Source organism: Molossus molossus, unplaced genomic scaffold (assembly GCF_014108415.1).
Source record: "Molossus molossus isolate mMolMol1 unplaced genomic scaffold, mMolMol1.p scaffold_m16_p_3, whole genome shotgun sequence".
Classification (NCBI taxonomy): Eukaryota; Metazoa; Chordata; class Mammalia; order Chiroptera; family Molossidae; genus Molossus; species Molossus molossus.
In genome coordinates this window covers 112,156,239-112,228,327 of record NW_023425366.1, presented here as the reverse complement: position 1 = coordinate 112,228,327, position 72,089 = coordinate 112,156,239, and the positions used below count along the sequence as shown (strand labels likewise).

Below are 72,089 nucleotides of genomic sequence, written 5' to 3'. Positions count from 1 at the left end.
GAGGCAACCGCTTGATGTGTCCCTTTCACATCGATGTTTCTCTCTCTCTCTCTTCCTCTCTTTCCCTCCTACTCTATCTGAACAAAAAATGGAAAAATGTCCTCGGGTGAGGATTAAAAAAAATAATAATAATAATATTTAAAATTAGAAGGAGCAAAGTCAAGCCACATAACAAAAGAAGAAACCTGTAATTCCTATAACAAAGGATTGACCTGTAATTCATATAACGAAGGATACAATTTATTAAGTCCTATAAAAAATTAAATGAGAAAAGACCACCCAATAGAAAAAAATGAGCAAGACATAACCAGGAATTTTCCAGATGAGGAAACATGTATAACCAATAAATATTAAAAGATGGTAATAATATCCTACCTGATAAGCAGAAGACTTAAGAGAAGGAATAATAAATAGTACTAAAACATGAAGAAGGAAAAAGTTGGGAGTAATTAGGGGAATGCAAATTATGACAGTGAGATAAACATTTATATCCAAGTCGATTGGTAAAAATTAACTCTGGGAATACCAAGGGTTCAAGAAGATGTAGGTAGGATAGTGGTAACTCTTACGCATTATCCACAGGATTGTAAATTGGTACAACTGTTTTGGAAAATAATTTGGCTATCCTAAAAATGTGAACATTTGTATACCTTATTACTGCCCAACAAACCCACTCAAGAAATGCTTACAATTAGGAACAAGACTAGGATGCTCACCCTTGGTACTGTTATTCACCATAGTACTGGACATCCTAGCCAGAGCAATCAGGCAAGAAAAAGAGCCCGGCAGATGTGGCTCAGTGGTTGAGTATCAACCCATGCACCAGGAGGTCACTGGTTTGATTTCTGCTCGGGGGACCTGCCCAGGTTGTTGGCCGGATCCCCAGTGGGGGTTATGCAGGAGGCGGCTGATCGACATTTTCTTTCACCAATGTTTCTGTCTCTTCCTTCCTCTCTCAAAAATCAATAAAGAAAAAATAAAAATAAATCCTGCCTCCACCTTGGGCAATTCATTTAAAAATGAAAAAGAAATAAGAGGTGTCCATATTGGAAATGAAGTAAAACTATTTGCAGGTGATATCATTTCATATATATAGAAAACCTTAAAGACACCACCAAAAGACTTAGAAACAATAAAAAGATACATTCAGGTTTCAGAATACAGAATCAAAATATCCATTATGTTCTTATCACTAATAATGAAATATCAGAACATGAAATGAAGAGAACAATCCCATTTACAATTGCAACAAAAAGGATAAAATACCTAGAAATAAACTTATCAAAGTAAGTGAAGGACACATACACCAAGAACTACAAGACATTATTGAAAGAAATGAAAGAAGACACAAAGAAATGGAAAGATAATTCATGCTCATGGATTGGAAGAATTCGCATTGTTAATTCACATATTACCTAAAACGATATACAGATGTATGACAATATCAAAATTTCAGTGACATTTTTCACATAAATAGAACAAAAAAATTCTCAAATTGGCATTGAATGACAAGGACGCTGAATAACCAAAGCAATCCTGACCAAAAAAAAAAACAAAGCAAGAAATATCACATCCCTGACTTCAAACTGTTACAAAGCTACAATAGTCAAAACAGTATGGTATTGGCAGAAAATACACCAATGGAACAATAGACTCACACAAATATGGGCAGCTAATTTTTGACAAGGAGTCAAAAACACATTGGAGAAAAGAAAATCTCTTCAAGGAATAGTGTTGGGAAATCTGGAAAACCACATGCAAAAGAATGAAACTAGACTGTTATCTGAGACTATACAAAAATATTAAAATGGATCAAAGACTTGGATATAAGACCTGAAATAATAAAATACAATCAAATCTTGGTTCTCAAATGTCTCCCATCTTGAACAATGGTTCTTGATTAAGTTGTTCATGAAAAAAATGTCTTGATTGTCAAACAAAACTTCAGGTCTTAACTCAACCCTTTTGAAATGATGACTGTATCATCAGTTATATGTCTCTCAGGCAAGAAACAAAAAGGAGAAAATGCACAAGTATGAGTCAGTTTACCACCAAACCTCATGTTGTTAACATCTCAGGAAATTGCTGTGAATATTTTTTATGCGTTTGTTGCTGCTTATTATTAAATACATACAGTAAGTCACCGTGGGTCTTAAGAATGTTAGTGATACCAGCAAAGTGAAATGGAAAATTGTGAGAGCAATGATAGAGCTTATAAAATAAATAATTGCAAAATATGTTAAGGTCTCCATGTGACTGATATGGCTACTGAGGATGGTATGGCGCAATTAACAAATAGCATAATTTTAAAACATAAAGAGGCCATCAAGGATTGTTACTAAGAGTGTGAAAGTGCTCATGAAACAATGATCACGGGCAATTGAAGAGGTTAAAAAAAAAATTGTTGAGTTAGATAAACAAAAAACAGCCAATGATAGTGTTTTGGAGCAATGATATGTGAAAAACTGAAAATGCTGCATCTGATCTCTCCTGAAAGACACCCCTGGAATAATTACTGAAAATGATTCATTTAAGATAAATAGGGGGTAGTTTGATAAATTTAAGAATAGAACCCTGGCCGGTTTGGCTCAGCGGATAGAGCGTCGGCCTGTGGTTCAGAGAGACCCGGGTTTGGTTCCCGCTAAGGGCATGTATCTCAGTTGCAGTTTTTCCCCGGCCCTGGTTGCGTTCTGCAGGTGGCAACCACTCGATGTATCCCTTTCACATCAATGTTTCTGTCTCTCTCTCCCTCCCACTCTATCTGATCAAAAAATGAAAAAATGTCCTTTGGTAAGGATTTAAGAAAAAAAATATTTAAGGATAGAAGTAGCATTCATAGTGTAGTGCGGCATGGGGACCAGTTCTAACAAAGTAGCTGCTGCTAATTTCATGACAATTTCAAGAACAGGTGGAGGCCAAGGAATTTGTTCCCCAACAAGTATTCAATTTTGATGAAACAGGCCTCTTCTAGAAGAAAATGCCAAAGAGGACCTACATCACACAGGAGGTGAAGTCATTGTCAGGACACAAGCCAGTGAAGGACAGGCTGATGTGTGGGAATGCAAGTGGGGACTATTTTATTTTCTATGTTAATCCTCACCTGAGGATATTTTTTCCATTGCTTTTTAGAGAGAGTGGGGAGGAGTGAGGCAGGGGCAGAGAGAGAAAGAGAAATATCAATTGGTTCCCTCCTGCATATGTCCTAACCAGGGCTAGAGATGGAACCTGCAACCCAGGTGCATGCCCTTGACCAGGAATCAAATCCTAGACCATTTAGTCGCTGACCCAAGCTCTAACTATCAGCCAAACCAGGGACTTTATTTTATCCTCACCTGAGGACATTTTTCCATGTTTTGTTCAGATAGAGTGGGAACCACAACAAAATAAAACAAGAAGGCAACCAACCTAATGGGAGAAGGTATTTGCAAATGATACCTCCAACAAGGGTTTACATCCAAAATATGTAGAGAGAGAGAGAAACATCGATGTGAAAGGGACACATCGAGTGGCTGCCTCCCGCACAACCCAACCAGGACCGCAGACAAACTGCAACCGAGGTACGTGCCCTTAGCGGGAACCGAACCTGGGTCTCTCGACCGCAGGCCGACGCTCTAACTGCTGAGCCAAACCGGCCGGGGCCAAACCAGGGACTTTACATTGAAACCTCTACTTGTCTACCCTTGTGAAAACCTGCAAGTTTTCAAGAAAAATTATACCGTGATAAACAAATTGAATGTGATTTGGTGGGCTAATAGCAAAGCTTGGGTAATCAGACAATTTTTTATTGAGTAGATTCATGAAGTATTTGCCCCAAGTGTGAAGAAATACCTCCAGGAAAATCAGTTCCCCTCAGGGCACTTTTTGTAATGGACAGTGCTTTTGCCCACCTCCAAGCTTGGTAGCCAAGTTAGTGAAGTACAGTTTCATCACTGTTCGGTTCTTGCCACCTAAAACCACTCATCGCGTCCAGCCCGTGGACCAGCAGGTCATTTCTAATTTTAAGAAACTACACCAAAGCACTGTTTCAGAGGTGTTTTGAGGTGAATTCTGAAACTAACCCTCAGGGAGTTCTGGAAGGAAGATTTTAATATTTTCACTTGCTTAAGACTCAGAGACAAAGCATGGGAAGAAGTGTCTTCTAAGACCATGTAATCAGCCTGAAGAAATTGTGGCCTATGTCTGTTGCTGAAAGAGCCTTTGAGGGCTTTGAGGATGAGCCTGTGTCTGTTGTGGAGGATACTGTGTCTCTGGGCAAGTCCATGGGCTTGGAGGTGGATGTGGATGTGGAGGAGTTGGCAGAGGACCACAACATTGACCTGACCACCAAGAAACTCCAAGAGCTTCAGAGGGAGCAGCAACAGATGGCTGCTGAGGGGTTCTCTTCAGAGGAGGGAGGAGAGAAGGGAGGATATTTCTGCTTCACTAGTCCAGGCAATGGTTGGGAAGTGGGAAAAAATGCAGTTTTATTAAGAAATATCACCCTGTCAAAGAAATAGCAAACTGTGATAAACTCGTTCAATGACAATGCAGCGTTTCACTTCAGGTAATTGCTAAAAAAATAAAAAAATAAATAAAAAAAAAAAACAGGCATAAACAAACATCATTGGATAGATTTTTAGTGAGACAGAGGCTCAGTGAGACTGAAGCAAGTTCTAGTGGAGCAAAGAGGGAAATGAGAGAAAGAGCACCAGAACAGTTACCTGATCATTTTATGGAAGGGCACTCCCCTTCCAAACAGTAACATCCCTCTATTCCTCCTCTCCATTTTCAGTCATCAACAGCTCTCAACATTATATAGATAAGTTCTAGTGTGTGTGTAAATTTCCAGTTTTTACTGTACATTTCATTTCCTTTTTCTTAAATTTTTACATTCCATGTTCTTATTTTTAAAGTATTTATAGATTAAACTGTATATTATACATGGATATAAGAAAGGTTAAAACGGAATCATTGGAGGGTCTGGAATGAATTCATTCAATTTGCTTCTAATGGGATAAAAAACAATTCAGTTTTCAAACAAATGGCTTTTTGAACAGCCTTCTGGAATGAATTAAGTTGAAGACCAAGGTTCCACTGTACATACAAGAAAACATTGGCACTAAACTTAGGCACTTTGCTTTCGCGAGGGTTTTGTAAACTTGACCCCAAAGGCAAGGGAACTAAGAGAAAAAATAAATAAATGGGACTGCATCAAATGAAAAAGTTTCTGCACAGGAAAAGAAACCACAACAAAACAAGAAGGCAACCAACCTAATGGGAGAAGGTATTTGCAAATGATACCTCCAACAAGGGTTTACATCCAAAATATGTAGAGAATTTATACAACTCAACAGAAATACAAAGAATGTGATTTAAAAATTGACAGCCCCTGAATAGATACTTTTCCAAAGAAGACATACACATAGCCAGCAGTATATTGAAAGACACTTAACATCACTAGTTGTAAGCGAAACACAAATAAAAAATAAAAAAAATACAGTGAGATACCACCTCACATCTGTTAGAATGGCTGTTATTAATAAGACAAAATAATAAGCAATAGAGAGTATGTGAAAAGGGAATCCTCGCACACTGCTGGTGGGAATGTAAATTGGTGCAGCCAATTTGAAAACAGTTTGGAGGTTCCTCAAAAAATTAACAGTAGGGTTACCATATGACCCAGTAATATGAGTATCTACCAGAAAAATTTGAAAACACTTATTCATAAAGATATAAATAGCCCTTTGTTCATTGCAGCATTACAACAACCAAGACATAGAAAGAACCTAAGTATCCATTGGTGGATGGTTGGATAAAGAAGATGTGGTGCATATATACAATGAAATATTACTCAGCCACAAAAAAAGATGAAATATTGCCATTTGCAACAACATAGGCAGTCAGATCCTGGCAGCAGCTGCAGCGGCTCTCAACTTCTGAGGCTCTTCTGTCTCCTTTTCACTTCCAGAAACATGGCCTTCAATGTAATTGTCTCTGATGGAGTCGTCAAAGTGTTCAAGACATGAAGGTGCGTAAGTCCTCAACACCAGAGGAGGTGAAGGAGTGCAAAAAGGTTGTGCTCTTTCGCCTTAGTAAAGACAAGAGCATCATTCTGGAGGAGGGCAAGGAGATCTTGGTAGGTGATGTGGGCTAGATTGTATGTGACCCCTACACCACCTTTATCAAGATCCTGCCAGATATAGACTGCCACTACACCTTGTATGACATGGCCTGTGAGACCAAAGAGAGAAAGAATGGGGACTTGGTGTTTATCTTCTGGGCCCCTGAGTTTTCATTCCTTAAAAGCAAAATGATCTATTCCAGTCTCAAGGATGACATCAAGAAGAGCGTCAGCCTGTGGACCAATGAGTCACAGGTTCGATTCCGGCCAAGGGCACATACCACAGTTGTGGTTCGTCCCCAGTCAGGGTCGTGTGAGAGGCAGCCAGTTGATGTGTCCCTCTCACATCAATGTTTCTCTCTGCCTTTCTCTCTTTCTTTTTCCTCCCACTTTATCTGAAGATAAATGGAAAAATGTCCTAGGGTGAGGATTAAGAAAAAGAAGAGCTGACAGGGATCAAGCATAAATCACAAGCAGACTGCTATGAGGAGGTCAAGGACTGCTGCACTTTGGCAGAGAAGCTGGGGGCATTGCTGTTATCTCCCTGAAGGGCAAGCCTTTGTGAGCCCCCTCCAATCCCCTCCCTGAAGAATGTGGCAGCCCCAGACCTGCCTGTAGAGGTTGCCAGGTGCCCCCTTTCTGCCAGACCTGAGGGGAGGTGGAGATCCCAGCAGGGGGAAGGCAATCTCTTCACCCAGGTGCCAAACAGCCCCCTCATCCCCTGGACCTTCCTCCTCCCTCACTGCTTTTGATCTTTTGATTCAACTGTGAGTTGGAACAGACCAGAATCTCCCAGGCACCCAGTTGAGGGGTGCTGTATTCTTTTTTAACATCCCTTACCTGTTTTTCTGCTTTCCCACGCTGCTCACTTCTAACTGCAATAGTGATTCTCTGCTTATCTGTTTGATTCTGTGTATAAATGGGATGTTGTGGAGATTACCCCTCCCCAAGCCACCTGGTTTCCCTCTTTTTCCACCTGGTCATGGCCACTCATGGAAGCAGGACCAGTAAGGGACCTTCAGTTAAAGACACACACACACACACACACACACAGAGATCGATTTTGAGAGTATTATGGCAAGTGAAATAAGATGAGAAAGAACCCAAACCACCCAGCTAGTGTGGCTCAGTGGATTGAGCATCGTCCCATGGCCTGAGAGGTCCCTCTTCGATTCCTCACAAGGGCACATGCTGGGGTTGTGAGTTCTATCCCCAATAGGGGCCATGCAGGGGGCAGCCGATCAGTTTCTCTCTCTTACATCAATGTTTCTGACTCTCCCTCTCTAAAAAAATCAGTAAAATCATACTTAAAAAAGAAAAAGATCAAAAACCATGTGATTTCACTCATATATGTGAAAAAAATAAAAAAACAGAAAAGAACAAACCAAACAAAAACTCATAGATACAGACAGCAGAGTGTTAGTTACCAGAGGGGAAACGGGCCAATACATGATGACAAAAGGAGACTAGTCTTCTGGTAGTGAGCACACAGTAGACTATACAGATGTTGTGTTATAAGGTTATATGCCTGAAATGTATATAGTGTTATTAACCTGTGTTACCCCAATAAATTTAATTTAAAAATACAGACATGTACGTTGCAACAAAAACATTCACAGCAGTGATGTTAGTAAGAAAAACAAAAGAGAAACAACTGGAAATGACCCAAATATCTTCATAGATAAACAGATTTTTTATATTGACCCGATGGATTATTATGCCATGAAAATGAATTATTGCTGTACACAACAAAATGGATAAATTCTGTGAATATGAGTGAAAAAACAAGGATTAGAAAACTATATATTTTGCTCAAAAACAAGTGAAGTTAAGCTGTGTGTAGTTTGCATGTGACATGTGTAATTAAACTATAATTTACAAACAGCAATAGAGGTATAAACTCAATTTTTAAATATAGATTATCTCAGAATGAGGAGGAGAGGGGATGGGGGCATGGAATGGAGAAGCATACATAAATGGAAATTATTGGTAGTATTTGTTTGAATGGTAGGTGGTTCAAAGATATTCAGTATTTTCACTAAGATATTATTATACTTTATGATTACTGGATTTTGCATGTTTTTTTGCAAGCATCATATGTGAAGGCATATTTAGTCTGATGTTTTAGGGCTTTTTACTAGTTTGGATTTTATTCCAAAGGCCCTGAGAAGGATTATAGCAATGTGTTCACATGATTAGATATTTCTGGAAGATTTATAAAAGTAAGATATTTTAACTGTAGTCATTTAAGACTGTTGTTTCTCTTCATCTTGATTTCTCCTTCCTCACTAGCAGCACAGTGGCTTCAGGTATTTTGTGATTGGAGATATACTTCGTACAGGTTTAATAGGATAAATTGGTGGTTCACGGTCACAGGTGATTATTGCCTATCAGCCTAATTTTGATAAAAATGTAGTCTCCAGTGTCTGGCACCTGAAATATGTGACTATTGAAGAAGTCAAGGATTGAGGTTTCTGAAGCCAGAAAATAGGGAGGGAAATCAGTTATCTGGTAATTAAAATGGTAAGTAGAGGATTTAGTTCTCATAGATTTCTAGTGAAAAGAGAACTTCTTTCTTGTTAGAAATATATTCGGTAACAGCATATTCTGTTAAAAATTCACCATGTAGTTTTTCTTTTTGTCAGGAATTCTGCCTTCAAATTAAAATAATTTTTATGTTTGTAGGGCACAAAGCTGTAGCAGTACCAACAATAAGTAAGTCTTTAAGTGAAACTACTTTATACATCCAGATTATCAATTTAAAAAAATTGTCCATGCTATAGGGAAGACTTGATTTATTCATTGTCTCTTTAGCAAATATTATAAAAATTATATTCATGAAGAAGCCATCAAATATGCAGTGTATAGGAAAAATAGGTTTGTATATTGTATCAGGCCCTTAATTAATGAAAGTATGCTATTTTTCTGGATTTTGTGGTTTTTATGCATACATGGCAGGTTTTTCCAATTTGAATTTGTTGTGATTTCTTATTCTAAATAAATATTTACCTCAATCTTCAGGTCTCCTGAAACTATTCCTGATCAAATGATATATTAAATTTAAAAAAATATAGTAAACAAAAGTTTTAAGTAATAAAATAATGAGAAATGAAAAAAACTTTGATATTATAATTTGTGTTTTAAAAGATCCTGTATTCCATCTTTGATTTTGAGTTTAATAAGCGCTCTTTACTTTGTTAGGTAATTGGTCTATCATGTGTCATTTTAATTATTTTTGTCTTGTTTATGTTATTCCTTTGAATGCCTTGAAATTTGGCAGCATTCCTTTGTTTTCTTAAAATTTCAATTACAGTTGACATAAAATATTATATTTGTTTCAGGTATACAACATAGTTATTAGATAGTTATATGACTTATGAAGTGATCACCCTGGTAAGTCTAGTACCTATTTGTCTTCATACAGTGTTTTTTGTTTGTTTGTTTTTTATAATTTTTTTTTACTGATTTTAGAGAGAGAGAAAAGAGAAATAAAAACATAAATGAGAGAGAGAGAGAAAACATCGATGAGAGAGAATATCGATTGGCCGCCTCCTGCATGCTCCCCACTGGGGATTTGGCCCACAACCTGAGCATGTGCCCTGACAGGAATTGAACCAGTGACCTCTTGGTGCATGGATTGATGCTCAACCACTGAGCCATACCAGCCGGGCATACAGTGTTAATAATACAGTATTATTGACTATATTCTCTGTGCTATACTATACTTCCTCGTGACTGTTTTTATAACTGGCCATTTGTATTTTTTTTTTCTTTATGGATTTTTTTCGAGAGAGATAGAAACATAGATGAGAGAGAACATTGATTGGCTGCCTCCTGCATGCCCCTCACTGGGGATTTGGCCCACAATCTGGGCACGTGCCCTGACTGGGAATCAAAACAGGTGACCTCCTGGTGTATGGGCTGACGCTCAACCGCTGAGCCACACAGGCCACGCTCATTTGTACCTTTTAATTAATTTCACCTTTTTCACCTGTCCTCCCAACTCCCCTCCCATCTGGTAACCATCAATTTGTTCTTTATATCAATGATTTTGTTTGTTTTGTTGTTCATATATTTTGTTCATTCCACATATAAGTGAAATCATACAGTATTTGTTGTTGCCTGGCTTGACTTATTTGACATAGCATAATATCTTCTAGGCCCATCCATGTTGTCAAAAATGGCAAGACTTTCTTCTTTTTTGTGGCTGAGTGATAGTCCATTGTATATATGTACTACATCTTTTTTATCCATTTGTCTATTGATGGACATAAGGGTGCATATATCTTTTACAATTAATCTTTTCAAATTAAGGAATTTAGCTTTTTTTTTTTTTTTTTTTATGTCTGTTGATCAGTGTGTCCTCTTTGGAGAAGTTTCCCTTTAGGTGCTCTGCCAATTTTTAATCAGAGTGTTTGCCTTTTTTTTTTAGTGTTATTTATATATTTTGGATATTAGCCCCTTATTGAATATATCATGGGCAAATACCTTCTCCTATTTAATAGGTCTTTTAGTTTTGTTGATAGTTTTAGCTGGATATCAGGCGGTTTTGAATGATGGTTGTTCTGTACTTTAGTTGTAACTTTGATGTGGTTGTGGGAGTACGTGATACCGTGTTTACCTACACTGCCATCTTGACCAGAAGTCCAGTTTCCTAATATTCTAACTAGAATTTTTGCATCTATCTTCATTAGGGACATTAATGTATGTATGTATGTATTTATTTTTGTAATATCTTTGTCTGGTTTTGGAGTCAGGGTACTGCTTGCTTTATAAAATGAGCTTGGGAGCCTTTCCTTCTCTTCAATTTTTTGAAATAGTTTGAGAAGGGTGTTGATTTTTCTTTGACTCTTTGATAAAATTCATCTGTTAAGCCATCAGGTTCAGGACTTTTGTTGGGAATATTTTTATTATTGATTCAGTTTCTTTAGTGGTTATCGGGTCTGTTCAGATTTTCTCTTCTTGATTCAGTCTTGGGAGATTGTATTTTTCAAGGAATTTATCCATTTCTTCCATGTTGCCCAGTTTATTGTCATATAGTTGTTAACAATGTTTTCTTATAATACTTTGTATTTCTGTAATGGCAGTTGTCATCTCTCCTTTTGGTTTCTGATTTTATTTGGGTCCTCTCTTTTTCCTGATGAGTCTAGTTAAAGGTTTATCAGTTTTGGTTATCTTTTCAAAGAACCAGCTTTTGGTTTCATTGGTCTTTTGTAATTTTTTAGACTGTATTTTATTTATTTTCATTCTGATCTTTATTAGTTACTTCCTTTTACTCACTTTGGGCTTTGTTTTTCTGATTCCTTTAGGTTTAAGGTTAGATGGTTTATTCTACATTTTTCTGGTTTCTTGAGGTAGGCTTGTATTGCTATGAATTTCCCTTTTGGAACCACTTTGGCCAGATTTGAGGTCATTGTGTTTTCATAATAATTAGTCTTAAAGTATCTTTTGATTTCTTCCTTATTAACCCATTTATTGTTTAGTATCATGTTATTTAGCTTCCATGTGTTTGTGTGTTTTTCAGTTTTCTTCATGTAATTGATTTCTAGTTTTATATCACTGTGGTCAGAAGATGCTTAATATGATTTTAACCTTCTTGAATGTATTGAGAATTGTTTTGTGGCCTTGTGGCAGAATAGTAAGAAGCTAGGAAAGTTCTTGATCATGTGGAATTGGGAAACTGAAACAAGAAAATTAAACAAGGTCAAACAGTTTGGGCAACTTGTAGCCAGCTTGTGAATTGGAAGAACTTATCTTCCCTAACCAAGGTGATACTTGAGAACAAATAGCTTATATGCTCCTCCCTAACCAGAAAATGCATAGCTTATATCACCCTGGCCTGGGAAAATAGAGAACAAAGACCCAATTAATGCCATTTGTGCCAGTTAAACCCAAGGACAAATGAAGTTAAGGAACAAATAACAAAAAACCCTATTAAAGCCAGACAGACCTAAGAAAAGAGTAAAACAGATCAAAGAACAATCCAAAACACCCCTATATGCTCATTTTGATGCATTGGCATATTAAAAATCCACCTGGAAAGCTGATGAATATACTACTGAAACCCTCCCCTAAGATTCTCACCTGCAGGGCAAAAAACAAAAAAGGATAAAAAGCTCTCAGGGCAAAGACTCAATGTGGGCTCACTCTGGAGCACACCAAGCCCTTTCCCGGGCATGAACTTTGCATTTCTAAGGGTCCTCAGGAGACTTGCAACTAAGGGAGCAGTGGCAGCATCAGCTCTACCTGGGCTTACCCCCTGATCCTGTCTTCAGGGTCCCCTTTTCTCTGACTTCCCAGTGAGCTAAAGCAGCCCCGCATTGGCTCTCTTCTATCACTGTGACTTTCACTTTCCAGTGAGCTGACAGCAGCCTTGCCTTGACTCATTTCTTTCCTATAACATTTCTGGAGAACCAGAGCAGATCACTCTCTGTGCTCTCCCCTGTTGTTTCTTCTACCCTAATTTATTCCTTTATTTCATTGTCCCCAGCTTTAATAAACATACTCTCAAAGCCCTCTGGACTTGTGTAATCTTTCCTATGCAAAGTCAAGAACCCACACACTACAGGCCGGCCTTAGGCAGACCTGCTCTCCCAGTCAGCCCCTGTCTGGTAACATATGGTGTATCCTGGAAAATGTTTTGTGTACACTTGAGCAGAATGTATAGTCTACTGCTTTGGGGGAAATGGTCCTAATAATATAAATTAAGTCCATCTGGTCTATTGTCATTTAAGGCCACTGTTTCCCTATTGATTTTCTGTGTGGATGATCCATCCATTGATGTCATTGGGGTATTAAAGTCTCCCACTATGACTATTACTGTCAGTCTCTCCCTTTGTTAATGTTTGCTTTATATATTTAGATGCTCCTACATTGGATTTATAGATATTTACAAGAGTTATGTCCTCTTGTTGGATTGATTGCTTACTCATTATGAAATGCCCTTCTCTGTCTCTTTATTACAGTCCTTGTTTTAACGTCTATTTTATGTAAGTAACCCTGCCCCAGCTTTTTGTTGCTGATGTTGTGTTTGCACAAAATATTTTTTTTCATCCCTTTACCTTCAGCCTGTGTGTCTTTTGATCTGAAGTGGTTCTCTTGTAGGTAGCTTATGTACAAGACTTTTTTTTTTAACCCATTTAGCCACCCTCTGTTTTGTTTTTTTTTATTATTGCAGCATTTAGTCCGTTTACATTTTAAAGTAATTGTTTATTGGTCTGTAGTTGTTGCCATTTTCTTAACTCCTTTCTGATTGTTTTTGTAGTTTTCACTTTATTATCCTCTTGCTCACTTCTCTTGTATGTTGATGACTTTAATAGTGTTGCATTTGGGCATTTGGATTCCTCTCTCTTTGATTTTTGTGTATCTCTTATAGATGTTTGGTTTGTGGTTACCATGTAGTTTATATATACCAAGCTGTTTACAATAGTCTCTTGTAACCTGCTTGAACACATTCTAAAATCACTACAATTGTTACGCTTTCCATTTGTATGTTTTGTCATCATTTTACTTCTTTTGTGCATGTGTTTGTGGGTATTCCTTAATTTATTGCATTTATACCTGAGCTTTCTACTTTTGTCTTTTAAGGTTTGTTTTAGCTTTACAGTTGGTTGATCTACTGTATTTACTAAACGTTTTGCTTTGTGAAAATTTTTTTCTTTGCTATATTGTCTTATTATTACTTTTTATCTTGTTTACTTAGGGAAATCCCTTCAACATTTCTTGTAATACTGATTTCATGATGATGAACTGCTTTGGCTTTTTTTTGTCTGGGTAACTCTTTATATCTTCTTCAATTCTAAATGATAGCTTTGCAGGGTAGAGTTATGTTGGTTATAGTTCTTTGCTTTTCATCACTGTTAATATGTTGTGCCATTCTCTCTGGCCTACATTGTTTCTTTTGAAAAATTAGTTGACTATCTTATGGGAGCTCCCTTGTTCATAACTAACTTTGTTTCTCTTGCTACTCCTAGGATTCTCTCTTTGTCTTTAACCTTTGACATTTTAATTATGATATATGTTGGTGTGGCACTCTTTGAGTTCAACTTGTTTGGGACTCTGCAGTTCCTGAACTTGTATGTCTATTTCATTCACTAGGTTAGAGAAGTTTTCAGTCATTATTTCTTCAAATAGGTTTTCAATCCCTTGCTTGCTCTTTCTTTTTCTTCAGGTGCTCCTATGATATGAATGTGGGTATGCTTGATGTTTTCCCAGAGAGCCCTTAAGCTATCCTCATTTTTTTTTTCATTAATTTTCTTTTAGCTGTTCTGATTAGGTGTTTTCCATTACCATTTCTCCAGATTGCTGATTTGATCCTCTGCTTCATCTAATCTGCTATTGATTCTAATATATTCTTCATTTCTGACTCTTTTTTTTTTTTAATGGTTGCTATCTCTTTGTTGAAGATTTCACTGAATTTATCTATTCTTCCAGTAAGTTCATTGAGCATTCTTGTAATTGGTGTTTTGAACTGTCTTGCAGATTGCCTGTCTCTGTTTAATTTAGTTCCTTTTCTAGAATTTTACCCTTTTCTTTCATTTGGGACATGTTTGTTTGTCCCCCCATTTTGGCTGACTCACTGTGATTATTTATGTATATTAGGTAGATCTGCAACAATCTCCTGATCTTGACAGAATGGCCTTATGTAGTAGGTGACTTGTGAGGCCCATTGACGCAGACTCCCTATTCACCTTAGCTATGTTCTCAAGAAGTATCCTTGTGTGGGTTGTGTGTGCCCTCCTATTGTAGTTGAGTCTTGATTGTTTTTGGTACATCAGTGGGTTTGATTGACCATTGGGCTTTCTGGCTTTGAGGACTGGTAGTGACTATAGCATACACGTTGTTGTTTAGGGGCTAGCCCCCCCTCTGCCCCGCCCCCCCATTCCCTGTCCCTCCCACACTCCAAGAGAAGAGTCTCATTAACAGGGCCCTGGTGCAAGCCAAGTTTACCTTTTGGATATGTGTTTGTGGAGCTGGTTGAATGGTGCTCAGGTGTGGTATCAAAGCTGGCAACCAATTGTGTTGTTTCAGGAGCCTCTTGGGAAGGGCATTGATACAGACCAAATTCAGCAGTTAATTGTGCCCAGCTTGGGCACCCAAGGTACGTAGATGCTATAAAGTGATCTGCTGCTGGTTGCTGCTTGTGCTGGGTTTGGAGGCTCTTGAGAGAGGCTATGCTGTGATCTGAAGTTGGCTGCTACTAGTGCCAGGCTTGGGATGCTTTGGTCTGGTCACCATAATGTGAGCTGAAGCCACCTGCTGCTTCTGTTGGGTTTCTGGCTGCTTAGTTGAATATTAAGCCAACACTGGTCACAGCTTTATAACAGGCTTAGAGCCACCTGATGGAAGTCACAGTGCAAGTTGAGAGCAGTCATCATTTGTACCAGCCTTGGGGCTACTTAGCAACAGGTACAGGGTAGGATGAATCCAGCTGCTGTTCGTTTGCAGTTTATAGGCCTTTCAGGAAACTCCACAGCACAGTGCCACTTGTGAAAAAGCCCCTTGTAGCAGCTCAGGCTGGGTGGGACAGCATTTCAAGAAATCACCAGGGCTGGGTAAACATTGTTAGCCAAATTAATGGAGAGCTCAGATTTGGCACCTGCCTGTGCCTGCAAACTGTATGAGATTAAGACTGAACAAAGGATCAGTGGCCTGCCAGCATTTCCATCCCCAGAGAGAGCTGCTCTGACCCCTGACCTTCAAGCACATGCCCTGAAGCCAGTCAATTCAGCTCCTCTCTTTATGTCCCTGTCCCTGCGCTGAAGCACAGAAGGAGTGAGTGAGTTGGGGGGCGGGGGGGGGGAGTGCTCAAAAGGGACTCCTAGGACTGGTTATGGGTACTCCTCTTTCTGTCACTTTTGCCCTGGTCTGGTGAGCCAGGTGTGGGGCTGGTACCCCTCACTCCTGCGGGGGTAGGTGGGGGGTGACATCCACAGCTGAGATATTCTTCTGATTCTTAATATCTACACAGTGAATGTGGGACCTGCCCATACCACATCCCTGCTCCTTCTACCAGTCTCATTCTTTATATATTTGGTTCTAGGACTTCTGTTCAGCTAATCTTCAGGTAGTTCTCAGTGCTGGTTGTTGAGTAAGTTAGTTGTAATTTTGATGTGATAATGGGAGGAGGCAAACATAGCATTTAGCTATTTCTCCATCTTAACTGAAAATATTGCAGTTTTTTTTTGTAATTAAACAATGATTTTATTGCTTGAGTGCAAAGACAAATTTATGCAACTATGGCAGTCTATGGATGTCGCATATGTCCAGTTGCAGAGGATTCATTTGGTCTCATAATATTAAGCCAACCAGTGAATATGGATGGCTCTGGATCAAAATCAGACAGAATTTAACATCCTTTTTCTTTATGTTCCTCTCAAGATACTTTTGAATAACAATAGACTTCTTAATTAAATGGTAGAGATGCTCAGGAAGATCAGGAGCAAATCTTTTTGACTTAAGAATTCTCAAGGTTGTGTTGACTGTCACTTGTACGATGCTATTTGAATCTCTCAGGATAACACTGATTTGTGAGAGTCAGCCCCTTCTTGGCCAGTGTGTAAATCTGCTGTTTCACATCATCACAAGTCAGATTCAACCAGGTAGGGATGCTATAGTGTCAGGGCAGAGCTTACTAGGGCAGGCCCTTTCTGAGAGCATGTATGTGACCCATGATGGCAGCAGACAAGCAGCAAAAAAGAGCAATATTCTTTTCTCTGAAACCATTTACCTGTCCATGGTTTAGATCAAAGTTGATGTGGACACTGAGAGATAAATACTAAAATATTTCTTTGCTGTGTAGTATGAGAATCAAGAATTAAGTATTGTAAAACCTAAAGTGCTTTTCTTATTTTAACTGACATCATGTTGTGTAGCTTAGTGCTCATTTTATACTCATGACTATTGGTAATTACTCCTGCAGTACCATTTATTTTGAAAATGTGAATCTTAGGAAAGCTTTTAAAAAGTGCCACTATGTGCCCTGGCTGGTTTTGCTCAGTGGTTAGACCGTTGGCCTGCAGACCAATGAGTCACAGGTTCGATTTCTGGTCAAGGGCAAGTACCTTGATTACAGTTTGTCCCCAGCCCTGGTTGGGGTCGCAGGAAGCAGCCAGTTGATGTGTCCTTCTCATGTCGATGTTTCTCTCTCTCTCCCTCTCTCCCACTCTATCTGAAGATGAAGGGGAAAATTATCCTCAGATGAGGATTAAAAAAAGAAAAGTGCCACTGTGTGTAGAAAATGGAATGTTCTCTACAAAATATTGTTTTTTGCTTTTATGAACAAATGCATCTTAATCTTAGATTATCTGAAGTATGGCTTGCTTAGATTATTTAAACCAGAAGTTAATGGTTATAGCAGTGAAATATTATAAAAGTGGCCAGATAAATTATCAGGCTTAGTAACAAGTTACTGGCAATATAAATTTTTAATTTATATAGTTTAGATTTATAGAAAGAAATTGAAATTGTGTATTTTAGTAACACGTGTTTTCAATAAAAATAATTTTCTAATGAAGAGATAGTCTCAACATTGTTTTAAATAAATGTTAGCTTTGTGTGCTGGAGAAATGCATTTAAATACGGTATCTTAAATTCTAGGGTACGAAAGATGGCAAGTCCAGATAGAAGTAAACGGAAGATATTAAAAGCCAGAAAAACAATGCCTTCCAGTTGCCGGAAACAAATAGAGATCCTTAATAAGTCAAAGAATGTTGAAGCACTGAAAACAGCAGTTGGGAATAATGTGTCAAGTGAAAATCAGAATTCAAGTGTTGGTGTCATAAATAACAAATGTAGACATTCCGAATATGATGCTTCCTCATTGGACTCAGCATGCTCACAAAAAAGTAAAGTTTTTTCTCAGAACTTAATAAAACCACTAGAATTTGATTTGGAAACAAGATTGCAGTACGTTGAAGAACAAGTTGTATGCCCTTATCAAAAGCCAAGTAAATCAAAAGAATCTCCCAGGAAACTGTCTATACAAGAGGCAAAAGAATCACACAACACTTCTGAGAACTGTAACAAGACAAATGTAACAGGATCCTTTTTAGAACAATACAAAGAGGATTGTAATCTGAAATCCCTTAGTAATCCCTGTAGTATATTGAGTGGTATAGTTCTAATGCCAAATTCTGCAGTAATCAGTACCTTGAATGATAACAGAATTGACAAGATGGTTTCCCATTTAGAAATAAACTCCAATTCTGCATCACAAGATAAAAGGCAAAATGACATTTTGATTTTAAGTTCAGACACCTATTTTGTGCCTGTTGATAAAATACCTACGGCAGTGAATTCAGTCATTTCTAGTACTGCTGACAGTTTGAAAGGTGAAGAATCCTGTAGAACTTGTTATTCCAGCATTTTAAATGGTGAAAATACAAACTCAACATGGTTGTCATCACTTGACACCGATAATAATAACAGTAAGTGTATGCTTGTACACCTTTTGGGGAAATCAAAATAATCACTTTCTTTTGGGGAATTGTATAGTCTCAGATATAGAAACAGTCGAGTATATACAGGGTGGGGCAAAAATAGGTTTATAGTTGCTCATATGGAAGAAAATACAAGAATTAATAATTATACAGGAATAAACTATTTCATGTACTCACAAATGTAAACCTACTTTTGCCATACCCTGTATAGATAAGTAAACAATGACAATAATTTGAGTATCATTTTTCTGAACCATTCTTGGTGGAAAGGGGAAATGGTGTCCTCTATATCCAAAGGGAAGTAAATTCTGTCAAGAAATCAGTCACTTTTCCTTAGAGTACAGAAAAGTCAAAGGGTGGTTTATGGCATTTGTTTGGTTTATTTCATCTACATATTTTCTTATTTTGATGTTTTATTTATTAGATTAATAGGAAGCTAGTTGAAAGAGAGGGTGGATTTTTAAATTGTTGATGAACCTATTTTTGTTTTCATAGAATTGACCTGTAAATCATATGCCAAATAAGAGTTGATCAATAATAAGAATATATACACATATATAAGCACATACATGTATGTGTGTAGAGTGAGAGAGAAATGCATAAAATCGTTAACATAGCTAATGTATATTTCATTAGAAGTAGGATGTTTTTGTAGGTTAATGAAATATAAGAAAAAACTGATTTTATAGGATAAATTTTGTGTTCTTGTTTAGGCTACAGAGAGATCATTTAATAAGGTGAATTTTAAATTGGTAAAAATAAGCTCTATTAAAAATATGTAGAACTGCCTAAGTAACAATGTTTATAAAAATATTGTAACTACTTAAGTAACTGTAAATAGAAAGTTAAATGCTATTGTTTATTCAGGTTTTTTTTAGTATTAAATAATATAAAATGTGTATTAAATAGGATTGAAGGCAAAGTATATCTGAGACTAGAACCCTACGTAGGATATTCTTTTCGTTTGTTTGTTTTTAATTAGATTTTTTTTGCAATACTTTATACAATATCATTTTCTAAAAATGCTGCCAGTGGTCACATTTTAGTTTTTTCTTTGCTTAGAGGATCCCTAAATTACAGAATTGCCCTGTTTTCTTCGAAAGAATATTTTTATCTCTGATCTTTCCATCTCCCTAAGGCCATAATGAAAAGAAGAGGATGTTTTCAGAAAACAAAGAAAATGTTAAGCGCATGAAAACTTCAGAGCAAATTAATGAAAATATTTGTGTAGCTCTGGAAAAGCAAACAGCATTTCTGGAACAGGTAAAATATTGGAACTTAAATATTTGTTTCAGAAACTTTTACTTTTGATTAGTAAAAAATGGTAAAAGTTAATCTCCACAATAACCTAGTATAGATGACTTGCACTTGATGTAAAGCAGGTATATGAAAACTGAATTAGCATATGGAGGTATTAGGAGAAGATGATTATTTACATTACCAAACTAAGTCTAGTTTCTTGAAAATGATCCTATGCAGAGTAACCTAGATAGAGTGCTGTGGTAGAAAGAGAATGGGCTTTGCATTTAATATTACATTCAAATCTTTTTGTGAGTCAGATACTGCATGACCTTGAGCTTTGCTGGAAAATCTACTTTGCGGTTCTTTGGTCTGCATTTTTAGCTGTTTGTAGACATTATCACAATTGATGACTATTTCATGGACTCAGACAACCCAGAAGTTCATGGACTCAGACAACCCAGAAGTTAATATTACATTCAAATCTTTTTGTGAGTCAGATACTGCATGACCTTGAGCTTTGCTGGAAAATCTACTTTGCGGTTCTTTGGTCTGCATTTTTAGCTGTTTGTAGACATTATCACAATTGATGACTATTTCATGGACTCAGACAACCCAGAAGTTCATTACATTCAAGTTCACTTGCCCTAATTTTCAAATTTACACAGATATGCTGTATTATCTGACATTTTGCTTGATAGTATCATTAAATGCATGTTTTGCTTTCATTTTCGCCTGATTTCATCTCATTGTATTACAATTTCCATACATGTCTAATCAACTCTTGAGTTTAAGTGTAATGAGCTTCAATTTAGTAGGTCCTGTTTTGATCATCTTGTTTTGTTATTTTATTGTATTGACCACTAGAAGGCCACAACTAAAAGTCATTAAGTAGTAAATTAATGTCTGTCAGCTGTAATGGAACAAAAATGTCCCAATTCAAACTATCCTGCTAACTGTTTTTTTTTGTTTTTTTTTTATCCTCACCGGAGGACATTTTTCCATTTTTTGTTCAGGTAGAGTGGGAGGGAGAGAGAGGAACAGAGAGAGAGAGAGAGAAACATCGATGCGAAAGGAACACATCGAGTGGCTGCCACCCGCACAACCGACCAGGGCCGGGGACAAACTGCAACCGAGGTACATGCCCTTAGCGGGAACCGAACCCGGGTCTCTCAGGACCGCAGGCCGACGCTCTAACCGCTGAGCCAAACCGGCCAGGGCTATCCTGCTAACTGTATCAGAACACTACTGATTTCTAAAGAAGACCATTACAATATAGTTACATATATATGAATGTGTATTCACATAATACCTGGAAACCTTTTTGAAAGACAGAAGCAGAATCAGCTTAACAGAAGAGACAGTCAGCAGTTTTTCCCTTTCTACCTCTTGCTTTCTTCCAGGAAGACCAAAAAAGACACTAATAAAAAATATATAAATGTTCTATTGTTTGCAGGGAAGGGGTAGCAGAATTATGGTAAGCATGGATTTAGTTTAAGAAAAAGGTTGAGTATTATAGTTGTGTCTTATTCCCAGTGATTAGTGCAGGGTCAGAACAGAAGGAAAGCTGCTGAAGGTTTCAAGGTTTCTTCCCCCTATTTCTAGAATAGGCACAGATGTGCCTGGGTTTCTTCTCCTTATCTTTGGAACACGCCTGCCAGACCAGACACTGGCGTGCCTGCCGGACACATCCTACACAGGCAGAATGAAGACATTGCAATGGCTGGATAAGTGTGATGAGACCCCGGGCCTAGAGGCTGTAAACATCTACCCTATATAAGCAGATCCCCCTTCGTAGTTTGGGGCTAACGCCATTTTTTGACCCAGCCTGTCTGCCTTGCAGATACCCTAAATAAAGTTCTGTTTCTGCATCACTTTGGCCTCATTCGTTCCTCCCTTGGTGATGTTACAATTAGTAGCTTAATTGAGAAATAAGGTCTGATATGGATATATAAAGACAAATTTAATCTTTAAAAGTTTCAATTTCACTGGCATGGAAAAATCAAGGTTTTCATGTGCTATTATCTGCCTCACAAAATAGTTGGTCCAAGTTGACACAGAAAATAGTCCTTCCCAGTGACATTTAGAGAATGGAGTTTTTTTTTAATCTTCCCTCCCATTCCCTACCTGGAATGTCTTGCACATTCTATAGAGGCAACTTGGGTTTTAACTAATTCCTATATTTTTACTACTCTAAATAGCTAGGCTAGCTTACTCTCACTTAAATATTTTGATTTCTGTCCAAACAGTAAACTTTCTAAACCACATCTGTTTGTTTTTCTTGTTTGAATCCTAGTGGAATAGGGCCTCCCATTTTGATATTGTTCTTCCCTACTGAGAGAGTCCTGGAGCCGTTGACTCTTCTTTTGATATTTCATAAGGATCTTCTTGGCTCAGTTGTTTCCAATTAAATTACTGAAGTAGAGGGGTTTTTCTTCTAAAATCCAAGTTAGTCACTCAACCCACTATCTTAGATAGTTGAGGCACATTGGGAATATATATGATGTCCCAAAAAAATGTATGCACAAAAAAGTAATTATAAAGCCAGTGTTTATTAAAATATACTTCATTTTAAAAATGTAATAAAGTCTACAGCTACCCTGTATACATTTTTTGGGGACACCCTGTATAATTGCCAGTCTTTCTTCACTTTAAATGTTCTATTGTTTGCAGGGAAGGGGTAGCAGAATTATGGTAAGCATGGATTTAGTTTAAGAAAAAGGTTGAGTATTATAGTTGTGTCTTATTCCCAGTGATTAGTGCAGGGTCAGAACAGAAGGAAAGCTGCTGAAGGTTTCAGACCATTTTGTCTGCCAGCTGCAAATTGTACCTAGGACTTCCATCTGATGTTATAATTTTAACACATTACTATTGGCAGAAGATATTCATGAAGTATTTGGTGGAGGTTATTGTGTCTGTTTGCTGTATGAGGAACAACACTACTAAATGAAAACAAATGTCCAATTTCACCAAGGGGAATCTACCCGTTGGTGGGCATTTAGTCCAAAATAATCAAGTTATCAGAGTCTGCTTCCATCTGAATCACTAGGAGTACTTGTTTAAATTCTGGTTTCTTGAGTTCACTAATAATCAAAGACTATTGTTTTAAGCTGCTCTTTTCTCAAACTTAAGAGATAAAAATTATTAGTGATACTTGTTAATTATATAACTTTCTATCCCCCTTTCCAGGAAATTCTATTTGATGAATTCAGGGGAGGGCCTAGGAATGCATGGCTTTTTTTTTTTTAATCCTTACCCGAGGATATGTTTCTCATTGAATTTTAGAGAGTGAGAGAGAGACATCAGTGCCTCTGGTACTCGCCCCGACTAGGGATGAAACCTGCAACCTTTTTTGGTATGCAGGAGGATGCTCCAACCAAGTGAGCCACCTGGCAGGGCAAGAATTTGTGATTTTTAATAAGTAACCCATGTAATTCTTCCTAAACAAGGAAGTTTGACAAATACTGTGTGGCCTTTGCTTGTTAGCAAAACAGTATTACCATATTCAAAACACACAGATATTTCTCCAAGGTTCATCTGGGTATGAACTACACATACTGACCTCAGCCAGTGAACTTGCAAGATGCAATAATATATAAGCATGCATGGATGACAGGTAATGACTGTCAGTAAAAATAGTATGTGTTTATGAGCATTTTACATAACATTTTAAGTACGGATTAATTTAATCAAATATTTAAAAGTTGTGAAAATAAGGACAATTGTGTCTAATGTTGAGAAACTATTGAAGAAATGTTAATGAAACATTACAGAAGAAATTATGTAGAAAATAGTGTTGAAGAGTAAGAACAATTGAAAATGAGAAGGAAAAACCTTGGGAATGATCAAATAAAATTACTGAATATGACTAATCATCCAGGTGATGTCAGTATAAAAGAGTTTAACATAGAAACTCTATGTTCCAATTTTGAGCACCAAGAAGCAAGATATTAGGGTAAAGTTGTAAATATTACTATTAAATACTTTAAATGTATTATGGCAGGTTTTGTTATTAAGACAGACTGCTTAACTGTTATGAAAGTTGCTTACAAGATTGTATACAATGAGTAAGTCACTACAATGCATATTTCTGAATGGCTAATCAGAGCTATCATGTTAGTGGGCATTGAGATTAATTATGCTTCTTGAAAATAGGCCGGTCTGTTTTTGAAAAAACAGATAATGAATTGCATCACTGTTTCATGTTAGAGCTACTATGATTTGCTAGAATAGCATGTGTTATGGCAGATAACATTAGTCACCACATAATTGTCCCTGGCTCTTTTCAATTTTAACAATAAGAAAGTCATCCCCTAAAAGACTATGCAAATAAAAGAGATTGTATTGTATATTTATTTTCTTCATATCAATTCAGTGTTTTCCATCTTATGGAGCTCTTTCACATGTTGTCTTTTTATGTTTTTATTAAAATCCTATGAGCATCACTCATTCATTATTGTATTTGTGTACAAGGAATGTGAAACTCAGAGATGTTGTGACTTTTCAAAGGTCATATAGCTGTTCATGGCAGGGTTAGGTTCAAATTTTTATAATTTGCTCCATCTCTGCTACAGACCAACCAACCATTTTCATTGGGTTCTGGTTTTCAGATATGTGGAGTTTCTTTTTATGGACTAGTAGGTTTAAGTTATGATCATTAAAAAATATAAGTGGGATATAGACTTTTATTGTTCCTTTAATATGTAAGTATTATGGAATTCAACTGAAACGATAGGAAACTAAAATTAGCACTAGAATAATTTATTAGGTGTGTTCTGCTGAATTTGATATTCAACTTCTATAAAACTTACTGGTATATTAATATAAATATAAACATAAAAATATTGGTTACATAAAATCCAGAAAAGAACAAAAGCTATTTTTAAGAAGTAAAAAATAAAATTGTTTTTAAGCTTGAAATGTGGGGTGTTTTGGTTTTTATTTTAAAATTCTAGGTCAAACATTTGATTCGACAGGAGATCTATAGTATAAATTACAAACTATTTGATAACAAACTGAGAGAATTGACCGAACGCATTGGGAAGACACAGTGCAGGAATAAACATGAAGCAATAGCTGATGAACTCTTCGTAAGTTTCTAATTTCATTTGATTTCATTTGAGTCCTTTTATAAAGTATAAATTGGTGATATTTTATATGTTAGGAAAGGAAAACTAAAGGCAGACCCAAATATGATCCCTGGCTACAAGCCCGATCTACCAGATTTTTACAGATAAAGAATTCATTATATATCAGTAATGTTGGCCTTTGACAGATAATTTTAGAAATATCAGCTATTCTGATATTGGCAGGCTTAATATGTAGGCAGTTTCTTTTAATTAAAAATAGATTCTGTATTAGAGCTTGTATAATCAGTTTCATAGGTTTGGGGCGGGGGAAGTATTATTCTAACATTACTTGCTGATTGGTGTTTCTACCAACATTAATTTTATTTTAGACCAATTAGAAGTTCAATATTTTTATCTCCCATTCTAGAATGTCATTTTAGCATCCAGTAAGAATTTTTTTATTGAATTAAAATTGGTTTATGACATAAGTTTTAGGTGAACAACATTATAATTAAGTATCTGTATACATTGTAGTGTACTTACCACCAAAAGTCTAGTTTCCAGCCATCATTGTACATTTGACCCCCTTTACCCATTTCACCCTCCTCTACCCTTCCTCCCCTCTGGCAGTCACCATCTTTTGCTATCTAAGAGTTTGTTTTTTGTTTTGTTTGTTTGAGTGAAATCAATACAATTTTGCCCTTTTCTGTCTGACTTACTTCACTTTACATAACATCCTGAAGGTTCATCCATGTTGTCACAAATGGCAATATTTCATCTTTTTTAATAGCTGAGTAGTATTCCATTGTATATGTACCACATCTTTAGCTGTTCAGTCAGACGATATATCAGACGTGATTTAAATCTCTGACTTGTGTAAGAATTTCTCATTTATTTCAGTGGATAGTTAAGTCTTTCAGAAGTACTTTGGCAAAGTTCTTCCTCCATCTTTATATGGTATATTATTTAGTACTCTAGTTTCATATTTATTCGTTTTTCTCTTTTAGGCAAAAATAGCGAAACTTCAAAGACGTATTAAAAAAGTATTGTTATCTCAAAGGAATTGTATGGAACCAAACACGTTATCCAGTAATACAGCTTGTAAGGTTGGTATAAACATACAGGAGCTTTAATAACTTGTTTTAGCCCACATTGTAGTGATTGGATTATAAGAATTGAATATATTTCCAAACCAAGACAATAGGATTAAAAGACAGTAAATTGATACTTAGATTGTTCCTGTGACTTTATCTCTGGAGAAGACACCCACAGGTAGCCAAAAGTAAATGCCGTTTGTATTACTTTCATAAGTGAATAGAGAGGTAATTTGTGATAGCCTAGACGATCTGCCTCCCTACTATTTTATCATGATGAAATATATAATAGCAAAGTTGAAAGAATTTTACAGTGAACCCTTGTATACTCAGCACCTAAATTTTTAACTTTACTATTTTAATATATTTATTTTTGTTATATTATCTGTCGATCTATTCATCCTAAGCCATCTTTAATATAGTACATTCATAAGAGAAATTTATTTTGTATCTAAATACACTTTGCAATGTAATAAAAATATATATATATATATATATATATATATATATATATATATATAAAACTCAGCTAGTATAGCTCACTGGTTGAGCGTGAACCTATGCACCAAGAGGTTGCCGGTTCCATTCCTGGTCAGGGCACATGCCCAGGTTGTTGGCCTGATTCAGCCCCAGTGAGGGGTATGCGGGAGGCAACCAGTTGATGTTCTCTCTCATCAATATTTCTCTCTCTCTCCTTTCCTCTCTCTCTGAAGTCAATAAAGAAAAAATGTTATTTAAAAAATATATATATATATGCAATTTAGTGTCCATATTTATTATAAAATATTTGGCAGAAAGTTTTATAGCATATTTGAAAATATACAAAGAATACATATAACATATATTAGCTATAATACATAAAAATAAATGAACACTGGTAAGTTAAGAAGTTGAGCCCCTCAAGTTAAGTAGAATATGATCAGTATTCACTTTGGGGATCTAATTTTCACTGGCTAACAGTGAAAGATGTTAATTTTTGCAGGGCCACAGAGTAGCCTTGTATATTGTTACCTGATTCTACCCAGATACCTTGGGACTACATTTTGTTCCTTCTTTTTTTAAATAAAATCTTTATTATTAGTATTCCAGATGTCGTCGCACCGTGCGCCACCCCTCCCCCCACCCCCGGTTGCCTTCCTTCTGGTTCCCATCTCATCCCAGGACTTCACCATCATATTGTCTGTGACATGGGTAATGCATATAAACATGAAATTCCCTGGTTAATCTCTTCCCAACCCCCATCCTTCCCTCTGACATTTGTCAGTCTGTTCTGTTTCCATGCTTCTATTTCTGTTTTATTCATCAGTTTATTTTGTTCATTAGATTTCACATATAAATGATGTCATGATACTTGTCTTTCTCTGACTGGCTTATTTTGCTGAGCGTAAATACTTTCCAGGTCCCTCTATACTGTTTCAAAGGGTAATAGATACTTCTTTTTTACCTGCATAGTATTCCATTGTGTATGTGTACCACAGCTTTTTTATCCACTCATCTACTGATGAACACTTAAGCTGTTCCCAGATCTTTGCTTTTGTGAATAGCACTGCTCTGAACATAGGGGTGCATATGTTCTTTCTGATTAGTGTTTTAGGATTTTAGGATATATTCCTAGGAGTGGGATCACTGGGTCAAAAGGCAGATCGATTTTTAATTTTTGAGGAAATTTCATACTGTTTTTCATAGTGGCTAACCAGTCTACAGTTCAACCAGCAGTGCACCCTTTTCTCCATATCCTCAACAGTACTTGTTGTTTGTTGACTTATTAATGGTAGCCATTCTGGTCACTGTGAGGTGGTAATTCATTGTCATTTTAATTTGCATCTCTGATGATTAGTGACTTGGAGCATTTTTTCATGTCTCTTGGCCATTTGTATGTCCTGTTTAGAGAAGTGTCTGTTCAGGTCCTCTGCTCATTTTTAACTGGGTTTTTTATCTTCCTTTCATTGAGTTGTAGGAGAACTTTATGTTTTTTGGAAATTAACCCCTTATCAGATGTATCATTGGCACATATGTTCTCACAAATAGTGGGTGGGTTCCCTCTTCATTTTGATGCTGGTTTCTTTTGCTGTGCAGAATCTTTTTAGTTTGATGTAGTCCCATGTATTAATTTTTTCCTTTGTTTCTCTTGCCCTAGGCAATGTTTCGGTGAAAATTCTGTTACCTGAAATTTTGCTGACTACATTTTCTTGTAGGATTTTTATGGTTTCATGACTTACATTTAAGTATTTTATCCATTTTGAGTTTATTCTTGTGTATGGTGTAAGTTGATGTTCCAGTTTCATTTTTTTGCATGTACTTGTCCAATTTTCCCAGCACCATTTATTGAAGAGACTGTCTTTATTCCAGTGTATGCTCTTGTCTCCTTTGTCAAATATTAATTGAGTATAATGGCTTGGGTCAATTTCTAGGTTCTCTGTTCTGTTCCATTGGTCTATATGCCTGTTCTTGTGCCAGTACCAGGCTGTTTTGTAGTATGACTTGATATCCGGTATTGTGACCCCTCCTACCTTGTTCTTTTTTCTCAAGATTGCTGTGGCGATTTGGGATCTTTTTTGGTTCCATATAAATTTTTGGAGTATTTGTTCTAGATCTCTGAAATTCGCTGTTGGTATTTTAATAGGGATCGCATTAAATTGATAGATTGCTTTGGGTAGTACAGACATTTTAATGATGTTAATTCTTCCTATTGGTGAACATGGTATATTATTCCTCTCTCTCTTTTTTTCAATGTCCTATAGTTTTCTGAGTACAGGTCTTTTACCTCCTAAGTGTCTTAATTTTTTTGTTGCAGTGGTAATTGGGATTACTTCCTTAGTTTCTCTTTCTGATAGTTCATTATTGGTATAAAAATGCCATCAAATTCTTGGTGTTAATTTTGTATCCTGCTATGTTGCCAAATTCATTAATTAAATCTAGTAGATTTTTGGTGGAGTCTTTAGGGTATTCTGTGTGCAATATCATGTCATCTTTGAATAATGAAAGTTTTACTTCCTCCTTTCTAATTTAGATGCCTTTTGTTTTTTCTTTTTATCTAATCACTGGGGCTAGGACCTCCAGTACTATGATGAGTAAGAGTGGCGAAAGCAGGTATCCCTGCCTTGTTCCTGTCCTTAGGGGAAATGTTTTTAGTGTTTGCCTATTGATAATGATGTAGGGCTGTCATATATGGCTTTTATTATGTTGGTATATGATCCTTCTAGTCCCACTTTTCTGAGAGTTTTTATCAAAAATGGTTACTAGGCCCTGGCCAATTTGGCTCAGCGACTAGAGCATCGGCCTGCAGTCCAGAGAGACCTGGGTTTGGTTCCTGCTAAGGGCATGTACCTCTGTTGCAGTTTGTCCCTGGCCCTGGTTGTTCAGAGTAGGAGGGAGAGAGAGGAAGAAAGAGAGAGAGAAACATTGACATGAAAGAGACACATCGAGTGGTTGCCACCCACACAACCCAACCAGGGCCGAGGACAAACTACAACCAAGGTACGTGCCCTTAGCGGGAACCAAACCCGGGTCTCTCTGGACCGCAGGCCAACGCTCTAACCAGTGAGCCAAACTGGCCAGGGCTCTCTTGGATTTTTTGGAATAGTTTGAGGAGGATAGGTGTTAGTTCTTATTTGCATGTTTGGTAAAACTCCCCTGTGAAGCTGTTCAGACCAGAGCTTTTGTTTGGTGGGAGTTTTTTTAATTACTGCTTCAATTTCATCAATTGTTATTGGCCTATTCAGGTTTTCTGCTTCCTGATTCAGTTTTAGAAGATTGTATTTTTCTAGGAATTTGTCCATTTCATCAAGGTTGTCCAGCTTGTTGGCATATAACTGTTCATAATATTTTCTTAAAATCCTTTATATTTCTGTGGTGTCAGTTGTTACTTCACCTCTTCATTTCTGATGATATTTATTTGGGTCCTCTCTCCTTGTTTCTTGGTGAGTCTGGCTGAAAATTCATCAATCTTGTTTGTATTTTCAAAGAACCAGCTCTTAGTTTCATTGATCTTTTGGGGGATTGTTTGTTTGTTTTAGTCTCTATGTCTTATTTCCCCTCTCTTCTTTATTATTTCCTTCCTTCTACTTACTCTGGGCTTTTCTTGTTCTCTTTCTAATTCTTTAAGTTGTAGGGTTAGATAGTTTATTAGAGGACTTTCTTTGTTCTTGAGGTAGACCTGTAGTGCTATGCATGTTCCTCTCAGGATTGCTTTCATTGTGTCCCATAGATTTTGGGTTGTTTTGTGTTCATTTTCATTTGTTTCCAGGAAGGTTCTTATTTCTTCTTTGATCTCATTGGTAGCCCAGTCATTACTTAATGACATGCTATTTAGTCACCATGTGTTTGAATGATTTTGAGTGTTTTTATTGTAATTGATTTCTAGTTTCATGCTATTGTGATACGAGAAGATGTTTGATAGGATTTCAGTCTTCGTGAACTTGTAGAGACTTAGTTTGTGTCCTAACATGTGGTCTGTCTTTGAGAATGCCCCATGTGCACTTGAAAAGAATGTATATTCTGTAGTTTGAGGGTGAAATGTTCTGTAAATATCAATTAAATCCATTTGATCTAATGTATCAATTGGACCCACTGTTTCCATGTTCATATTTTCTCTAGATATATCCAGTGATGTCAGTGATGGTCCCCTACTATGATGTTAGTGCTCTCTCTCCACTGAAGGCCTCTGGAAGTTTTTTTACATATATATATTTGGGTGTTCTTATATTGAGTCCATATACATTGACCAGGGTTATATTCTTTTATTGTATTGATCCTTTTAGTATTATGAAGTGACTTGGTTTGTCTCTTTTTGTGGCCTTCATTCTGAAGTCTGTTCTGTCTGATATGAGTATAATTATCCCACCTTTTTTTCATGCATTATTTTTTCCATCTCTTCTCTTTCATTCTGTGTGAATTTTTTGTTCTGAGGTCCGTCTCTTGTAAACAGCATATATATGGGTCATGTTTCCTTATCCAATCAGCTACCCTATGTCTTTTGGTTGGAACATTTAAGCCACTTACATTTAAGGTTATTATTGATAGGTACTTATTTGTTGCCATTTTTATTCTTTATGCCTGTGTTTTTCTTGTTCTTCGTACAACAATCCCTTTAGAAGTTTTTGCAGTGCTGGTTTGGTGGTAAGAAACTACTTTAACCTTCTTTTGTCTGCAAAGCTCTTTATTTCACCTTCAATTTTGAACAATTGCCTTGCTGGATAGAGTAGTATTAGATTCAGTCCCTTGCTTTTCATTACTTTGTATACTTCATGCCATTCCACTGTGGCCTGAAATATTTCTCTTGAGAACTCAGCTGACAGTCTAATAGGAGCTCCCTTGTAAGTAACTTTCTGTCTCTCTATTACTGCCTTTAAGATTATTTCTTTATTTTTTTTAACTGTTTTTTTCTCTTTATTGATATGAGGGAGGGAGGGAGGGAGGGAGGGGGGGAGAGAGAGAGAGAGTGAGAGAGAGAGAGAACATTGATTTGCCACCTCCTGCATGCCCCCCACTGGGGATTGGGCCCACAGTCTGGGGATTTGCCTTGACTGGAAATCAAACCAGTGACCTCTTGGTGCATGGGTCAATGCTCAACCACTGAGCCACACTGGCTGGGCTTCTTTCTTTGTCTTTAATGTTTGCCATTGTATTTATGATCTTTCTCGGTGTGGGTCTTTCTGCATTCATCTTGATTGGGATTCTTTGTGTTTTGTGGATTTGTGTGACTTTTTCCTTCACCAGGTTAGGGAAGTTTTTTGTCATTATTTCTTCAAACAGTTCTCCATTTGTTGCTCGGATTCTTCTCCTTCTGGTACCCCTACGATGTGGATGTTGTCATGTTTTATGTTGTCTCACAGCTCCCTTAAACTTTCCTGCTTTTTAACATTTTCTACTTGCTGCTCTGATTGGGTGTTGTTCTTCTATCTTATTTTTTAACTCACAGATTTGGTCCTCAGCTTCTTCTAATCTACTGTTGATTTCTTCCAGGGTATTATTTATTTCATCCATGTCATTCTTCATTTCCCATTGATTCTTATTCATGGCTTCTGCATCTGTTTTTATGCTTATTGTAGTTCCTACTGAGCTCCTTATACCTCTCATTAAGTTGCTTTTAGTTCTCACTACATTGTTTGAGCACCCTTAAAACCATTACTTTGAATTCTTTATCTGATAGATTGCTTGCCTCCCTTTCATTTATTTCCTTTTCTAGTGATTCCTCCTTTTCTTTCATTTAGGGGTTGTTCCTTTGTCTCACCATTTTAGCAGTCTGGTAGTTGGGCCAGATGAGACGCACCAGGTCACGTTGACAGGTCTGTATTTCCAGGGGTATCAGGTCATGGCAGAGCCAAATCTTGGATCCAGTCCAGTTGTCTGGGAGTGTTGGCGACTTGCCGCAGCACTGGTGGAGCCAATGGCTCTCAGTGGCAGTGGTGGTTCTAGGCAACTGTGGCAGCGGAAGTGGGGCTGATAGCTGTAATAAGGGCCTTTGGGCTGGTGGCTCTGGGTTGGTGCTGGGCTGGCTGGGCTGGTGGCTCTCATCCGCTGCGGTGGCCAGCAGGGCTGACGGCTGGAAACTCACTTCTGCAAGTCCCTCAGGGACACGGTTGGCATCCTCTGGTCAGATGAAGGTGTGGCAGAGGCCATTGGTCCAGCAGGGGAGGGTGCAAATATGGCCTCGGGGTGCTGGGACTTGGCCACTCCCTACTGCCTCCTTCCAAGGAGGATCCAGTGATTCCTCCAAAATGTCAGTGCTTTCCATCCCCAAATGAGGAGAAGCACTCTGCCAAGCATTGCACAGCAGCAGCCAGCAGCTCCCCCATCCAAAGTACCAGAACTGGCTGCCCTAAGTTCCTGCACTGACAGGCAGATGCTCACCCACACTCACATCCACTCACATTCTCTCTCAGTTTTGCTCATCCATTCACACGCTTACCCTCACTCCAGTCTTGCCTGCCACTATGTTGAATCGAGATATATATATATAATTGATTTATAGAGAGGAAGGAAGGGAGAGGGCAAGAGACGAGAGAGAGAGAGAGAAAGAGATACACCTATGTGAGAGACAAAAATGGGTCGGTTGCCTCCTGCATATGCCCTGATCCAAGATTGAACCCACGACCCTTTGGTGCACGGGATGATGCTCCAACTAACTGAGCCACACTGGCCAGGGCAACATAAAGCATTTTAACATGGGTTTCATTCAGTAGGGTTCAGTATCTGTTTGTATCTTTATATAAAATTCAAATATTTTCAGTATACACTCACTGGATTTTTTTTTCTTGTAGTGTGTTTATTAACTTTGGTATCATAATTATGTTAGTCTCAATGGATAAATTGGGATGTATTCTTTCCCATTTTATGAAAATGTGTATAAGATTTTTGTTACTTCCTTAAATGTTTGAGAGTATCCACCTCTGTAAACTGAGTAAGGAGGTTTCTTTGTAGGAAGACTTTTTCTTGAAAATTCAATTAATGGGTATAGGACAATTCATATACTTTTTCTTTCATCTTGTATCATTTTTATAAACTATTCTTTGTAAGGAATTTGTCCACTTTATCTACATTGTAATTCTCTATCACTTGTATTTTTTCTGTTTTTTATCATTTTCTTCCTCTTACATACTTTGGATATAATTTGTTCTTTTTCCAGCTTATGAGAGGAACAGCATTAATTTTTTAATCTTTTCTACTGGAAAACATTTAAAGCTATATAATTGCTTCTAAGCATGCTTTTTCTTAACAGCTAAACATCTTCTCAGTGCAAATATTATAATATCATATTTGATATATTGTATCTTTGTTTTCCATCAGTTGAAAGTAATTTCTGTTTTCCCTTATGGTATTGTTATTTGACCTATGGGTTATTTAGAAATATTTGTTTAATTTCCAAATATTTGGTACTATTCTAGGTATATTATTTTTACTGATATCTAATTTCATTTTGCTCAAAGAACATACTATGTAAAATTCCAATCTTGACAGTCAATTGACACTTACTTTGTAGCCCAAGATAGGGTTTCCCTTGGTGAATATTCCATGTATTCGCGAAAAAAAAAAAAAAAATGTTTGGTGTAATGTTCTGTAAATGTCTCACTTTTGTGTTAATTGTGCCAGGGTGGTTGATAGTGGTGAATAATGGCCCCCAAAAGATGTCCATGACCTAATCCTCAGAACCTTTGAATATCTTACTTTACATGGTACAAGTATCTTATAGACAGGGAGATTATCCTGAGAGCTCAGTATTCATAGGGTTCTTATAAAAAGGAATCAAGAAGGTCACAGCAGAAAAGAGATGGGACAATGGAAGCAGAGGTTGGGATGTTGCACTGAAAATGGAGGAAGGAGTTATGAGCCAAGAAATGCTGACAGCTTCTAGAATCTGGGAAAAAGGAAACAGACTCTCCTCTAAAGTTTCCAGAAGGAATGCAGCCCTGAAAACAATGTGATCTTGGCTTGGTGAAACTGATTTCAAATTTCTGTTGTTTTAAACTACCACGTGTGATAACTTGTTATAGCAGCCTCAGGAAACTTATACAGAATATAGTACCAGGGTATGTGAGATTCTGCTTTAACAAATAGCTAAAAATGTGGAAGTGGATTTGGAATGGGGTAATAGATAAAAGCTAGAAGAATATTTAGGAGCATGACTTTTTTTAATCCTGGATTGCCTTGAATAGACTCTTAGTAGAAATGTGGATGTTAAATACTACAAATTAGGGCTCAGAAAAGAAATGAAGAGCCTCTTAGAGAAAACCTATATATAGTCATAGACAATTTCTAAATCTTCATAAAAAGACTTTGTAGAGTCAAGCCAGTGTGGCTCAGTAGTTGAGCATCGACCCATGCACCAAGAGGTCATCGGTTCGATTCCCAGTCAGGGCACATGCCCAGGTTGTGGGCCCGATCCCCAGTCGGGGGCATGCAGGAGGTGGCCAGTCGATGTTTCTATCTCTCTTTCTTCTCCCTTCCTCTCTCTCTCAAAATCAATAAAGAAAAAAAAATTAAAAACAAAAAAAGACTTAGTAGAAACGTGGACATTTAAAGGCACAGTTGGTATGGACTCAAAAGGAAATGAGGAAAGGGTATTCATGCTACATTGTGGCAGGAAGCTTAGCTGAATTGTGTGTTCTACAGTGATAAAACAGAAAAACAAAATTTGTAAGTGATGAACTTGGATTTTTATTAGATTAACTGTTTTTTATCCAAGTGTGGAAGGTTTGACTTGGTTTCTTGATTTTTATAGTAAAATGTGAGAGGGAAGAGAGAAATCTAAGGAGGAATTATTTAGCAAAAAGAAACCAGGAGGGCTTGATTTGGAAAATTCTGAACCTATCCAGATTGCAAAAGACCCTAAAGATAGGAGGTTCTGTGTCAGAAAAGCATGGTCTAGAGAGAAAGCCAGTGGTGTATCAGGACAGGCTTTTGTTAGTACTTTGGAAAGATCAAAAGATCAGAGTATTCAGTCACGCAGACAGCTCTCTGCAGAGATTAGGCATTTGACTATCTTTCAGCAGGCATTTACCCTGTTTAGGTTCAGTGTGTAGGTCCTGGACTTCCTGGGTGAGCTATAGTCCATTGACAGTTTACTTTTCAAAATTCTTGCAATGCTATTCTGATTGGCTTTATTCTGACTCCACCCGACCTCCTATTCAATTTCTGCAGGTGCTGCCTGGACTCCCCAGTGACCTTGGGTGGGAAGTTTAGAAAATGTTGGCCTATGGTCACTGCCACTGCAGTAGATTGGGCCTGTAGCTGCCCCAGATGTGAAGAGACACTGTTGGTGCTTCAGTAGTTCACACTCACTGCTGTGTCCAGTATGGGATGATGGCACCACTGACACTGCAGTGGTGATTGATTCCTAATTGGCTTTTGCTAACATTGCTACTGCAGCCACTTAGGGCCACTGCTACCCTAGGTGTCAGGTGGGGAGCCAGCTGACAAAGTTGCTGGAGTGTTTCTGGCTGCTGATTCTGCAGGTATGGAGTGGGACACAAGCCAACCCTGCTCTATGTTTGGAGAGGACAGGTTCCTAGACTTTCTGACATCCAGTGCAGGATATATAGATAATAAAAAGAAAACTCAGGGAACTGCCTGGCCATTGTGGCTCAGTGGTTGAGCATCAACCTATGCACCAAGAGGTCGCTGGTTCGATTACTGGTCAGGGCACATTCCTAGGTTGTGGGCCTGATTCCCAGTGGGGGACATGCCAGAAGAGGCCAGTTGATGTTCTCTCTCATTGATGTTCTCTCTCATCGATGTTTCTCTCTCTCCCTTCCTCTCCCATCCTTTCTAAAATCAATAAAGGAAAAAAAAACTCACGGAACTCACTGTGGTGTTGCTCCTCAGACTTGAGGTCCCCGAGCTATCTGCCCTTTTCTTTCCACCTTTCAGAGGCATTTTATGATTATCTGTTGAATTATATCAAAGGTATTTAGTTGTGCTTAGAACGGAGGAGCTGTGAAAAGTGAACCTTTGCCACCTTGTCCTTGAATACCAGTATTTTTGCTATTATTTTCCAATGTTTGCACCTATTTCTACATATAAAATCTGTACATGTAATATAACATTTCAGAAAACTTCCTTTGTGCACCTGCATTTTTGTTCATGTTATCCATCAGAAAAGCCCATGAGTTAGGTAATCAGTTGATCCTTTTGTATTGATTAATATACACAGATATTTTAAATACTGAAAGTTCTCAACCAAAGCATGGACCAAATATAGCTCCAAGTCTAAATCTTCAGTTTTGTATGGAAGGACACAATTGGTAACCCTCCCCTCAACTGCTTTTACTTTACCCAATTAACAGGTTGCAAATTCAGTAACTCTGAATTTGGATAAGAACCCAGAGTCAGTTAATAGTCCAGATGAAAGAAAGACTTCTGTAAACTCTGAACCTTCTAACCCTTCAGAAGAAGCAACTGAGAAGATTGATTTGTCACAGGATCATTATGAGCCTGTTTCTGAAAGGTAGGCATTTCCATAAAAATGCATAAACTTATTTATCTAAATATATGCTTGCAAACATATACTTTTTTGTTAATTAAACATAAAATAGCCTAAAGTTTCATATTTATAAGAACACCTTTTTTTTTTATTATTATTATTGTGAAGGAATGGAATTGGTTCTCCAAAGCTTTTATTGTTGTTTTAACAGTACTAAATAAAATTTTGAATTGGCTAGGTGTCAGGTTTTTATTGTAATGCTTTCCAGCTTCAGTATGGTGTCTGGAGAGATCAACTGGAGCACTCCAGTAGTTTCCAGTTCTATACATGGAAAAGCCAAGACCCTATGAAACAGTGGTTTAAAAAATTACACAGAGGAGTAAGTAAGACTAGAGAAAAAGTGCCTAAAATTTCACATGTTGAAAGTAGTATCATGACAACTTCAAATTACAATGAACAGATTAAATTATTACATGACTGAGTCACACAGCAGTTGAGACACCTTATCTCCAAACTAGTCTAAAGGATTTGGGGTTTATAGGAAAGAACTACTTTAGTTTAACAAAGAAACATAATTAGTGCATTTTAATGAATTATTTTCTCTTCACTGGTGATTCTCATCTGTTTGAGTCTTTATATTATTATTTATTTATACTTAACATTTACCCCTTAAAATGTCCTATGGTTTTCTGTTTATATGGTAAATTATACCTCACCTTTTAAAAAGAGGAAACTATATAACCAGATTAAGTAATTAAATAATGGCCATCATTTGAAGAGCACACCCTTTCCTCCAAATTACTATGCATACCGAAGGATGCTATAAAACAAAGGAGAAGCAGAACTGATTTACACCATTTGCAGTAGATTCTTGGTGTTTGGGAATATACATGCAGTTTTGGGGGGAAAAAATTATAGTCCATGGTATTGAGGCCCACATTTTAATTATAAACCAGGAAGCTGCTATGAAGAAGACATTTATTTAGTTGTTGAAAGCAAGAATCACATTTTAGTGAGTCTTTGTTATTTTCACTTGTTGATACATGTGCTAATACTCATCAAGTGACAAAAAGAAAAACTCTGATGACAAGTGAAAAAGTGAAGACAAGGCACCATTAAAAATAGCATTTATTGACTATGTCAAATTTATCAGTGGCTTATATCTGTGATATGAACATTCCACTTCAGCTCCACCATAATGAATAAAGAAACTACAGTTTATGAAACTGTTTCAGGCAGCACTCTCAGCCATGATGAGTGTGAGAATAGGTGACAATGACCCTGATGGATGAGTCCAGTGGTGAGTTTTATAAAACATTTAAGGAAGAAACACCACCAGTTTTAAGCTACAGCAGGTACTCTAATAACATCATTTCATTTAACCTTGTTTTCTTATGTTGAGATGCTGTAAGAATTTAATTCTTGTTTATATCAGTTACCCTATGGTAAAGTTAGCTTTGTTATAGTTTGTTTGCTTAAAGTCACAGAACCTAGTAACAATGTTAAGAGGACTTTCTGTTTTCCAAAGAATAAAGAGGGAATATTCTTCAGTTGGTTTTATCAGACCAGATGCTAAAATCTAATAACTCTGATACTCCCAATATAAAAATTTTACAGAAATGGAAAATTACAGTCTATTTTTATCTATGAAATAAGTGAAAATATCTTAAACAAGATACTCATAAGCCAAGATCAGCAATCCATAAAAGTTGTGTGTGTCTCAGGAATGCTGCAAGGTTGATCTAACAACAAAGTAATGTAATTTGCCAGGAGGAGAATCACCAGCTTACAATAAACGTAGGAAAAAGAGCATCTACAAAAATCCTAAAACAAATCCGATGGTGAAATATTGGAAATATTCCCTTTGAAATACAAAATAAAAGGATGCCTGCTGTCACTACTTTAACATTATACCAGACATCTTACCTAATGCAAAAATGTAAAAAAGAAAGAAAACTAAATATATAAAAAATTGAAAAAGAAGGGCCCTGGCCCATGTTTCTCAGTGGTTAGAGTACTGGCCTGTGGACCAAAGGGTCATGGGTTTGATTTCCGGTCAAGGGTACACACCTGGGTTGCAGGTTCAATCACCAGCCTGGGTCGGGGTTTGTTCAGGAGACAGTCAGTCTCTCTCTCTTCTCCCCTCCCCTCCCTCTCCCCTTCACTCTCTCTTAAAAAAATCAATGAGAAAAAGTCCTCAGTAAGGATTAACCAAAAAAAAAACACAAATATTATTACTATTCTTTGATGATTCAGGGTATGTATATAGAAAATCCAAAAGAATTTGCAGATACATTACTAGGATTCATAAGATTTTAACCAGATTGCCAAACTCAAATATATAAGAAATCAATTGTATTCCTATATATCAGATATAAACAATTAGGAAATGAGATTTTTAAGAATTCAGATAACACCAAACATAAAAAGCACCTAGGAATGCATTTAACAAGACATGGTAACTGAAGCAAATTACAGAACTTTGAGAGAGATTGAAGAAGAAGATAGATAAAGTTAGTGTGTTTATGGTTTGGACAATGTAATATTATAAACTTTTATTTTTGTTTACATTAATTTATAGGGTAACATTTCAATCAGTTTTTCAGTGTTTAATTTTATGGAACTTGGCAAGCTTATATGATTCTAAAATGTACATGTACGTACAATAGGTTAAGATCCTTTAAGTAGAGAAACAAAATGGAAGGAATTACCATCAAATGTCAGAACATTACAAGACTGCAGTGTATAGGATAATGTGATATTGCCAAACAGAGCAGTGTAGCAGAGTCCAGTAACCTATACACACACGCACACACGTATATGTGATATATGATGAAGATTATTTGGCAGATCATTAGGGAAATGATTGACTTTCAATAATGGTGTTGTTAATTTGCTATTCATTTGGGTAGAATATGAAAGATACTGGATCCCTATGTCAGGCTATACAAAAAAATCAATCTTGTAGATTAAAGAACTGTCTAAAAAAAATTATGAGACAGTAATATAGAATGTCTTCATGAACTTCAGATAAGGAATGATTTCTTAAGATACAAATACTCTTGCCCTGGCCGGTTTGGCTCAGCGGTTAGAGCGTCGGCCTGCGGTCCAGAGACCCAGGTTCAGTTCCCGCTAAGGGTGCGTACCTCGGTTGCAGTTTGTCCCCGGCCCTGGTTGGCCGTGCAGGTGGCAGCCACTCGATGTGTCCCTTTCACATCAATGTCTGTCTGTATGTCTCTGTCTCTCTCTCTCCCTCTCTCCCTCCCTCTCCCTCTCCTCTGTCTTCCCTCTACTCTATCTGAACAAAAAAATGGAAAAATGTCCTCAGGTGAGGGTGAAAAAAAAAAATACTCTTGCTGTAAAAGAAAAAAAAAAGATAAATTTTACCACATTAAAATTAGAAACTTCTTGTCTCAAAAGGCACAATAAAGACAGTGAGAAGCCCAGCCAATGTGGCTCAGTGGATTGAGCGTCATCCCATGGACTGAGAGGTCCTAGTTCGATTCTCGTTCAGGGCACATGCCTGGGTTGTGGGCTTGATCCCCAGTAGAGGGCTTGCAAGAGGCAGCCATCGGTATACCTCTTTCACATAGATGTTTCTATCTTTCCCTTCCTTTCTCTCTAAAAAATCAATAAAAACATATATAAAAAATAGAAGACAGGCCATAGATTGGGAGAAGATACTTGTAGCACATATAACCTGTTGGGGACCAGTACCCAGAATATATATAAAGAACTTCAACATATCAATGAGTAAAAACAGATAATACAAAAGAAAAATGGGCAAAATACTTGTACATCTACTTAACAAAATAGGAATTCCAAATGGCCAATAAACATGAAAAGATGCTCATCTTCATTAGTAATCAGGGAAATGCAAATTAAAACCACAATCAGACACCATTTCATATCACGTAAGGAAGACATTTTAAAATCTGACAATACCGGGTATAGGTGAGGTTTTGAAATAAGGTCAGTTGGTTTTATTTAATATTTTGTTGTTGGTTGACTAGATTGGTATAATATTTTAGGGGGAAAATGGCATTATCTAGAAATTTTGAAGATGCTAGCATTCCCATCCCTCAATATATATCCTAACTAGAAACATGTACACACACACACACGAATGTTTATTAGCAGCATGTTTCATAATAGCCAAAAACCAGAAGAAAAAAAATGTTCATCTACAATTGAAAAGAAAAATAAATTTCAGTAAGACCATACAGTGGGATTCTGTACATTAGTGAAAATGAAGGAATTGTGGTCACATGCAACAAATAGTATGAGTTCCCATAAAACATTGAAAAAGAATAGTATGATTCCATTCAAATGAAGTTCAAAAATAGCTAGAAAAAAATATAAAGTACATATATAATAGCCAGAATATATATATAACTTAGGAATTCAGAGAGTAAGACATGAAAATTAACACCACAAATGCTATTTTGGGAGGAGATTTATGATATAGGATGGAGGCATACAGATTTCTGAAGTGCTGATAATTTAAAATGTATGTACCTGAGTGGTGGTTATGTGGGTGCTAGTTTAACTTATTAAACTGAACATGTATTTTTAATTCAATTTGAAAATATCTATTTGAAATTTTAGATTTTTTATGTTTTATATAATTCTACTGACATGAGTTCATAACTACAGTACAGTCTTACTTCTTGTTTTCTATTTGTCCCATATGTCTTATGGTCCTTTTCCCTATATGTGTCTCTCTTTTTATTTTAGAATTCTTGTGGATCTTTTCTCTCCTTTCCCCATTACCTTGTTAATATACATCTTTCCTTGTTTCTTTAGAAGTTATCCTAAAAATCATGATATGGATTCGTGATTCTAATACTAGTCTATTATGAATTGCTACTTTTACCATTTGTAGGCAGTGCTTAACTTTAAAACTCTATTTACTGCCCTCATCTTTTGTGTTTTCATGCATTTTAATTTTACATTATTTAAAATCTCATAAAATAATATCACTATGTTGTACAGTCATTATTCAGAGTTGCCCAAATATTTACCCTTTCTGTTGTTTTTCATTTCTTTCTGTCTTTTCGTCTTTCTATCTGGGATAATTTTGCTTCGCCTGAAGAACTCATTTCTGTATGTATATATGTGTGTATGTATGTATTTATTTATATGTTCTTCTCAGGATAAATTATGTCAGTTATTTGTCTGAAAATATTTTCATTTTATCTTTATTTTTACAGGACATTTTAACATGGGTATTGAATTGTAGGTTAACAGTTATTTTCTTTCAGCACTTTAAAGATGTCAGTATGTTGTCTTCTAACTTCTATAATTTTTGTTGAAAAGTTAGGCAGCAGTCTTATCGTTGCTTCTTTGAAAGTCATGTCTGTGTTTCTCTAGCTGCTTATAAGATATTCTTTACTTTGGTTTTTATGAGCATGATGCTAGTTGTGAGATATTTGGTTTTGCTTTTTAATTTATCCTGATTTGGACTTGAAATCCTTGATTTTATGGCTCATTATCTTTCATCGTCTTGGGAAAATGTTTAGCCATTATCTCTTCAGCTATTGCTCCTGTACCATTCTATCTTTTTCTCCTTGTGATATCCTAAGTACATGCTTCTCTGTACACTCTACCTATTCTGTTCTCCATGCTGAGATCTGGATATTTTCTACTAACCTCTTTTCCAGTTTATTAATCCTCTCTTCCACTAGATTCAAGTGGCTGTTAAGTCCATGTATTGAGTTCTTAATTTCAGTTTGTTTCATTTTCGGTTCTCCCCTTTCCTTTTGAGTTTTTTTTTTTTTTTTCTTCAATTGATTTTAGGTGGGGGAGTGGGGTAGAGAGAAACTTCAATCAATATCTATCGGTTGCCTCCTGCACATACCCCAACGGGGGAATCAAACTCACAACCTGAGTATGTGCCCTGACTAGGAATTGAACCCTCCACCTTTTGGTGTATAGGACAACCAACTGTACCACACTGGCCAGGGCCATTGGATTGTTTTTTATGGATTCAAATTCTCAGGTGAAATTCTTCATTTTGTCATCCATGTGTTAAACATTGTATCACTGTTATTTTCTGATCTATTTCTCAGGACTCTTGTATCTGGATTACTTTGACCTCTGCTTTTATTTGTTATTTTTTACCTTTGTCCTGTTTCTTATTGTGCCTGCTGATTTTTATTTGCATCTTGGACACTGTGTATTGAAAATTATAAAGGCAAGGCTCTAAATGATGTTATCTTTCATCAGAGTGGGTTCACCCTGTACTCTGGCACATAGCAGAGAGAGGGACATAGCCTCTACTGATTTTAAAATATGCCTACATATTCTTTGACACCCCTCTCTTTAAAAAGGTAGAACCACCCTGGCCAGTTTGGCTCAGTGGTTAGAGCGTCGGCCTGCAGACCCAAGAGTCTCAGGTTTGATTCCTGTCAAGGGCATGTACCTTGGTTGTGGTTCGGTACTCTGCCCTGGTTGGAGTCATGCAGAAGGGAACCAGTCTCTCACATCGATGTTTCTCTCTCCCTCTCCCTCTCTCTCTCCCTCTCCCTCTCTTTCTCTCTCTCTCCCTCCCTCTCTCCCTATCTTCCTCCCTCTCTCCACCCCTCCACTCTGTGGAGAAATATCCTTGAGTGAAGATTTAAAAATAATAATAAAATAATAAAAAGGTGGAACCTAATTCCATTTCTTGGATTATACTTAGTGACAGCATTTAGAATATAATAGGAGTGACAGTATGTAATTAGATCATAAAATACATCATAGCTTTTTTACTTTCTCTTGGATTGGTTGCTCTGGGGCTAGTAATTTTCATGATAGCATGGCAACAAGCATAGGTTACTTGAGGACCAAGCATCCTATGTAGAGTCCCACATGGTGAGGCAGTCTGCCAACAGCTATGTGAGTACATAAGCCTTTTTGGGGACAGAACTTCCAACCCCAGTCATGCCTTCACATGACTGCAGCCCCTGCCAAGTTAACATCTTGACTGTAACCCATGAGAGATCCTGAGCCATAACCCCCCAACTATACTGCTCCCTATTTCTTTACCCACTATGAAACAATAAATGTGTTTCTTTAAGCCATTATGTTTGGGGATAAATTATTATAAAGCAATAGATAAATCATACAACATTTCAATCCAATAAGGAATTGAGCAGAACTGAGGCCAATTTGCAGTCTTTATAAGACGATCTATTCTGATTTTCCCCCATTCCTATGGTGTAGCCCTGTAAGAGTTCCACGAAGAAGCCTAGGGTATTTGCTATGGCTTCCCTCTATTGCTTATCTTGTATTCCAATTTTTATATCCCCAGTATAGTTCACTGTGACTTCAGCCACTTTCTGTTTGGCTTCTTAGTATTCATGAATAGCTTGACAAATGCCTTAAGAAGAACACCAGTGGCAAGTGTCTGGTCTACTTCTCGATATCCTCCTCCTCTCTGGGATCTTAGTTCTTCCACCACAGCTTTCTAATCTTGTCAAACAGATATTTTAATTTTTTTTCCCCTGAAAACAATTTTTCAAATTGTTCAAGTGTGTGTTGGGGGGGGGCTATATCACAGCAAATCTACATAACAATTTATGTACTTTTCTATACATATAATTTATTTTTAAATCTTAGAAAATATTTAAGAAATAAAGGAACTTTTAAAAAATAAATTTTGTTCTCCTTATTATAAATCTAGAGAAAGCCAGGTTTAATTGTTTTGTCTGATAGCGCAAGTATTGAAAGAGAATTAGTGCCATTACTAACTTTGTATAATAATGATTGGATTTAGAAATTTAAGCAATTTTCTGTATAGAATGTGAAAGGCAGTAACAGCTGAGTTGAAGAAGCTCATAGATGAGAAAGCTTATAGACCAGAATACATATTTGATAAAGAAGTAACTTGCTTAAATAGGAAAAAAATACCTTTATGTGCAGTCATTTCCAAAGATGAAAAGTATGTCAAGATCTAAGACACTCACTTCACCAGTGTTGAATGAAATATTAATATTATCTAAAAAATGTCTTGCATTGAATTTCTCATGAAGAAATATTTACAGAGATACAAAGTAGAAAAAAGCATTTACCAGCCACAGTATAAGAAATTTCCTACTGTTTTGTATGTGTGCTTTTAATAACATTAAACTTAGTTAATAATAAGCTTATCCCTCTTTTACAGATGAGCAAACCTGAGCCAGATTTCTAGCCCCAAAACACTCAGCTAGTAAATGGAAGAGTCAGGATTTAGACTCAGGCAATTTTGTCTCTAGAACCCATGTTCTTAAACTACTTTATTATTATAATATTACCTAGATAATTCTAATTACTAATTTTAGACACAGAAATTGTTCTCCAAGGCAAAGTGCAAGTAGCAAACATGTTAAGTGCATGAAAATCATTAGTTTCCTTAGTTTTCTTCCCAGATATGGTTCATTTAAAAAAGAGCTATCATCAGCAGCACTCACTGGACCAGTTTCATGAAAGTTACATACCTTTAAATGCTAATGGAATTCTGGTTAGATTCCAGATTTATAGATGGCTTCCTCTGGATACAGATAGCAGCTTTATTCACACACATACACACACACAGTATTAACACAGTTATAACTCAGAATACTTACTGAAAACTACACAATCAACAAGTGTATAGCTTGGTGAATTTTGACAAAGCCAAATACATTGTGAATTATCACCCAGATCAAAAACAATATCAGCATCATCCAGTCTGTTCTGTGCCACATTCACAGTCACCAGTCCCACCCTGCCACACCAAACTAAACAATCACCATTCTAACTTCTAACATGGTCAGTTGTTTATGTTTGCATTTCACCTTTATATAAATGGAATCATACTCAATGAACTCTTTGGTATCTTACCACTTTTGCTCAAAATTATGTGTTGTGAGATTCATCCAGATTGTTGCTTAGCAGCAATAATTTGTTCATAAGCATTGCTATATAATGTCCATCATGTGAAGACACCACAGTTTACCCATTCACAACTGTCGATAGGTGTCTGGATTTGCATAGGGGGTAAATTATGAACAGTGCTGCAGTGAATTACATTCCTGCTTACGTGTCTTTCGGTGAATGTACTTAACACATTTCCATTGGGCATTTGCCAGGAAGTGGAATTGGTGGGCCATTGGGTATGTGCATTTTCAGGTTTAATAAATACTGCCAAACCACTTTACCAAAGAAATTCCATGTTACTCTCCCACTGAAAGTACGTAAGATTTTTGTTACTCCATATTTTTGTCAGTACTTGGTATTATCTGCCTGTTTATTTTAGCCATACTGCTATGATCGTAGCATCACATTGGTATCACATAATTTGTAATTCCTTCAAATAATGAAGGTAAGCACATTTTTAAGTTTGTTAGCCATTTGGACATCTTCTTTTATAAAGTTTTTCTAACACTTTTGCATGTTTTTCTTTTGAGTTGCCTTTCTTTTCCCATTTTTTGTCAGATATATTTACTGTAAATATCTGTTCCCACCCCAAATCTTCCTGCTTTCGTAACAGTGTCTTTATATAAATTGACTCTTCTTAATGTCAGTGTAGTCTTTTTCATAGATTCTTCTTTTCTGATGAATATTCTATTTGTTTTACCTGTATTCTCTATCTCTCCTCAATATTCTTAAAACTATTAATCATAGTTTAATGCCATTGTTTTAACTCCAGTATATGGATCATCTGTTTCTGGTGGTGTCCTGTCATTTTCTGATCATTTGACTGTCTGTTGAAATACTTGATAATTTCTGAAAAATTGGTGAGGCTCTGAATCATACCATCTTCTTATATGCAGATAGAGCAAAACTTGATCATCTAATCTACTTCGGGGATTATAAATTGAGGCTTGTTCTCATTTTGAAAATGCTCCATCTACTTCTTGTTCATTCTGGTTCTTAAGACATAACCACCCATGAATGCCAACCAAGTATGAAATTATAAGAGGTGGAGAAAGAAGCATTGAAAAAAAGAAAGCCAAACATTTCTTGGCAGTTTTACAGGGGTCAGACATTTGCTCTTCCTTTGGCTATAATGAAGAGACTTATAATCATGAAACAGCAGGTAGAGTCCTTAGATGGATATAGCTATGTGGGGCTAAATTAGTCCTGGACTCAGGACTGCAGTGCACCTACCAAAAAAAAAGGAATCAAACGAATCCTCAATAATTCATCGGAAAACAAGGTCCAACATTATTTGAAGGGATGAAATATCATCCAACAGTATAAATTTTACATTTGACATCTAATAAAAAAATTAACAGGCATGCAAAGTAGCAAACATAAAAAGGAGCAAACAAATGATTAAAGCAAACATAGAAATAATATGGTTGATGGACTTAGCAGACAACACCACAAAACATATTATCAGTATGTTCTTTGTGTCCAATATAGTGAAAAATGTAAACATGATGAGAGAAATAAGAGATATTTTTTTAAAAAAAGGACCCAAATTGAACTTCCAGAGATGAAAAATACAATAAAAGTGAAAAGTACATTAGATAAGACTAATAGAATAGATAATTACTGATTTTTTAAATCAGTGAAGTGGCAATAGAAACTTCAAAAAAAACATGAAAGAAAAGGCTAACAAAAATATGAACGTAGCATCAAAGACCTATGAAACACTATCAAGCAGTCTAATATCTATATCATTGAAGTATCTCTAGTCAGGGGTGAGGGGATCAGAGAAATATAATTTCTAAAATTTTTCCCAATTTGGTGAAAATTCTAAACCCATAAATATGTAAAAAAGAAAATTAACGAACTTAAGCAACAGAAGAATAAAGAAAAACCACATCATAATTAGATTGCTGAAAGTCAGTGGTAACAAGAAAATCTTAAAAGCAGCCAGAGAGAAAAGACACATTATATAAAAAGGAACAGAAGAAATAAGATCAGGAGACTTCTCACTGTAGTTGTAACTATGCAAACTAAAAGACATCTGAAAAGTATTGAAATGGAAAGACATCTCTAAAACATTGAAAGAAAAACTATTCAAGTTTCTACACTTGGTGAAAATATGTTTCAGATGTGTAGAGGAAAAATGGATTTTTCACACTAAAAAAAAATTGTGCACTACAAGAAATGTTAAAGGAAGTTCTTCAGGCAGAAGGAAAATAATACCAGATGGAAATTTAGATCTATGCAAAGGTAAAGTAATGAAAAGTGCTGGAAATTAAATACATATGGATAAATATAAAATTTTCCATTTATATATAGGGTACATGTTTGGGTATATATTATACTACCTTTATAATATGTGGTGTGTCTGTATAAAACCAATAACATATACTATTTCTCTATAGTATTTTTATGTACAGGCAACAAGAAGTTGGAATTTAATATTTAAAATCAATACCATTTACAATAATAATCAAAGAATGATTAACATAGGATAAAATTGCCAAAATATCTGTAAGACCTAATTTCAAAACTACAAAGTAGGCTTCAGATTTCTGATCCAGCATGTAAGGAGTCATCACTCTATTCTAACAACAATGGAAAAGCTGAACAATCGGAAAATATCAACAACTCTTCTTAGATCCATCAGAGAAGTAGGGTCACAGAGCAAACCACTGCCACCCAAATTGGAGAGAGAAACAGGCAGAAACTGAGAATCACAACCTACTGGAATTGGAACAAACTCAAGAGCAGAAACCTCCACGAGAACTAGTGTGGAGCTACGAAAATCTAAAACTCTGGGAGTGGGAGGACAGTTATAGGGGAACCCCCATAGTTTTGTGAGTTTTACCTCCAGAAGCTCTACCAGGTCTTCAAGGTGAACATTGGAGAAAAATTCCCTCATGTTTCCAGCAGGGGGAAAGTAAAAAACCTTTTGAAATACTCCACCCAGCGCTCTCTCTTAACACCCACTGCCTGCCTTCAGGAGAAACTATTATCAGAGTTTGACCTATCTAGGGTTAGGGAAATACCCAACTCCTGCTCCCTGTAATCTTCGGTGTGGAGGAAGGAAAATACCCACCTCTAACCCTTTCTGGCCAAACTATCTCACCTAAGGAGTGAGGAGGGGGAGGGTACTGAGAAGCACTAGTGAAGTTCACATTCCAGGGGCACAGACTCACTAAGAGACTGAAACCCAATTATAGGACTTGTAGAATGCTTCCTCTCCCCCTACATCTTAACCACCACATTACTAAAGGTCTGTTTCTGAAGTAGTAGAATGTTATATATGAAAGTAGAATGTTATATATATTGAATTAGTTGTAAATGTGTATTGCAAACTCTAGGGCAACCACTAAAAAAAGAAGTACAATTGATATGCTAAGAAAGGAGAGAAAATGGAATAATAAAATGCAGGTTTACTCATAATTGCCAAAACTTGGAAGCAACCAAGATGTCTTTCAAGTAGGTGAATGGATAAATAATCGGTAGTACATTATGACAGTGGAATATTAAGAGTGCTAAAATAAAGAAGAAGAAAACACAAATGAGCTATCAAGCTTTGAAAAGACATGGAGGAAACTTAAATGCATATTACTAAGGGAAAGAAGCCAATCTGAGAAAGGTACATACTGTATGCTTCCAACATATGACATTCTAGAAAAGACAAAACTATGGAGATAACAAAAAGATCAAATGTTGCCAGGGGTTACTGGAGAGGGATGAATAGGCAGAGCATGGGATTTTTAGGTCAGAGAAACTACTCTGTATACTATAAATGGTGGGTACATGTCATTATACATTTGTCAAAACCCATAGAATGTACAACATTAAGAGTGAACCTTATTATAAACTGTGGACTTTGGGTGATGATGTGTCAGTATAGGTTCATCAGTTGTAACAAGCATACTACTTTGGTACAGGATTTTGATAGTGGGCGAGGGTGGGGAGCAGAGTATAAGGGAGTTCTCTGTACTTTCCACTCAGTTTTGCTATAAACCTAAAACTGCTTTTAAAAGGTTTATTAATTTTTTAAAAGTGCAAATATTGCTGAGAAATTAAGGAGACCTCAATATACAGTGAGAAATACCATATTCACAAATCAGAAAATCATTACTGTCACTTCACACAAATTATTCTGTACATTTAATGCATTCTCCTCAATCAAAATCCTGGCAGTATTTTTTGTAGAAAGTAACAAGCTAATTGAAAACTTACATGAAATGGAAAACACCTAAAAAATGAAAACAGTGTTATAAGAGAAAAATAAAGTTAGAAGACATAAACTACCCGAGTTCAAGGCTTACTTTGAAGCTGTAGTAATTAAGACATTAAGTGGTGTTGGCATAAATGGATAGACCTATACTTAGAAAGTATACATATAGCCCATTGGTTCTCAACAAAGATGCCAAAATAATTTAATGGTGAAAAGATAGTCTTTTCAGCAAATGTTGAAATAACCAGGGGAGTAAAGTGAACCTCTACTCTTCCCTCACACCATATGCAAAAGTAGCTTGCAATGGATTATAGATCTAAATACAAAAGCTAAAAATTTAAAACATCTATAAGACAATGGTATAGAAAATTCACCTAGCAATTTTATGGACTTAGTGAAATTTGTGTCAAGATTTTCTGATTTTTTTTCATAAAATTGGTATCAGGGTCAAATGGGAGCAGAAGACAATCTACTCAGGATATTCTGTAATTATAATCAGCATTATTTACCACCAATGCCTCAGTTTAGTAAATGTGTGGTAAATATTGCTATTATAGTGATAGAATGTAGTTGCAGAATTAATTTTTAATAGCTGTGTTATAATCCTATATCTGTAAGAGTCAATGTGTCTTAATGGGTTTTTTTCATTTATATGTTTCATTTTCATGAAGGCAAGTATAAGTGATAGAGTGACTTTATATTTTGCACACTTATGTATGTTGTATACTTATAGATAATGTATTTGGATTCACTATAAGTAGATCTCTACTGAGTTTTAAGGGTCCATTAGTATTGGATGTCCATGACTTTTGGTCATATAATTAATTGGTAATATATGGAGTTTCTTGGATATTTGGTTTTATCACTTTCATTCCCTCCCCAACATATGCACAGTTATTAGATTAAAATATGTCTGGTGTGAAATGTTAAGTCAGAAGAATTCTAACCATTGATTGCATGTTTAAGCCTAATAATACATGTTTAGTTCATTTTTAATTTTTTTTATCATTTTAGTAGCAATGATGTTATGTTGATTTCTGTGGAAAGCCCTAGTTTGACAACACCAATTACAGCAAATCTAACAGGTATCTTAAGTTGATTAAAATATGATCTATTAAATTAGAAAGCTTCAAATCAGTATTTGTTTAGATAACTGAATATCTTTTAATAAAATAAAATTCTCTCAAAAATGTTTTAATTTATATTTGATTTATATTACCTAAATAAATAAATGACCTCTCAATATAATTGAAGTTTCTTTTTAACCTTGTGTTTATTAATTTGTGGCCCTTTGTGTATTTACTGTTTAATGGCTTTGTAAGTTATAAAACTACATGGGTTTTTATGGTAGTTATTTTATTTTATTGGTTTTAAAGAGCGAGGAAGGGAAAGAGAGACAGCGATTTATTGTTCCCCTTATTTGTTATGCATTCATTGGTTACTTTCTGTATGTGTCCTGACCTGGGAATCCAACCCACAACCTTGGCACATTGGGATGACGCTCTAACTAACTGAGCTACCTGGCAAGGGCTGGTTGTTTGTTTTTTTGTTTTATCTATTAAGTTATCTTAAAGTCGACTTTAGATTTAAAGTTTGGCTATTCTTTTTTCTCTTTTTAATTGATTTGAGAGAGAGAGAGGAAGGGAGAGAAAGAGAAACATCAATTTATTGTTCCACTATTTATGCATTCATTGGTTGATTCTTATATGTGCAGATCGAACCTGCAACCTCGGTGTATCGGGACAATGGTCTAACCAACAGAGTTACCCCAGCCAGGGCAAAATTTGGCTCTTCTTTAGTATCTTTTATTTTATTTTTTTAATTTTCAGTGTTTTTATACTACAGTTGTTGCTATTTAGAGTTTGTCTTATTATACTTATGTATACTTATTACACTTTCAATTTCCAATTAATTTCCTCTGAAAAAAGCTCTCTTGTTGGCACATAATTACTCATTCAAAATTCTCCCTTTTCATTTTTTATGATATATTAGATTGTTTGCATCTTTTTTTTGTTTTTATTTTGTTTTGGGGACAGAAAGAAGGGGGGTGGATGGGGAAGAGTGTTTGAGTGCCTAGAATATTTACATCTTAACTTCAGAAATCTTTGCCTCCACGTGTATATAGCTACTTAATTGCCCCTCTGATTGTTAAGATTGTGAATAAAATAGTTCAAGGGATCTCTGAAGCTTTCTCCTACTGGTTCTGTGAAGAATGCTAAGCCATCTCAGACAGTCTAAAGATACTGAATAAAAACTGTGTACATTTCCAAGTTTATTTCCTCAAATGCTATTTACAAATAGGTTTTCAAGAGTTACTAATATAGTTGTAAAATTACAGAAGGACAAAATCTTTTGAACCAAAATTAGATTTCTTTTTTAAGTTTCTCTTTAGTTTTCAGAATAAGTAAAGTCAACTGAGTTACTTTTATGATTGTATAATAAATGGATAAATAGCATTCTATTATTGTGTTTCAGCATTCATACATTATAAAGTCCATAAATATTTAATAGTTTAATAAACTTGTCAAATGTTCATATTTTAATAATTTTGTTTCAGATACTGGAAAAATTGCATCAAGAAATACTAATAATTTACCTAATGCTGATACTGAAGTTATGGTAGGTAATAAATATTGTCTTTGAATGTTGTTTATTTGAATATGTTAGTTCTGGGAACTTTAGTGTTGCTACATGTGGATGATTCAGCTTTGTTACTCATTCTTTGGGAGATTTGTTTTCTGAGAAATCGTCTGACACGTTAACATAACCAGGTTCTTGTTATTCATTCTTTGGGAGATTTGTTTTCTGAGAAATTGTCTGACAACATAACCAGGTTCCAGTATAGCTTACATTAAAAAGCAAACAGCTAATGATAAACATATTTTACATCATACTTAATAAATTAACTTATTTGGACTCTGCCTAGTGATATTCTCAGAAACTATACAGTATTTTAAGTTTTTTTTTTTTAAGGGGACAAGAGAGAGAAACATCGATGTGAGAGACACACATTGATTGGATGCCTCCTGCATGAACCCAACCAGGGTCAGAAATCAAACCTACAACCGAGGTACACGCACTTGACCAGGAATCAAACCCAAGGCCCTTTGGTTCTCAGGCTGACACTTTAACCGCTGAGCCAAACCGGCCATGGCCTCTTAAGTTTCCTTTTTACAGGAGAGTTAAATTAAACCATAAAAACTTATAGAATGATCAGCCTCTAGTTTCTGTATGGTAATTTAAAATGATAAGTTTTATTTTTAAAAAACATTTTTCTGCTATTGAGGCAAAAATCTTAATTTTTCTAACCTAACTTTTTAGGCTATAGAGAAAAAGAATCTTCATTCTGTGATTGATCTGACAAAAGAAAACCTATCAAACTGCAACACAGGTAAAGGATTAAGTTTTCTTTTTAAAAAAGAAGGGAAGGGTAACAACTCAAAATGTGTTTGACCTGTGAAGTTTATTTGTGTCTGTGTGTGTTTATTTAGCTCTACATACTTTTATCACATGTATAGATTCATGTCACTGCCACCACAATCAAATTACACAGCTATTCTATCACTACAAGATTTTTTTCATGCTCACTATTTTATAGGCACACCTACTTCCTGCCCCCAGTCCCTAAACCGGAACAACTGTGAATCTGTTTCTACCTTTATAATTAGGTTATTTCATGGGTGTTATATAAATGTGATGATGCAATATGTATCCTTGTGAGATTGGCTTCTTTCAGTTAGCATGATTCTCCATGAGGGTCACCTAAGTTGTGGGTGTATTAGTAGCATTACTTTTTATTGCTGAGTAGTATTTCATGGTGTGGATGTATAATAATAATTTATGTACAGTTTATCTGTTCACTAATTGAAATATATCTGAGTTGTTTGGGGCTATTAAGAATCTCTTTTCTACCTATGGCACACATTTTTATTTCATTAACTTTAACAATAGCAGTTGTGAGAGGATGCTAGAGCATGTAAACAAATCCAACAAAAAGCAAAGGAGCAAAAAAGGAGAGACTTTATTCAAATAACACAAAACTGGGAAGACAAGGCCTTAGGTAGAAACCCAAAGTGCTCTCCTAAGACAAAGGAGAGGTTGTTTTTTTATGGAAAACTTCCCATCCATAGTTTTTATTTTAGCCTGCTTCATGTAAATGAGGTTTCCAAATTGTACAGTTTGAATTGGTCAGTATAAATTCAAATAAGGGTACATTTTGTACAGTTCTGATTGGTCGGGGTAGGTCAATCTATTGGTTGGATGATAACATGACAATTACAGAATAAAGAACATCTCTGCAGTGATTGACTCAGGCAGCAGCATAAACATGCAGGGCATAGTGTGAGGTAACAGAGTTAAGCGTGTGGTTCTTCCCGTATTTAAGAGGCCCTTGTCAGTAGACAGCTAGATTCTGGGGTTTTGTTTTGTTTTGTTTTGTTTTGTTTTGTTTTGTTTTGTTTATCTTCACCCGAGGACATTTTTCCACTTTTTGTTCAGATAGAGTGGGAGTGGGGGGGGGAGAGAGAGAAACATCGACATGAAAGGGACAGACACATCGAGTGGTCGCCACCCGCACGACCCATCCAGGGCCAGGGACAAACTGCAACCAAGGTACATGCCCTTTGCGGGAACCGAACCCAGGTCTCTCTGGACCACAGGCTGATGCTCTAACCACTGAGCAAAACCGGCCAGGGCCTGGGGGTTCTTTCTGTGTTTCTTTCTTCTTTATTGATTTTTAGAGAGGAAGGGAGAAGGAGAAAGAGATAGAAACATCGATGAGAGAGAATACTGACTGGCCGCCTTCTACATGCCCCACACTGGGGATCAGGCCCACAACCTGGGCACATGCCCTGACCGGGAATTAAACTGGCGACCTCTTGGTGCATGGATCAATGCTCAACCACTGAGCCACACCAGCCGGACTGTTTATGGTACTTTTTGATGAAATATTTGAATTCCACTTATTAGCATTAATAAATTATGTAATATTTAATAATGGAGATTAGTATAGGAAGTATATAGTCCAGTTTCTTCCCTTTCAATTGTGGATCCAACAAAAATTGAAACCAGTCGAATCTCCAGGTACCTCATGAGAAAATTTTAAAACCCTTCAATTTCCAGTTTCAAGATGAAGATTTGAAAAATGAATTGGAGTCTGTGAAGTAATCAGTTACTTTTTAATAAGATACTAAGTTGTTTCTAAATTACATAATATAGGATTTGAGATACAGTAAAATAAAAAGTAGGAATGCAGATTAATTTAGTGCTTAACAAAACAAGTCATACCTCTTATTTGGGGACTTCAGTTTGAAATCTAGCAATTGGAAAGCTATATCATGCTGATTCATGATGCCAACTCAAGTCTGTCTTTTAAAATGTCCAGTTCTGACTAAGAGTCGGGTCAAACTTGGACCATATCCCATATCCCCAGCTTGGTGAATGTTATTACCAGGTCACCCAGTTTCTCAAGACTGAAGTGAAAGAGTCACTTTTGACTCTTAGATCTGCCTCATTCCATTCTCCTCACTCAGTTGGCAAGCCCATCAGTACTATCTCCTGAAAAGCTAACAGATCTGGTTCATATACTTCCTTATTTCAGAATTCCATCACCTTTAGCCTGGTGTATTACTATACTTAGAAACTAATATTTCTGCCCTTACTGCTTTTAATGAATCTTTCAAGCTGCCACTAAAATATTATTTATTACATACAAATCTAGTTGTGTTTTTATCTTTAGGATAAAATCTAAACTTCTTAATAAGATATACAAATTCTTAATGACTTACACCCTTAAAACTTTCTGGCTTCATTTCTACAGACTATTGAAAGAAGGAATGTTAGTTACAGAAAGTCGCATTTGTTAGAATTTTTTTGTATGAAACTACAGATTATGATTTCACAAATCTAGCTCTAATTTACTAAACAATTTATTAAGGTTGTACAGACACTTACAATTATAATTGTAAAGTCATTACCTCTTCTAAAAAGGTTTTTTTTTTAGCACCAGTAAATAAAGTGACTAATACATTAAATTTGAAACACAGTGCAGACTCTTAATTATCCTTGTCCATCAAAAGAAAAATACAAATAAAATATTTCATTTGGGGAGATTCATCAAGTATGCTAAACAGTTATATCATTGCACAAACAAATGGATCTAAAATGGTCTTTACTGCTTATTAGATATGTTCAAATTTCTGAAATGTTTGGAAGTTAATGTCCAACCCATCCCTACACTTTCCAACATGAAGCCCCTTCTTTTTTTTTTTTTCTTTTTACTGATTCAGGTTTTTTTTTTCATTAATTAATTTTTGTTACAGATATTTCTCCTTTTTCCCCCACTGATTCTCCCCTCCGCCTTCCTCCCTGCCCTGTCCCCAGCTTTGTTGTCTATGTCCATTGTTCACGCATACATGCATATAAGTTCTGTGGTTTATCTCTCCCCCACCACCCTCTCTTCTGGGGGTTGTCAGTCTGTACCCTACTTCCATGTCTCTGGGACTACCCCATTCCTCAGACTGTTGTGTTCATTATATTCCACAAATAAGTGAGATCATATGATACTTGTCTTTCTCTGTTTGGCTTGTTTCATTTAGGATGATACTTTCCAGGTCCCTCCATGTCGTCTCAAAGGATAAGAGATCTTTCTTTCTTACAGCTGCGTAGTACTCCATTGTGTATATGTACCACTGCTTTTTTATCCATTCGTCTACTGATGGACACTTGGGCTGTTTCCAGATCTTTGCTATTGTAAATAGTGCTGCTACAAACATGGGGATACATATATTCTTTCTGATTGGTGTTTCAGGCTTCTTAGGGTATATTCCTTGAAGTGGGATCACTGGGTCGAATGGAAGTTCAATTTTTCCATAGTGGCTGCACCAGTCTGCATTCCTACCAGCAGTGTACTAGAGTCCCCTTTTCTCCACACCCTCGCCAACACTTGTTGTTTGATGATTTGTTGATAGCAAGCCCCTTTTCTTATCATCCCCAAATATACTCTCCCCAGTGGTTTTCTTTTTTTTTATCCTCACCCGAGGACATTTTTTCATTTTTAGTTCAGATAAAGTAGGAGGGAGAGAGAGGAAGAGAGAGAGTGAAACATCGACGTGAAAGGGACACATCGAGTGGTTGCCACCCGCACGACCAACCAGGGCCAGGGACAAACTGCAACCAAGATACATGCTCTTAGCGGGAACCAAACCTGGGTCTCTGTGGACTGCAGGCCGATGCTCTAACCGCTGAACCAAACTGGCCAGGGTTCTCCCCAATGGTTTTCAAACCATTCTTGAATCTACTAAACCCTCTTTCTCTGTCACCGTCTCTTTTCTTCCACTCTCCCTTCTGTCTCTCCTCCTTCCCCTTCCCTTTCTGAAGTCCACGATTCCTATCTAACTAATACCCTCTAGGCTAACACAGACCTCAGCAATAGAGATTCCTTCAACCCCAGCCTGCACAATTTTCCCAGGACTGTGTATATCACATATTCAAACAGGATTGTAAAGAGCTCTGTGTTTGCAAACATCCTTGTTGACCTAACAGAGAAAAGTCAACTTCTAAGACCACTGAGCAGGGAGCCCTTTCCCATCTGTAATGTTTCCAGTTCCCAGTTACATAATGACTTAACTTACCTTAAGTGGGGAATTTTGTCACATTCAAGGGAAGTTCTCTATATTTGGTAACTTTGGATCTTGAACTTTTATCAAAAGTTTGTCTTCACATTTAGTTCACATTTAATTACCACCACAGTGTAAACTCTTCTTTGCTTAAAGGCTAAGGGATTGATTGTTGCAGATAAATTTAACTTCTTAAACCTCATATTATTCACAGAAAATTCCGTATCCATGCTGGAGTCATCTATGAAATCTGTTTCCATCTCAAGAGAGACAACCCCAGTGGCACAAAATGCAGCCCAGGTACTGATACGAAATGCTCTCTAAGTGACAGTCATTCCAAACTGAGTGGGAATGGAAGTTCCCATTTTACTCATGAAGAAATATTTGTGTCACATTTTAATGTAAAAAGCACTTTAATGTGCTTTTTTAAATGTGCTATTGTGAGTCTACATACACAATTAAAATAAATTAATTGAATTTTCTAGAAGCTATAGCATTAAAACAAATACAATTTTTACTCAAATAAGATTTTTAAGAATAATAGCCATTTTTTATGACACTGGAGGGAAATGGGTGTTCTTGTACACTCACAGTTTTCAAGTAAATTAGCACACTGATTGGGAACACAATTTGGAAATGAGATGGAATATTATTCAGAATGTCTAGGACCTAACCCATCCTGGGTTAGTGTGATATTCCAGAGTGTAGAAATCTTAACTCCAAAAGAAGCTTAAGCTTGCAAAGACTGGACCCGGCCTTACTATTGTTGAAGCACCCTTTTGTTCTTATGATTTTGATAAATGGATTTAGGAATGGGAAATAACATGCTGTAAAACTGCAGTTGACCACTTGAAAATAACTAGAACTCACAAGTTCAGCTCACTAAACTTTTATAAATTTGTTTCAGGTTCTTGAGTCCTTTGAGCATCTGCCACCTCTCCCAGCTCCACCACCACCACTGCCTGAACTGACAGACAAAGTTCGAGACACACTTCCTCCTCAGAAGCCCGAGCTCAAAGTGAAACGGGTGCTGAGACCCAGGGGCATTGCCCTGACTTGGAACATCACCAAAATCAATCCCAAGTGTGCTCCTGTGGAAAGCTACCACCTCTTCCTGTGCCATGAGAACCCTAGTAATAAGTTAATTTGGAAGAAAATTGGAGAAATTAAAGCTTTACCACTCCCAATGGCCTGTACTTTATCTCAGTTCTTAGCTTCCAACAAATACTATTTTACTGTCCAATCAAAAGACATTTTTGGACGATATGGACCATTTTGTGATATAAAATCTATCCCTGGGTTTTCTGAAACTCTTATTTAAGTAAAAGAAAAGACTTCAATAATTATATATTGTACTACATTTTTTTTAAGTTGTTTATCTACAATGTTCTAACACTATTTGCTATCTTAAAGGGCCAGTTAAGATTGTGAACCCTTTGTATAGGGACAGTCTTCTCCCTTATGTTGTAGTGGCCTCTAGTTTCATGAATTTCTGATTCAATAAGTACTTCCAATGGATATGTTCCAAAACATACACTATCATGGATCCACCTCACTAAGCTGTGCTGTGTACAACACCTTCAGTGACTACGGAGCTGCTGCTGCTATCAGAAGCCCTAGGATACAATCAGCTCTTGGTGACCTGCTTGTGGTCAGTATAGGTACAGAGAAAATCGGCTCCTTACTGAGGACAGATCACCCTGGGGTTCATCTCCACCAAGATTTTATGAAAAGAAATGTCTTTCCATCCTTTTGGAATTCTAAGGGCTATTAGTTTGTGCCCCTCGCTCTTTTTTGTTATATCAATCATTTGGAGAAATAGTCTGGAGAGTTCCCCTAAAGCTGTTTGTATACTTATATATATAATAAATATAATAAAATTACTTAAGCATTATGTGCTGTGTACACAAAACATAATCATTTATAAAAGCATTATTCAACCCACTATTTCAGTTGAGGAAAATGGAATTGTCTGCCTTAGATTTAAGGCTTTAATTTGCTGATTCCCTATTGCTACCATTTGCTCGTTTCCTGGCTGTCATCATTTAAAGAAAACAGAACACTAACGGGCTCTAGTAGCTGTGCCCTTTGCATTCCTCTACCTGAGGGAGCACTGGGGTAGAGCTGTGGCCAGCATAAGTAGCCCAACGACTCAAGTGAACAAGACTCTAAGTATAAGGCCCAATGGGCCAAACTCGGATGCCGAGAAAACAGAAAACTTAGTGTGAAAGATTCGGTTCAAGAGAGGCATTCTTTCCTGGTACATGGTAAAAGTTCAGGCTCCAGAAATGCTCAGATTTTTTTAAATGAACAGGAAATCATTTTCCTTGGCATTTTATGAATGCCTTTACATCTTCAGTCATAAATAAAGCTCTTACTTTAAAGTCTCCTGTGTCTTTCCCTTCTAAAACATTTTGACTGAAGGAGCCAGATTCTGGACTGAGTTTGATGAGACAAGCTGCCCCCTTGAGGTCCCATCTGGGGCTCAGGAATCGCCGGCATCTGCAGCACAGGACAGGGGCTTCACTTGGCAGAGGATTGTCCCTGTGGGTTGATGAACACTAATGTTCACTTGCTAAGCGAAGCAAAAGACTTGACACTGTAAACAAGATTTTGGTGTGCATCACCCAAGTGAAACTACGTCTCCAACTGGCAAATCTGCATGTTGATAGGCATAGTCCTAAGCAAAATAGCTGTCACAGTAAAGGAACAAGGGAGGGAAGCTGATAGCAAGCATCTTAGAGCTGGTGGCTCAGAAGAAAATGTTTCTTGCCTTTTGGAGGGGCAAGATTCTCCATTTACCTATTCGTGTCACCGGAAGAGAACCAACCTAACAAGAAAGATCAAGTACATAGGACAGACAGCGAACACTTCACCCCACCCAGTGAAACACTTTATGTACTTTTGGTGGGAAAACATCACGCCTCCTCCAAGCAAGGACTGAACTCTGACGGACTAAATTGAGAAAATCCATGATGTTTCAAACCTGAGACAGTTTATGCAATTCTTATTCTACCACATAATGATATGTTAAGACATTGGTCTATTTTCAAGATGGGGAAACAAGCCCAGGGAGATTAGATGACTTGCCCAAGTCACAGACCCCACCCATTCAAACCCAGCACCATGGTCCTGGGTTCCCCTTGGATGCACGACTCCACTGCCTCATGGAGACTGGACAAGTCAACGGGAAGAATGCACCACTGTCATTGCTGCCATGTGGCTCCAGAATCAAAACCCGACACACATCTGATGTGTGTCCCAGGGCAGATGTGAAAGCTGCAAGGTGAACAAGAAAGCAAACCTCGGGCATTTTTGGTCAATGAGGGATGCATTCTGTCGCCCTTGACACTCATAAGGCAGATGTGGTAGCTTTGTATTGTGTCCATGTTGCTAAGCTGAAACTACCTTTCACAAGATGTCCTTCCCCAGCTAGTTCAACACTGGCGTTGGTCACACAACATTGCATGAGATTCAGAAGCAAAGGTGAAACAGCAGTCGTGTTTTATGTTCTGATGGTGGATACAGGGCATCAGCACAGCAGCCTGTGCGCACTTGAACTGCTGGCTCATGGACCTGCAGCTCCCACAGCTTCAGCCAGAGCTGCCTTCTGCCTGTCCAAGTATGGGGTACCTATGTGTGCTGCTCTGTGCTTTCCCTATAGGCTCATGATTCCCATGGCTTCAAGGGTAAATGTCATGATACACAGACACACTTCCAGTTTGCTCTTGCTCTTATCCACATTCATTCTCCTTCACAACTGCCACCCAACTGACTTCTAGTGACTCCAGCTCAATACTAGACTCAGAACAGTTTGCATAGCCTTTGCCACCAGCTCTGCCAGATTGGGCCAAGTCTAGCCCTATAATAAATTTCTTATTCTATAGCTTCAATGGCTCCCTCACTCAGACCGTGAGGTGTCCCTAGGCAGAGGAAGAGCATCCTCGCTCTGGAGAGTTGAGTAGGGCCCTAGCTTGTCCAACTGTGCTGCAAAGTGACATGTCTCATACACTGTTCTCACAGAGTGCTAATATAGGGAAGGGGCATGAGAACCAAACAAACAGACCAAAGTAAAGCCATGCTACAGCCTGCTACATGTTTTCAGATAGAAACTCGGTTAAGTCATGAAATCACAAGGAACTTAGAAAACAAAGTATTACTATCAATAGCTTGCTCATACCACAAACATTTACTCATACCATAAAATAGACCACAGAATATACCTTTTAAAAGTTAAACCCAACATTTATTTCCACTTTCTCCTCATACTAGTAATTTTTCATAGAAACTACAAACAGATATAAGCTCAACCTCTAGAGAAGGTTAGGGTCTCTCCCTCTCTCTTACTCTACTGGTGAGGAGACACTATACAACTCTGTCTGTAGAGTGGCTTTTCTTGCTTGTCCTCTTTGCTCAATAAACTTGCTACCTCACATCACTCCAAGGCTTGCTCTTGAATTCTTTCTTGTGTGAAGCCAAGAACCTTCTTGGTTCAGGGCCTGAGTTCCCACATCTCCAGAATCAGTGTGAACTTACAAACAGACCCTTGTGTCCAAAAACCACTTACAACACTTACTAACTGTGATTTGGGCAGCCCATTTCATCTCTCTGTGCCTTTGTTCAGGCTTTTAACATTTTGCAACAGGATCTCTCCCTCCCCTCTCCCTCTCTCTTTTCTTACTTAATTGGTTCTGCTGCATGAGACCAAGAACCTGATCCATACAGGGCTATGGTAGACTGATAGACATGAGCAGAGCAAGACAACAGGCCAGGTCCAGAATGTCACCAAGGCAGAAAGTCCTGGGTAGCTAGCAATGGATACCTGGCAGTAAGCAGAACTGGGAGAGCATGTATTACAAAAAAGTATTGTACATTAGGACCTTGGCCCTGAGGCAACCTTTCCTTCCCTAGATCGGCTCTGGTCATGCAGGTCAGATTCTCCCCCTGACCTTTCTCCCCTGGCATGTAGTAGTCATGTAGTAGGACACCCTGCCCCCTTAGCAAAAAACAAGGGAGCTGGAGAAAAGCCCCATCTTACTTCCATACAAGGACAGGAGACGAGAGGACAGGTCACAATAGGTCAGCAAGAAGAAGAAAGCAGTTAACCCCCTCCAAGGGGTTCAAAGGAGTCCTGGTGCTGACCAATCAGTGGAGACCACAACCCTGAAAGGACACGCCTGGAAAGCTGACGAATCTTCTATTGAGATCCTCCTTTGGGACCTCCCCTAAAAATCCCCTCCTTAAAAACCCTTAGGATGAGCCCAGCCAATGTGGCTCAGTGGTTGAGCATCGACCCATGCACCAAGAGGTCACTGGTTTGATTCCTGGTCAGGGCACATGCCCAGGTTGTGGGCCAAATCCCCAGTGGGGGGCATGCAGGAGGTGGCCAATCAATGTTTTCTCTCTGATATTTCTATCTCTCTCTCTCTCTAAAATCAATCAATAAACTTTTTAAAAGCCCTTAGGATGAAGGACCCAGCTAGCCTCTCTCTATGGAGCACCCCGGAGCCTATTCCCATTCCCTCACCCCGGGTGCATTTCCTTGCCTATCTTTCTGCTAAGCTGCAAGCGTCCGTTTGCGGCTAACTTGTTCTCCAAGCCCATGAAGCTCAGCTAGCTCACTTCTATGGCTTCTACCTCTGTGCTTTTCTAAACAAACGTTCTCTTATAGTTTAAGTCTTCGCTCTGAATATTTCTTAGGCAGAACTCTAGTATCGAGGCTGCTGAACCAAAGTCCAGTCGCCAGTAACTGGTGTCGTTTTGCTGCCAACAGGGCCATTGTAAGGAATTAACAAGAGAACATAACTGAGGATAAAACAAGTCCTTGTCAGTAAATGGTAGAAAGAAAATAATTAAAAAAATAATACCTTTGCTGAACTACAGGGAAATTAGAAATACCTTGCTAATTTACTGGAGCAAGAGGGTCAGCAAGAGCGAGCATGTCACTCAGAGGTGGCCATAGACACAGAAGAAAATGATTTTTTAAATCACCAAATGGGAACACATTTCCAGTATGAAGACAGAGGCAGAGATTGGAGTGAAACGGCCACAAGCCAAGGACGGCAGGAGCCACCAGAGCTGGAAGAGGTAAGAAAGAATCTTCCCACAGAGCCTTTGGAGGGAACCCAGCCAGCCTCGTCTGTATCTTGCGGCCAGACTTCTAGCCTCTAGAGCTGTGAGAAAATACGTTTCTGTTGTTTTGAGCCATGAAGTTTGTTACAGCATCCCTAGAAAAACTAATACAGTAGTGACTGGGAACAGTGATTTGTTCAAAACAGTGACACCGGCCCTCACCCAGTATGACATGGAGGTGGGTCCTCCTGGGTGCTTCTTGACACATTGGCTGCGAGGTGCCTTTACTCACTACGGGGGCCAAAAAAATCAATACCTTTCCTCCCACTTTCTGAGTTCTTCTGGCTGGGCCAATAATCAAATTAACAGAGACAGATTAACAGGAGCAAATCAAGGTTTTAATACTTGCACATGGGAAATTCACATAAGCAGGAAAATTCCAAAGACAGTGAGGCACTGTGGAGTATATAAGGTATTACTGGACAAAGGAGAAGGGGGGATGGGTATTAGAGTTCAGAAATGACTTACAGGTAGCTGAGGAAAGGGGGAAGTACACATGGCAGGGAAAGCCTTGCTAGGTGACCCAGAGACAATGGCACACAGCGGGTATCTAGCTAACAGGTACCAGCCTGAAACCCTCTTTTTACTACACTTAATTCAAATTAGGCTAAGGCAGCATCTTAAGATCTTCCTGAAGCAGTTTTCTCTGGCTGAATCTCTTGGGCAGGGAAGGGGGAAGGGTCAAAGGTGCTAAGTCACTTCTATTTTTTTTTTTTTCTTGATTTTTTTTTTTTTTTTTTTTGAGAGAGAGAGAGGGGGAGAGGGAGAGAGAAATAGAAACATCGATGAGAGAGAACATCAATTGGCCGCCTCCTGCATGCCCCCCACTGGGGATTTGGCCCACAACCTGGACATGTGTCCTGACCAGGAATCAAACCAGCAACCTTTTGGTGCATGGGTCGACGCTCAACCACTGAGCCACACCAGCCAGGCTAAGTCTTATTTCTTTTCTTTTCTTTTCTTTTTTTTTTTTTTTTTTTATATTTTTTTCAGATAGAGTGGGGGGGGGGAGAAACATCGACGTGAAAGGGACACATCGAGTGGCTGCCACCCTCACAACCCAACCAGGGCCGGGGACAAACTGCAACCGAGGTACATGCCCTTAGCGGGAACTGAACCCGGGTCTCTCCAGACTGCAGGCCAGCACTCCAACCGCTGAGCCAAACTGGCCAGGGCTAAGTCTTATTTCTTAATAAACAGCTTAAAATTAATATCCCAAAAAGGTAACTCAGGGTGGCAAAACTTTGGTTCCCTTTACCACCAATAAGAAATATGCAAAGCCCCCCTCAGTCACCTTAAGGGATCTTCCCTCAGGGAATTGTGCCCAACATCACGGAATCAGATTGGGGCCTTATCTTGAACTGGCTAACACCAGCTGAAGTGGCAAAAACTCAGGGACAGCCCTGGCCGGTTTGGCTCATCGGTTAGAGCTTTGGCTGAGGACTGAAGGGTTTGATTCCTGGTTAAGGGCACATACCTGGGTTGCAGGTTCCATCCCAGCTCCAGTAAGCGTTGTGCAGGGGACAACAATCCATGTGTCTCTCTCTCCCCTGCCTCCCTGCCTTCCACTCTATCAGTGGAATAATAACCTTGGGTGAGGATTAACAATGACAGAAAAGTTCAGGGATAGACCAACACTTTTACACATTACCCATGACCACAAATCCAGAGGAGGGAGTGAAAGATTTAAACCTGAAAAGAAATAATACATAAATAAAAAGCCCTATAATACAGACAAATTCAATCAGAGATGAGATTTCAGGGTGGTGGGGGATGGGATGCAGCTACTTGGTTTTGATGGGGCATCAGAATATACCACCCCAGAATATGCCACTTTGGCAGAAGTATTATGTTACCCTGAAGGCAACTGAGAAACGGGAGACACAGGAAGAGCTCTCTGCCTTTCCCCCCTCTGCCCAAAATCAGGGCATGAAGTCAAGTTGATGCAAAGTTGCAAAGGAAAAGTGACACAAGTTTCCATGTGTGAAGGTGCCCCTCTCTCTGTACCACGAAGACCTGAGATGACAAACCCTACTAAACAACCTTTGTTTATCACGCATTTCCTAGTTCCCCCCCACAGTGAACCACCTCCTGGAGCCCCACATCCCTTCCCTGTGTCTTCTCACTTCTCCATAATCTATCACCCTTTGTTTAAGCCCTGCAGTCCTGTCTTTGGTGTTCCCTTATTTCTCTAAAGCCCTGGGCTCCCCAAAATAATAATATGTGTGTTCTTTTTCTCCTGCTAATCTGTCTTTTGTTAAATTCACAGGAGCAGAGGGAGAAGTTTTCCCTCCCCTACAATGGGCAGTGGTAGAACAGTGTGGAGGTGAATAGCCCTACCCGCTGGGATAGAAGCATCCGAACTCACGGGCATTACAATGGATACAATATTTTAAACACATCAGCTATTTAGAAGGCAAAAAGAACAAAACATTAGTTAAAATTCAAACTGTCACTGAAGCAGGTTAGTAAGACAGAAGGAAAATTCCCTGGCAAGGGGAATGAGGAAATGGAGAACGAAACAGCTGGATGGGCTGAGCAATTAACAGCCAGGTGATAAATTGCAAGACTCTATCCTCTCTAACCAAAGATACCTAAGAACAGATGGTTTAAATCAATTTAGGAAGACTTAAAATCGCTTCTTTTTAAAAAAAAAAAATTTAAATTTATTGATTAGAGAGAGAAAAACCTCAATTTGTTCCACTTATTCATGCATTCATTGATTGATTCTTGCATGTGCCCTGACCAGGGGATCGAATGCCCAACCTTGGCATATCGAGATGACGCTCTAACCAGCTGAACTACCCAGCCAGGGCTAACCCCCTCACCGTTTCCACCTCGGGAGACAGATTTGAGCTTTATTCCTGTGTCCTCGTTTGGCTGCCTCTCAGAATCAACTCTGCCCGACTGGAGTGGGTCAGTTGGTTGAGTGTCATCCTGTGCACTGAAAGGTTACCAGTTTGATTCCCAGTAGGGTCACACCTGGGTTATAAATTCGATCCCCAGTCAGGATACATGCAGAAGGCAACTGATCGGTGTTGAAATGGGTGGGAGAGAATAATAGAATAATAAGAGAACTGATCATAGTGAGGTAGTAGCCATAGTTATAAGAGACATTAATCATCCTTACTCTGTTCATGGTGATTGCTTTACTCTGATTAAAGAAAGCGCATTCTGGCCTGGCTGGGAGCTGCCCCTCCTGGGAGCTGCCCCTCCTGGGAGCTGCCCCTCCTGGGAGCTGCCCCTCCTGGGAGCTGCCCTCCTGGGAGCTGCCCCTCCTGGGAGCTGCCCCTCCTGGGAGCTGCCCCTCCTGGGAGCTGCCTCAGGAATGCTGTCCATTCTCCTTCTCTGAGAGCTGCTCAGTTATCATAGAAGGCTAACAACCTTGGAGTCTGGGAGGTGGTGCACCAGAGACAACCCCTCAGAGGCCCAGCCTACACCCCCCAGCCGAATTACTTCCCCTTGCCTACAGTCTGTAAGTGGTTTACCCATTGTTATTCTATGCCTGTAATCTGTAACCATTTTACCCATTGATAGCCCTTTTGCTTACTTCCCCATTTAATACTCAATATAAGTAGTTTGGTTTCTAGGGGGAGGAGAGCCGATTTTTTCAGGACATCCTGGCTATTCTCCCATACTGCAGGCAATATTGGAATAAACCCTTATACAAGTCAACCTTGTCTCTGCTTAATTGGCTCAAGTAGTGACAGGCAGCCTGGACTCTTTGTTGTCCGGTTTCAATGTTCAATGTTTCTCTCTCTCTCTCTCTCTCTCTCTCTCTCTCTCTCTCTCTCTCTCGTCTCTCTCTCAGTATGTCCTTGGGTGAGGATTGAAAAGGAGAACAATAATAATAGTAACCTCTTTCCTGGTTGCATACTCATGCTGTAGTGACAGGTCTCACTGCACATCGGGCACACGAACATGGGAACTGGGCTCGGTTACCTCACTGGTCAACAGCTAGGCCCTTCAATATAGACAGTGGAACAACCCATAACACCAGGATAGTTTCTTTCCTCAAATCTCTTTGAAAGGAACAATTTCTCATAATTTAAAATTCGGGCTGGGGTTTTGGGGGTGGACAACCTTTTGTTAGTGCCAATGACAAAAGAGGCAGTCACCTTTGAAGCAGATCCTGGGTTTTACACACCCAGCCTCAGCCCTGTGGAGCAGCCCAGCAGCCCAGCAGAGCCCTACCCAAATTCCTGCCCCGCAAAACTGAGAGCAAAATGAAAGTTATTTAAGCAACTACGTTTGTGGCTCATTTATGAGGCAGTAACGGTACCTGGGACACTATGAGACTGTCGTTTCTGTTGAGAAGTTGGCCATTATCTTGGGAGTAATGGGAAGCCATTGAAGGTGTTCATTCAGATGGGTGACAGGACCAGACTGGAGGGCTTCTAGAAAACAGACTGGTGAATGGGCTCGGGGTGATGGGGGCAGGGGGCAGGTCTAGGGTAACAAGTTGCAATTCTATTGCAGTGGTTAGGCCAAGATGACTGCAGCTGAACTGGGATGGTGGAAATGATGCCCAGGGTCAGGAGAGGAATAAGTAACTTTCAGGAAACCTTCACTGAATATATCCCAGGGTCCAGTTATTCTGCCCCAAGGTCTCTAAGGAGGGCAGAATAAATATGCACATCCTTGCCCTGGCTGGTTTTGCTCAGCGGTTAGAGCATGGGCCCACGGACCAGAGAGGTCAGGGTTCGATTCCCGCTAAGGGCACGTACCTTAGTTGCAGTTTGTCCCCTGCTCCGGTTGGAGTCGTGTGGGTGGCAACCACACGATGTGTCTCTCTCACATCAATGTTTCTCTCTCTCTCTCTCTTCCTCCCTCTCTCCCTCCCACTCTAACTGAAGATAAATGAAAAAAAAAAAAAAAAGTCCTCAGGTGAGGATAAAAAATATATGTATATGCACACCCTTCTTCTCCAGGATAAATAACATGGCAGAAGAAAATGTACACCGACCATAAAAGCAATCACCAGAATCATTTCTCTTCTTCGAGGAATATCTGATGTAAAAAGAAGAAATTGGATCTAACCAAACCAAATTATTTTAGTTTATAACCAAGATTTTAATTGAATATAGGAGTGTATACAGCCCAGGTCAATAGCCAAACGTTGAGGGTTTTTGAATGTTTGCGTTTTAACCTGCTTTTAGTGTCACAAATTCATTCTTAAAAGACCTGAATGAACAATTTGGGACAGTGGCCACAAGGGGGCAGTCATGCCTCTTCTTCACATTTCTGACATTGGAATTAAACCTGCTTTTTGTCCTTGAAGCCAATTGATTGTCACAATGCTACTAAATCACATGTTTGAAATATGGTGCCAATGTAGCTGTTACTCACTAATATCTAGGTACAATATGGTCCTTTCCTCCCAGACCTCCACCCTGGTTCTGTTGATTTTGATTCTCTACTTGACTCACAAATTGTAACTAGAATTGCTTTACCAGTTAGTTGGTTTTTCTAAACTTAAGAGTCAGAAGCTCTTTCCTGACTGTGTTCTCAATTCCAGAGTGTCAGTTCTACCTAGAAACAGAAGCCCTTGCAGCTGGATTTATTTTATCATCAGGCAAATCATTCCCTCCTCATTGCCTTCATTCTTCCACCCTTCCATCGAATTGGAACTGAATGATAGTGACGAAAGGCAATTTGTTTCAGCTGAAAGCTCATTGCAAGTGGGAAGACTCAAAACTCAAGGGGACTATAGAAGCAATTTGTTGTCTGTGATGAAATGTGAAGCTTTTCTAATGGACTATGTTGAATGGCAAAATGGATAGCATAGAAATGACTCATATTACCCTCCCCACCTCAACTCTTCCCCTGTCTCTATGATTTATAAACACAGGATAAACCTTTCCAGAGCATTATAGCACCGTGCAGACATAAAGAACCGTCAGAGTTGTCAAATGGACCAAAATTTAAGCAGCAGGGAGATTTATGGTTGACCCCCAGAATTTCAGCACAGATTAGAGAGGCTCAGAAAGGGGCGAAGAAGCCATCAAAGGGGCAGGGGCTGATGGAGACTAGATAAGGTGCAGCTGCTCAAGGGGTTCTTCCTCCTCACCACCTAAGAGAGATTCTAGGAGAGAAACACTGATTGGCCTGACTTGAGTAACATGCCACAAGACACCTTGCAGAAGGACCTGCCCACCAGCTGGCCCACAGGGAGAGTTGATTCTCCAAAAGGAGTTTGGAATGTTGTTACCAAAGCAAGGGGACTGTGTATTAGATGGCAAAGAAAGCAATAAACGTCCACATCAATGTGATTAGTAGGTATTTTTAAAACCTGTGACCATGAAGAGGCGATGAGATTGCCCTTTCAAAAATTTATCATTTTTGGTTGCACAAAATGAAGTCAGTCATTGCATTTCCTAACCACCTCTGAGGTCTACTCTGTGTCTGTCATGCTCAGGGAGACAAAGACAAGAACCGGCAGAGAAGAAAGGAAGTTCAGGTGGGTTGGGTTATCACTGCTTCTTAATTTGGGCTGCGTGGCTTAGTTTACAGGGTTAAACACCCCATAAAATATTCCCAATTTTGATTCACCAACATCCTTCACCCAAATCCCTGGAGAGCTAGTGAAAATGGCAGGTTCCCGGGCCCCACCCCTTGAGGGTCCCACTCAGTGAGTCTGGATGTGGTCCAGAAATCTGCATTCCCAGCACACTCCCCTGGGAATTCCCAGGCAGCGACTCCGTGGACCACACTTTAGAAACTGCTTTTCTCCCACCAGCAAGTTACAAAGACTTTTTCACATACAACAAGACAGAAACCTAGGCTAAATTTGAAACCAATTGAGCTGCAGGCGAAATCTGGCAAGTTGACGCATTTTGCCCCATTTTGCCCATTGACGCTCTTTGCCTTCTTTGCCAGTAAACAAGCCAAGCAAGACTGAGACTAGAACGAGAGGCTGAGTCATCCTTCCTTGAATAATGGTTACTGTGTCAACTCACCCAGAAGCAGGGAGGCAGGCCATGCCCTCTAACCAGCCAAGGCAGCTCTGGGAGGTTCCGTGTCTGCAGCTCATGCTAAAGGGGCAGACCACCACTCAAACTCCCCGAAGCCTGCTTCTCCCATCCATCTCCTGGGAAACCCCAGACAGCTGCTCCTTGAGCTGGCTCCACCCTGTTCTGCTCTCCCAGTGCCTATCCTCCCAGAAAGTCTGTTTTCAGGTGAGTTCAGCCATAAGCACCTCCTCCAGGAAGCCCCTTCTGATTTAGTCCCACTGTTTGTGACCTCTGCTCCCTCTAAAGACTTAAGCACTTCCCAAACCATCCATTTGACCCTGTCAATTTTTTTTTAATTTTTCTTCATTAATTTTAGAGAGGAAAGGAGAGGGAGAGAGATAAAAACATTGATGAGAGAGAATATCGACTGGCCGCCTCCTGCATGGCCCCCATTGGAGATCAGGCCCACAACCTGGGCATGTGCCCTGACCGATAATCAAACCAGCAACCTCTTGGTGCATGGGTTGATGCTCAACCACTGAGCCACACCGGCCGGGCAACCCTGTCAATTTTTAAAAATTAGAATGGCCTGGTCAGTTTGGCTCAGCGGTTAGAGCGTCAGCCTGTGGACCAAGGAGTCCCAGGCTCGATTCCGGCCAAGGGCATGTACCTCATTTGCGGTTCATCCCCGACCCTAGTTGGGGTCATGTGGGTAGCAGCCAATCCATGTATATCTCTCACGTCAATGTCTCTCTCTCTCTCTCTCTCTCTCTGTCTCTCTCTCTCTCTCTGTCTCCCTCCCTCCCTCCCTCCCTCCCTCCCACTCTGTCTGAGGATAAGTGTAAAAATATCCCTGGGTGAGGATTTAAAAAAAAAAAATAGGACGGTAAAAAATAAAACACATAACGTGAAATCTCCTCTCCTAATAAAGTCAAGTGTCTAGTGTCATGTTGTTACTATTAGCAAGATGTTGTACAGGAGCTCTCTAGAACTTTCTCATCTTGCCTGGCTGAAACTCTGTACCCTTGGAACAGCAACTCCCCATCATCTCGTCCCCAGGCCCTGGCACCTCCCACCCACTTTCTGTTTCTATGCTTTTGACTGCTCCTAGTGCCTCATGGGGTGGAACGAAGCGATGGAAACAATCTCAATGTCCACTGACAGAAGAATGGATGAAGAACACATGGGATGTGTGCAAGGGGACAGTATTCAGGCATCAACAAGGAAATCCTGTCGTGCGCGACGGCACGGGAAATCCTGGAAGACTTCGTGTGAAGTGAAATAAGCCGGACACAGGAGGTTAAACCCTGCACCATTCTGACCGTCACGGGATTGCACCGGAGTCATAGCATGGAGCACAGACAGAGTCTGCCCAGGTGCATGTCACAATCACCCCGAGAATTTCAACAGCGTCCACGCCCAGGCTGTT

The 72,089-nt window shown here is 38.2% G+C and overlaps 1 protein-coding gene and 2 pseudogenes across 1 annotated transcript; 2 read left to right on the top strand and 1 right to left on the bottom strand.

Annotated features, from left to right (window-relative positions):
• Positions 1–5,886: 5,886 nt before the first annotated feature.
• Positions 5,887–6,665, top strand: LOC118642778 (annotated as a pseudogene).
• A 9,625-nt stretch (positions 6,666–16,290) lies between these two features.
• On the bottom strand, positions 16,291–16,772 carry LOC118642132 (annotated as a pseudogene).
• A 936-nt stretch (positions 16,773–17,708) lies between these two features.
• On the top strand, positions 17,709–57,822 carry ATF7IP2 (activating transcription factor 7 interacting protein 2). Its single transcript, XM_036280708.1, has 8 exons — positions 17,709–18,528; positions 19,679–19,803; positions 24,735–24,869; positions 25,856–25,954; positions 36,727–36,887; positions 50,974–51,044; positions 52,517–52,578; positions 57,790–57,822. The coding sequence occupies exons 1-8, from the start codon at positions 17,709–17,711 to the stop codon at positions 57,820–57,822; spliced, it is 1,506 nt and encodes a 501-aa protein (XP_036136601.1).
• The last annotated feature ends 14,267 nt before the right edge of the window (positions 57,823–72,089 follow it).

Excerpts from the sequence above, each read along its gene's own strand:
- ATF7IP2 (XM_036280708.1), top strand. The coding sequence starts at position 17,709 with ATGGCAAGTCCAGATAGAAGTAAACGGAAGATATTAAAAGCCAGAAAA. Across the intron at positions 25,955-36,726 it reads CCAGTAATACAGCTTGTAAG|GTTGCAAATTCAGTAACTCT; the intron begins GTTGGTATAAAC and ends CCCAATTAACAG. Across the intron at positions 51,045-52,516 it reads AATTACAGCAAATCTAACAG|ATACTGGAAAAATTGCATCA; the intron begins GTATCTTAAGTT and ends ATTTTGTTTCAG.